The 71,350-nt window shown below is 38.4% G+C and overlaps 7 protein-coding genes across 9 annotated transcripts; 3 read left to right on the top strand and 4 right to left on the bottom strand.

Annotated features, from left to right (window-relative positions):
- Positions 1-31,433: 31,433 nt before the first annotated feature.
- Positions 31,434-32,312, bottom strand: LOC108051360 (seminase-like). Its single transcript, XM_017133447.2, has one exon. It carries the CDS (start codon positions 32,310-32,312, stop codon positions 31,434-31,436), a length of 879 nt encoding a protein of 292 aa, XP_016988936.2.
- A 415-nt stretch (positions 32,313-32,727) lies between these two features.
- On the bottom strand, positions 32,728-33,621 carry LOC108051359 (seminase-like). Its single transcript, XM_017133446.1, has one exon. The coding sequence runs from the start codon at positions 33,619-33,621 to the stop codon at positions 32,728-32,730; it is 894 nt and encodes a 297-aa protein (XP_016988935.1).
- Positions 33,622-34,170: 549 nt separating this feature from the next.
- LOC108051361 (seminase) lies at positions 34,171-35,203 on the top strand. Its single transcript, XM_017133448.2, has one exon. It carries the CDS (start codon positions 34,171-34,173, stop codon positions 35,131-35,133), a length of 963 nt encoding a protein of 320 aa, XP_016988937.2. The 3' UTR covers positions 35,134-35,203.
- A 270-nt stretch (positions 35,204-35,473) lies between these two features.
- LOC108051362 (seminase) lies at positions 35,474-36,409 on the top strand. The gene has a single exon (XM_017133450.1). The coding sequence runs from the start codon at positions 35,492-35,494 to the stop codon at positions 36,356-36,358; it is 867 nt and encodes a 288-aa protein (XP_016988939.1). The 5' UTR covers positions 35,474-35,491; the 3' UTR covers positions 36,359-36,409.
- Positions 36,410-37,249: 840 nt separating this feature from the next.
- On the top strand, positions 37,250-38,952 carry LOC108051363 (protein HGH1 homolog). The gene is made up of 5 exons (XM_017133451.2): positions 37,250-37,416; positions 37,532-37,719; positions 37,898-38,404; positions 38,460-38,677; positions 38,739-38,952. Exons 1-5 carry the CDS (start codon positions 37,332-37,334, stop codon positions 38,851-38,853), a joined length of 1,113 nt encoding a protein of 370 aa, XP_016988940.1. The 5' UTR covers positions 37,250-37,331; the 3' UTR covers positions 38,854-38,952.
- Positions 38,953-40,021: 1,069 nt separating this feature from the next.
- Positions 40,022-40,657, bottom strand: LOC108051365. Its single transcript, XM_017133455.2, has 2 exons — positions 40,577-40,657; positions 40,022-40,520 (listed from the first exon to the last, which is right to left on the bottom strand). Exons 1-2 carry the CDS (start codon positions 40,581-40,583, stop codon positions 40,081-40,083), a joined length of 447 nt encoding a protein of 148 aa, XP_016988944.1. The 5' UTR covers positions 40,584-40,657; the 3' UTR covers positions 40,022-40,080.
- A 478-nt stretch (positions 40,658-41,135) lies between these two features.
- LOC108051364 lies at positions 41,136-57,494 on the bottom strand. Of its 3 annotated transcripts, none has more exons than XM_017133453.2 (6): positions 57,447-57,494; positions 56,976-57,088; positions 42,719-42,881; positions 42,349-42,525; positions 42,170-42,284; positions 41,136-41,993 (listed from the first exon to the last, which is right to left on the bottom strand). In XM_017133453.2, the coding sequence occupies exons 3-6, from the start codon at positions 42,789-42,791 to the stop codon at positions 41,849-41,851; spliced, it is 510 nt and encodes a 169-aa protein (XP_016988942.1). In that variant the 5' UTR covers positions 42,792-42,881; positions 56,976-57,088; positions 57,447-57,494; the 3' UTR covers positions 41,136-41,848. The 3 variants fall into 3 exon arrangements, with proteins under 3 accessions (XP_016988942.1, XP_016988941.1, XP_016988943.1); XM_017133452.2 differs by having other exon boundaries at positions 57,318-57,493; XM_017133454.2 differs by having other exon boundaries at positions 57,407-57,477.
- Positions 57,495-71,350: the final 13,856 nt, after the last annotated feature.

The raw sequence follows: 71,350 nt of genomic DNA, 5'->3' as shown, positions 1-71,350 counted from the left end.
CCCATAAATTAGGTATGCAAATGATGAAATGGTCGCGTGTGGTTAATTCGATGCGACTCTATATACGCAAAATATACAAGTAAGTAATAACTGCGCAGCGTAACGGCTTAAATGCTTGGCTAATCTTGACCTCGAATCGAAAGCGTTTGTCCGATGTCAAATCGAGTGCAGAATTCAATCAGTATCGATTGCCCAGCAGCCAGAACAAAGAGCAGACAAATTGCGTTGAATTCAATTAAAAACTTATGATTTCGAGGGCGCTTGTCACTGCCGCATGTTGTAGTAAATATTTCCCCGAAAGCCCTTCTCCTCGTGACCTCCAACTAATATAATCAATTACCAAGTTGTGCCAGTCGCCAGCGTAATTAGTTAACTTGGGCGGGCTCGTCTCAATTACAGCTTGTAAACTTTAACTCCGGCCCAAAAGGTGGCAAACTGCAGCCAACAAAGCTGGCCAAGTTGTCGGCATTAATAAACCTCTTGTGGTTGCGTCTGAATAATCGAGATACTATCCCCCGGCCAGCCCCTCTATTCCATCGATTTATAGTGGGTTCACCGGGTGATAACACGGTTGGTTCCGATTATTCCGATGTGGTAATGCCCCCGTAAGGGGACTCGAATTCATGCAAAAGTTGGGACAGTTCAATGCACTTGGCGCGCTGTCATCACATTTCAGATTCATAGCCCCTTAAACATCAAATTACCCGGCATTCAGTTCACCATAACAAGACCACAGTGAAGGCTTGTTACAGCGAACTAGATCGAAGGGAATGGAATTTAGTGCAATTTCTGATTTTGGCTGACTTAAGATATTTATCTGATTCAACTAAAATGGTTTTTTAAATTTCACAATCCTAAACAAATATGAATAGGTTTTTCAGTTTATTCATAAAATATGTTAAAAAAGGTATACAAAAAAATATGCAAACTAAAAAATTGGAAACGACTCTTACAACTAAATATTATTCTAACTATTTTAAGCCATATATTATAATTTTTTGACTGAACTTTCGTATGGTTTAATATATCTGGACTACACGGTTGGGTCCAAACTGCGCTTGGATTCAGCACATGGCGGCTATGACCACTATTAACTACATATATCCCTCCTGCTATGAAGCTCTTGTCTCGCTTTTTTTTCGTCCTGGCTATTGACATTTTAGTGGTCCTCGAACTTAAATTGAGTTTTGAGGTTTGCCTTTGTCACACAAGTTAATGGATGATGGGGTCCCAACTAATTGGCAGTTTTATTTGTCTTATCATGACCCAATTCTTTTCGAAGGCGAGGTCGCCACCGAAAATGAGGCCTACGTTTTTCCATTTGCTCCGACATGGCCTTTTCCCAACGGAGAGGGAAACGTATTTGGGTCTTGTTGATAATTTATTGAGAGACATGTGGGAAATTCAACTCGAAATAGTTTCCCTCGAATTCGTGTTTGGCCTTAGCCCAGACCCGCGACCATGTCAAGAAATCGCCATGATTGACACCTTTTGCTTATTGAACACAAACAAGAGGCGGAAAAAAGCATTTCGCAATGCTAGTTTTCATGCAAATGTGTCGAAATCGAAAAGAGTTATTGAACGTTAATTATAAATTCCAATACCATCAATATGTGCGGAAACTAAAGAAAACCGTCCTTGCCAATCTGCCGAGGCGGTTCACCTTAGATAAGACGAGTTCTTCAGTTCACGTGGCTGTGCGTTATCATATTCAAATTTCCATTAGTTATAGTTTTTGATTGATGAATGTGGAGGGTGGCGCGGCAAAATAATTCAGAAATTCTGTTTTATTTTCCAAAAAAATCCCCTTAGCTTAAGCATTGAAATGGTAATCTATTGTCATTTATATATAGACAAAACTAATTAGGTTCGACGATTATTAGTTCATAGAACATTTCAGGAAATTAGCATATATGCTAAAAATAGCTGTGTGGTGAAATCTTGTAAGCTTCTGTCTTTAGCCAAAACAATCTTTTACAAATCTTATCTTTGTATTATCGTTATCATGTATGTATCTTGTCACGCAGCTGATAAGTTTTTTCTTCACTGTGCAAGCATCTTGTCAATGATATCATCATTGTATTTTACATAAATTTAATTTTTTAACCTGGGTTGGTATCTACCTAACCAAGTATCAGACATTTTTTTAATGATAACTGCACTTCATCAGTCATCAACTTATACAAAAAATGGAAAAGTTTCAAGCCAAAATCAGTGCATATGATCATTTTATTTTTTTATATCTTTAGCAACCATTTATTTTATTACACTCTCGATGAAAGTGTTTTCGTCGGCTATCTGGATTCCCCGGTGACTTTCCACCATAAATTAATAAAAAGTTTAGGGTCCCTTAATAACCTACAAACCCGATTATTGTCAGTTTGCCAGTCACCTTGGATCATTCACGAACTGATAGTCGAAGGCTGACAGTAATTTGGCGTTCGGTGCATTTGACTTGTCAGACAGCTTTATCTAGATACATATAAAAACGATTCAAGACCTTATCAGTCAAGTGATAAAGTCTAGAAGAAGGGCTGGAGAATCGGACTGTAAAATAACGAACTTTAAGCAAATATTTGCCGAACTCTATTTGGTTGCTACTTGTCTAGTCGGAGGCTTTGTGGTTCCGCCCTTCACCAAGTCCACACACCCCATCCACATACCATAATGACCTAGATGTCTAGCGCTAAATCGGGCAGAGATTACCGTTCGAGTTTTTTTTGAAGCATATAGAATTGCCGACTCATTCTTGGTCGGTCTTATCTGAGTAGTGGGCGTGGCAGGCAATGTCATTAATTAAACTTTCAATCGGTGCACTTAAAGTAAGACCATTTGGAGGAGAGGGTAAGTCCCCATGGATTGGGTGTGCGGTCTTTTCTTAATTAAAACTCATTTACATTAACGAGTGTGTTCGACTAACCGAACAGTTTAGTTTTATTGGCCTAAATAATATCGTTGGGTTTAACGCACAAGCGGCACGCTAGGCCGACCACTGCCCCAGCCCCTGATTTAATAAATATACTTGTAGTAGGGCACAGCTGGCAGCCAGAGGCCTTTTGTTCAACGAACTTCATACAAAGCGCTACACACGAAAAAACATACAAATCGATTGGCAATATGACTTTAATTCAGAAACACATAGGCAATATTAAAGAGGACTATAGACATAATTATTTATTATTTATAGAAAATACAATACAAGCAAAAAGTATAAATATATTTCATAATAAACAACCACAATTCTCTAAGGTATTTTTGTATTTTCATTTTCTTTAAATATTTAAACACCTCGATGCATGTTTATTTAGGAAATTAATAAGAAAAACTCAATCTTTTAGTAAAGTTTTGGCGGTGTAAATAAGTATATATATATATTTGTATAAACAGACTTAAATCAGGCAGGTAAAACAGTTTAACAAAAAGTATGTCTATATTTTATGGTTTTATAATTGCAGTTGGAACGACCTCTTGGCGGTTTTACCTCAGCTATTAATAGCTGCCTCTCTCGATTCCGTTGAACGATGAAGAAAAAAAACCAGCACCACCTCAAGGCCATCGAGTGGCGTAAATCTTGCATGAAAATCGTGTAAAAGAAAAGTTCCAGCCAGATAAGCGGGTTAATGCTCTACGAGAAGTTACGAGAAATCGTTTTCCTAGAAAGTCGGCATTACACTTGCAAATTGGTTTCGTAATAACCGACTTGGTCTCATATCAACTGGTCGGTCATATAAATTGCATATTCCAAGTTTCCCTACCAACAGTTGGCCAGAAACGGTAATTGGAATATGAATTGCATTTTGTTAATCAACATTAATTACAACTAAGTCAATAAAATCTTGTCATCGGTCCAAAGTTAAATGTGCTGGAAATGACCCACGCCATATTGGCATACGGCGATATATACTTTTCAGTAATTGAAGGTCACAACATTAACATTTGTAAGATTTTATTTATTTAACGCTGTAAAATTTTTTTCCAATTTTTAATGTGTAATCCGAACTAATAAAAATTCAGTTTTCCATTTGTATATTTACATATGAATTTATTGGCTCAAAATAAATATGGATTCAGTGCACATTTATTTTGTTTTCTTTACAGCAGCCTAAACCATTGACTATATCAATTTGACAAAACGATTTTCACATTTTTTTATTAAAAGAAACGAGTTTAGCTCTGGCATTATACTTTTATTAAATTCTAAAGGAAATTTGGTTGCTATTGCTATTTTACTTAAGATTTCTATTTTCCATGAGTTAAACAAAAAATATCCAATTGAATTCAGCTCTGAACTTTACAGCTTACGACTTTTCCATACAAATGCACAGAAAAAATCAACAAAGCTGCCCACGAGCTGTATAAAACCGAAAATAGAAGTTGAACTTGTAAGTCGTTAGTAAGTTGAACTTGTTTACAGGTAGTTAACTCGTTGTACTTGCTGTAACTGATAGTTTTTGGGGGATCGGACTGCGGCATCGTTAAGCCAAAGTTACTTACCGACACGTGCGGTCTTACACTTCGTTTGCATCAACTTCAGCTTCTTGGCGGTAAAAATACCAACCAAACTACTATGTTGCAAAAAATCGAACGTAATAATAGCCTTAATTATTGTCGGTTGTTAATGTAATCGCTTCTTATGGCGTTTCTAACGAAAGTTGAGGGTTCATTGACCCGGGTTCTAAGCGAACTGGTTGCCAGTTTGGCTTCAGGGTTGCCCACCTGACGCCCCTTTTCCCCTGCCCGGTTATTTCTGTTGTTGCGGTCACAAAATGCAGTCGTGTTGAAAATTGCAAGGTTGCAAAAAAATACAAGCAGCCATTGGAAACGCCATAGAAAACAATGTGCTCAACGAAATTATCTTAAACGGTTTGAATAAAGTCTAATGGCATCGCAGACTTTGACCCATGACGTAGGTAGCTTTTTTTAATAATGCCTTCGGATCAAATATAATTGCTATAGATCAGCGTGCATACATATTCATATAAGGTCTGTTTTACTAATGGACCCCTTGGGTGCTATTTACTCCGGATATTGGCGAGGCGGATCCGTCCAAAACAATCCAATTGCACCTATTATTGGGTATTTATTAACCCGTTTTGGTTAAGGGAAAAAACACCACAATATAAAGTGCATAGCAGTTAACGGGGCTAAATAAATACTTGTAGTTTGTAATTCTTTTTAATAGCTAAGTAAAAACATCGACGTCCAAGTCAAAGAAGATAAGAGTGGTATTTATTATAGTATAAAAAAAGACTAAGATACATTTCCGATGAACAGCTTTAAGAAATCCTTAACTTTTCCAAGCAATTCAATTTTCTTCTTGTTTGCTTTTTCTTTCAACAAGTTTTGAAATACTTTTAAAAGAAATCAAATTTGTAACGCATTAGTCCCAATCCTTAGCCATAAAACGACTTTAAGTCTCCAATTACTTGAATTCAACCGAATTATTCACTTCAATTGTTTTTGATACTTTGTTTTCGCTTATTTATTTATTTTCTGTTTTGATTGTTTGTTGGACAAATGGTACGTGCCAAAGCATATCGCAAGAGAATTTATATTTCATATTTTTCAATGAAAAACAAATTATATAAATGGTAAAATGCCAACCAACCGAGGAGCGATGAATATCAAATGGCTTTTCATTCCGCCGAACAAGTGTTTGCATTGTAAATGAACAAAGTACGGACAATTGCTGACCAGTGGGTCCGATAAAGTTAACACCTTTAAGCCAAAGGCGAAAACCAAAACCAACACCAAGAAAAAGAACATGAAAAGGTAAAGAAAAAAAAAACAATTCGCAGACAAGATAATCGAACCATTTCGCAAACACGAGTTCCGTCAGTCAACTGACACTTTTTCGTGTCCAATTCAAAGGGGGAAGAACCCCAGAGGAATGCGGGGTAGAAGGAATGGGGCATGTGGCCTGGTGAAAATCGATATGACATCAAGGAATGAAGCATCAGGGACAGTGCAGCACCTAAAACATCCGCATCCGTGATAGATGAGGCCAACATTGACACAGAGAAAGTCCCAAAAATAACTAAAGGTAGTGCCAAATCACTTTGGCCGTGATTAGAAAGTGGCCAGTGGCTTATCTCGAGATAATTGCGACCACAACCTCACCGAAAACGTGAGATAAGTTTTTTCCCGCTTCGTTGGCTGTTGGCAATCAGCCAAAAAACGAAAAACTAATTTATTTTTCTAATGAATGAACGTATACAAAAGCTGCGAGTCTTTGAATGAGTTTTCTGGCATAGGAGGAAATATTGCCTACGCACAGCTTGAGTTAATAAGCAGACGCACGGCACGGCGTATACGTAATTTGCGTATTGAAACAGTTTCCTTGCGTTTGCACATTTAAATTCATTCATTTATTTGTTGTAAATCGCAGACTAAGAATAGCAAAAAAGTGACGTCTTCATATCGAACTATTTATCAAATTAAAATATAAGCAAATATTTTGTAAATTATTATAGTAGTAAATACTAAGTATTTAAAAATAGATATTTTTTAACATTTTCAATTATTTGAGGTTTATTTATATTTATATTTTAAAATAAAATGGAAAATAAATTTACACATAACTCTTTAATGCAGACTGGGTTGTATTTGTTTTTACTAAGTTATGTTACATGAACTGACAATAAATAAATTCCAGGAACCAAAGTATAGATGTTCCTTCGTGTACCTAGACAATTTCCACCACAGCTCCTAAAATTAAATTTATGCTTTAAGAAATGAGAGAACATTCAGCGTGAACTTTATGATGAAAAACGACTTTCTAGGGGCTCACTCCCGTTGACCTATTTTCCAGCTCGTATTTCCTCTTTCCTCTTTGAAAACAGGCGAACATGTGGGTAAGTGTGTTGGCCTAGCCATAAAGCAAAATATACGAAAAAAGATATTGCCCATATATTGTGTGCGTACTAAAACGTCTCTATAGCCGCAACATTTTGTTTATCGAACAAACACATAACGTCATTTGGCCCCTTCCTCGAACGAATAACTCAATGGCTGGTTCTGTGTGCTCCTCGCATGATTAGCAATACAAAAAGTTGACACTTAGCTGACGCATGAGGCGCCTCCTTCCTCTGGCTTTTGGATATATCCGGGGTCCGGAGAATAGAGTCAATGCTGCTGATTGGAAAAGCAATTAGATCTGAAGCCATTCGAACGGGGTTGCAATGCAAAGAGCAGCGATGGGATTAAACTGGAAGATTTATGGCCTGGGCAGCTTGGCCATCACAATTTATGGCATCGAAAATAAACAATTTTCGCTCTCGAGCAAAAATATATGGAGGGAAGTGTTAAGTAGCAAATAACTAAGCGTTTAATATATGTACGTATAGCATGTTTGGCATGTGGGTCCGAGAGCAGCAATCTCGACGGATCCCCTTCCTCCAAACACCGCAATTGAGTGGCTTCAAGTGGCTTCAGTTTATGGCACCTCTTGGCTGGCGCATTAATATATCATCATAAACAGAGTCCAGCTAGGAAATATGAGCCATTGGCGTCTCCAGTTCTGAACTGAGCTAAAGTGCAGCGAGAGTGAGTCGCCATAAAATGTGCAAGCTAAACGAAAAGATTGCACTTCAAAGGCACTGAAATTGTTATTTTGACATTTATGAGCAGCGAGGGACGTGATACAGGGGGGTCTCCATCTATGGACTATTACGTGGAGTAAAAACTGTTGGCCTTTGATAAGCAGAGACCGTTACTCATCATCCTCGTAATACGCTTATCGGCAATACGTTTATCTTTTAACCCACTGGAGAACAATGGTCACGAAATCCATCACGCAGTTTAATATCTTTTTATTATAGTGGTTTTTCACAACATACCCAGTAAATAGATTTCAAAATTTAAATTACCGGTTGCATATTTAATTACACCTTCTTAAAACAAAACAAATATGTAAGTCGCAAAGATGTATAAATCTAAAAAAAAAAACAACAATTAATCAAAGTACATAAACTAAGAGTTTTATTCAAACTGTGCTTAAAATAATAAAAAATAATATAAATTATAATTTTTTCAACTTACGAAAAATGCAAATATAAGTAGTACATTTTCTTCTCACAAAATCCCATTGGGATAATACTCAGAGAAATTTTTGCACAAGCTCTGCTTGGATTTTGGCTTTAACACACGGAAAAGAATTCCCCAGTGGCAAATGAATAACATTTAGCCAGACATATTTCTTTATTAGCCGTGCGACCTTTACCTCTTCAGTTCAAGAAGAGCACTCATAGCAATTACTTAGCGATGTAGTTCCTCAAACCCTCAATTCGCCGCCTGGCAACACTCGCGAAAATCGCACGAAAAGCGCTCGACTGGCGGAAAAACTTCAGATCAGAGACGCTGGGAATGTTTAGCCATTTAAACCAAAGACACTCGATAGGCGCCACTCGACAATAGTGCTTGCTTGAGGAATGGAAGGGGGTCAATAAATAAGCTCGAGTGCTCGATGGCATCTCCAGAGCCTGACAGCCCAATAATAATAGTGCTTTGGCTCGGGGGAACCCTTCAATCAGTCAATAATATGTATTTATGTAAGTCCCCCACAATGCCAGGCTCAACGCTTTCTTGGCTCACAAAATTCCATGGCAGGATGTGTGGCGCACAGTTGATTATTACATCAGAGTGCTAATCAAAAGTTGCAATTCCAGCCGAAACAATGAGTCTTTATGTAACTTTTTCGGATTCAGCTGTCAAGAGAAATTCATAAAATTGGGAAGGCAAGAGTGTGTGTGCACGTGCCCCCAAAATAACTATGATTTCCAACTCGCACAAACAAACCATCCAATATAGTCAGGAACACATGTGTGGAAAAACTGATTGAAATTTCGGGCAGAACAAAGCTGGAAGCTGTTATTTTAGCACTCGTGTGTGGGAAATGTGAGTCAAAGCTAAAGTTGAATACACTTATAAAATAGAATGGACAATTCTTACAAATGAAATGGGTAAGAAAATGTGTTATTAACATATTTTCGTTCAAATATAAACGCTCTGTGGCCTTTAAAAACTAAAGTCTTTTATTAAAGCACTTGAAGAGGATCTTTTAAATTAAAAATTATAGGAAATTTTAGAAAGCATAGCAAGTTAAAGTATAAGTATGACCTTAAGAAAGGGTATACTACATTTGTTGCCGGTTAAATGAAACTAATAATACCTGCGATATAATCATATTGGCTTTCATGTACGGACCTCCTTTACCTTACTCGGGCTTCATCGATATTAAAATTCATTTATTCAATTCTCTTGAGTACGCAAATCATTCAAGGACGCTTTCAGAAAAATGGTTTTGATTGAAATTGAAGAGGTTTTTAAAATTTAAATTGAGCTTTACTTAGCTTGAATTAGAGTATCCGTTGGCCTATTGCCCTTTTACGTTATTCTATACCTACTATTTTCGTTTTCTATTGGGAATTGTTGGCAATTGCTTACCCTTCTGGCTGGGTCCCCTCGTTTGCCTCCTCAATGAAATTAGCTTTAGCCGAGTGGATGGCAACGACAATGCGAGAACGTCCTTGACATTGCGGGCAGGCAAACTGCAAAATAAACAGGAAAATAACTATTTAATATGCAGCCCCGAGGAAAGAGGTTCGGGAAAATATGAAAAACCGTCTTGTGCCTGGTCTTGACTTATTAACATTTTATGCGAGCCAGTCAGAGAATGGAAAATAACAATAAACAATCATTTTGCTAAATAGTTGTGTCAATAAACTAGGGGAAATATTTTTACTGTCCCGACGCAAACAATAATAATAGCTTTATTGTCAGTTGCAGCTTAACTGTAGACACACATACAATATAAGTGTATTTTTTGGGGTGTGTCTTGGTCGACCTAACTCAATATACTGGAGGCATAACGAAGGTCGAAAGGTGGTAGGGTCTAGGTTCCATACGCTCTCAAGTGACAAAAGAAGTTGGCCAAAGTCACAAAGGTTGCGGGCCATAAATCAATGATTTTCGTCCTGAAAAGGACACTGATTACTCGGCCTCCGGAAACCCAAGGGTAAAGTTTAAGTTATGTCAGATAATGTTCAACAATCGACCCATTGAACCCCGTGGATGATCAGTTCCACTGCCTTTATTTGTCAATGGCAAATTGTGAAGTTCAAATTTCTTACCTGTCGTCTTTTGAGAAAGCATTTTGAGTGCCTCCATTTAAGTCGATTAGTGAAATTGTTTGTTGCCCTTTGGCAGCTGACTGAATTTCTGGATATGTCTGTCTGCATCAGATGGCAACTCGAATCAATTGAGGCAAACTTCGACGATGTCAAAGTTCAAAAAGTGCCACTCAACGACGGTTTCGCCAGCCCTTCGCCCTTCGCCCTTTGCCCTCCGGCTATTCAACGTTGCCAAAATATTTTCAGTGCCTGAGTTGTGTGAGTTTGTGTTTGCAGAATGAAGATTGACAGCTTAATGTATTTTAGCGCTTATAAGATCTCAAACACAGCCGCTGCGCATTCCTCTTTTGTTGACTAATTTCCCGTCGGAGCCACGCAAATTTCGTATTTCTCGAACTTAAGTGCAACAATTAGCAAATTAAATAACAACTTTCGCATATGCCCAGCTCGCAGCTCACACTCTCTAAACTTTCTGCCGGCTCTGACATTGAAAGTCAATTAAGAAAAGTTGCACTTGTCCAAGGGCCAATTGGGTTCCAATAAGAACACCATTAAATAAAAAAAAGCGAAACTCAATTTAAATGCTGATCTTGTTCAAAATAAATGTAATGTTACTCCATCAATGAATGAATTAATTTGTAGGAAATTTTTCCTGAGGTTTTTATTTTCAAATGTTACCAACTTTTTCTTTTTTTTTGCGACAATTCAAATCGATTGCTATCATTTATTGGCAAACTTTTCCACCGAGCGTGAAATGTGACAAATCAAATCGACTGATATAATTTTTAATAAAGAATAGTTAAGGCCTTTGATTCTTTTGATTTACGAATGTCACAGGGCTGTGTTCAGCTCAGCGGATGCAATAAATTTTCAGTAAGTCAATTGGGGAATTCTTTGCCGGTCAGTCGATTGCGAAATTGATTCAATTTTGGAGATATTCTGAAATCATTTTTATGAGCACGCTGCAAAAGCATGACTTAAAAGTTCAACACGAGCTCAGTCCCCAGTCACGCACGTCAAATGATGTTTATATTTCTCGGTTTTATGATGTGCGAAACTGTGGGATCCAATAAAAATGGCGCAAGAGTGAAATCACTCGAATAAAGTTATTTACTACAACTACAGACAAGAGTGCTGGTGGTCACCCTCAATGGTGGATAAGATTAAATAATAATTTATTTCAATTTTTAGTACTCAGTCTTAATGATTTAACTTTTATTAAAAATTAAGCAAAACTTTATTATATTACATTTTAATAATAGTAATTATGTTATAACAAAACATATTTTTTCCAAATAGTTTTTTTAAATGCTCAAAAAATAAGATATGGTTTCCTGTTAAACATACTGATAGTAGCAATACTGTGCACTCCAATTTGTGAATTAAATTCCAACTTAAGCTTGCTGCACAGTATGTATACAACATACACCAATATTATAAAAGCCTTCATTAGCAAATTAATAAACATGCATACATATATGCGTTAGCCTTATCTAGTGGATAGTTGGAGAGTATTTGGGTATGATAATTTTAGGAAATGTACGGATTAGCTGCAAGACTGTGCAAAGTAAAATGATAGCGCAAGTTAAAAGTAGGTAAAATATTTGTGCGGCAAGTAACCGGCAATGTGGGATTGAGGTTCAAGCACTTATTAATCGTCAATATTGTTTTGAAAAAGTGACAAGCTTGACAGTTTAAGGCATTTTAAATTAAAGATTTCCATTCCGTCTGTATAAACAGCTTTAAAAATACCTTATAATTTAATTTTTAAAAACTCCTTAACATTTTTTCAACTTTCCAAACAAAACAAAAAGCTCATTTAAAATAGTAAAGGGAGAAGTAAGACTCTAATATTTTCGCTTTTAGCCCTTTATGTAAGTGTATATGTCCCAAGTTTAGTAAGCAAAAAAAAAACAGGACAATATTGTCGTTTCATTTTACTGAGCAACTTCTAGCCTTTCTGGCAAAACAAAAGCACATATTTTCATAAGCCCAAATCACGCCGCTCAAAAGCCCAAGAAAACAGAATGGCCATAAAAACGAAACCAAGTCAAAAGGCCGCAAAGGGGAGAGGCGGGCCAGATGACTGGAGGTGTTAATGGCCTTAATAGCCAAACGTGATGAGCGTCAAGTGGACAAACAAGCCGCACAGTGTGAGCTGGCCAAATAAATCCGCTTGGAGAGCCGCAAAAAAAAACAGCCCCTCATCGATATTTACTTGCGATCGTGGGCGACGGGGTAGGGGAGGTGCCAAAGGATGCTGGCACGTGGCTAAAGGGAACCTAATACCTCAAGGCGATCTCCGCCGAGGATGCTGCCCCGAAAAGGATTGAATTACTCGGCAGTCAGGTCAGCTGCGGGTTAATGTCCTGCCGTACTTTAACCTCAGCCCGAACAAGTTTGAACCCCCTGTCCTTTGCCGATAAACTGGGTTAGTGGCACAAAACTATTCAGATTTTGCTGCCAAAGTCGCCTTTGTCTATCGATCATTTGCGCTGGTTTTGTGTTGTCCTTTTTTGGGGCATACACATTATTGATTACAAATCCAATTATGCAGTCTTCGTCCATCCATCATACGCCGCACTGGTCAACCACACACGCCGTGCAAATTATATACATGCAAGGCTGATTGATGCCCACGGGCTAAAAGCCAGCTGCATTCTGACGTTAACAACATTTAAAATGCAATTATTGCACGGCAACAAACTCAATTGATGTTCATGCTCTTATTTACATATTACATTAACTTCCGTTGATGGACAATTTACTTTATTTTGGCTCCCTTAATTTACTTATATCAACCAAATAAAAATACTATTTGCTTCTCTTCCCAAAGAGGGAAAAAAAAATATGCGAGTTGAGGGGGTTGAGAGTGGGAAAACAGTGCAGTTCATTAAACTCGTGCAAATAAATAATATGCAAATAGTATTCATAATACGAGCGATAAATGCAAGCAATTTTGAATCTTGTAAATATCACGCCAAGAATTGCAGTCGCCTTCTAGTTTTCCTTTTTTGCGGCGTATTCTCTGAAACCTCCGGTGCATTGGCTTTTGGGAATTTCGGGTTGAAGGGCGCTCACTTGAGTTCGGACATGATTTTCTTTTCTTTCCACTTATTTTCCTCTCTCTGGGTTGTTATTGTCTGGCGACAATGGATGCGACTTCACCCGGTGGCGGGTTCAAGGTGCACACGCCGATGAATAAGCCGACCGAGAGGAATATTCAATGACATGTTCATAGATGGAGGCTTTCCTCTGAGATAATTTTCCAAAATGATTGGCAGAAAGTCGATGGAGGTGTGGAAGCGACGAAAGTGAAAGTAAAGTGTTCTCGTCAAGTTGCAATTAAAATGAAATAATGGATTTTTATCTCTTCTCAATGAGGTTCTGCATCTCTAAGAGAAAATACCCTTGGCCGAAAAGAAAATAATAATAAATGAGTGTAACAAACAGTTATATCTAAAAGTACTAATTTATGGTAACTTCTCTACAGAAAAATCAACATTTACCCCTGCCCAACACGCCAAAAACTTGCGTACAGTTGCCGACAAAAGTGTTAATCTTCAAGGCGAAATTGGCTAGTAGGCTAATGCCCCACAAATCCACCACAAATCCAGCAAAACACCAAAACCAAACTTCTCTGGTTCGAGCCCAACCCAATTTCAGCCACGCGTCAAAGTTTGCCTTTATCATGAAATTCGCGAAAAATAATTAAATAGGCTATGAGTTGTATATTCTGACATGTGATTATTGTGGCTGCGGTTTGTTATTGTTACGCCTATATAACCAATATTAGCGATAAATATTCATAAAGGCCAAGAAAACAGGCAGGGGGCCATAAAAATGTTTGCCCAGCCATTTAACAGGGCAACTTTTTTGTTGTCACTACGCATGTTGCCACATTTTGAGTTACTCTCTCTGATTATTGTTGTTATTGCTGGTGTGAAAAATATGGCGGTATTTTTCATTGTTTGATTTGTGGCCAAAAATAGAATGCGTCAATTAAATGTGCAAATAGCCATTTTCACCACCCTCATACTGATTTAATAGCAGGCGCACGAGAGTTTATTTCTTCGATAGGTCGAGTTTCAAAGCGATATTTATCTGGCAATAAATAAGAAACATTTTCCTTCAAAGATCGCTACCACAAACACTTTTTCCGTTGATTGATTGAGCTGGCCTTGTAGCGGGAAACGTATACGCACTGTTGCGCGCACAAACAGCTCCATTCTATTGCTCAGCTGTGTTGGCCAATTGATTTGTCCCCTTAGCATTTTTCACTTTGCATATCATCCAGCAGGATATCCTGAAAAGTGAGTGGCTTCTAGCCTTGATCCATTTCCATTTTGTTTGCCCGGCACTTGAAAATGGTTGTGGGAATTTCAGATGAACTTCTGTGGCCAATTCGAATGTCAAAAGGTGAGGCCACATCCCGACCAAAACTGACATTTGCACTGGTCATCCGATAAGCTAATGTCATTTCGAAATTTGAAATATGCACAACAGCAGCGAGTGTGCACATTTTCATATTTGATTAGCCCCGATTCGCTGGGCGGAAAAACCTGATTTACGATGCATTTTTATTATGACAATTTCCCTGACGAAAAGCCAATCAAGAAGACCGACCAACAATGGCTGTCGCCGACATCGCATCAACTGGAAAAAAGGCTGACATGAAGCCGCAGGACTCGGTGATGCGATTATACGGGGTTTGGGGACTGTGAAAGCTTTCAACTTTCGCCTTGGCCATCCTGACACTGCACAGTCAACTGAAACAAAATGGTCCGGTACAGAGGAAAAATGTCACCCAGTGTGGTCATCAGGGACGTTCTTTTAAGTCCTGTATAAAGGAAGTTATGTGTAGTATATGTGTAGTATTTTGTAAAAAAAAACTATAACAATTTTAAAAGCTTTACGAAATACTCAAAACTATTTATTATAACTACTATACTATACTTTATGTAATATGTTGAAAAACTGAAGTTGTTTGAAATAAGTGAATAGTCGAATTATTAAACAAGAATATTGAAAGAAGTATATATGTTTTAAAAACAATATTATTTTTTGGCTAGCAAAGCACTAAGTTTTTTTTTTGTTTCCTGTGTGACAATGTGAGTGTCTGGAGCCTTTGATGACAAATGCCACCAGAAGCTCGGGGGCAAACAGAGAATGCAGCACAATTGGGCATCAATCATGCGCAAAATTGATTAGTTCAACTTTTATCACCCGACCCAATCTGCTGCTCTACGAAATATTTGTGCGCATTTGACACGCTTCATCGTTATTAACGATCCGGGAAACGGGATGCGATGCAACTAGAGTGTTGGTTGTCAAAGCGAATCAAAGGCGATGAGCAATGAGCTCAATTTTAAGTTTCTGTGTCAATAAGTTGGATCTGGCATTCTGTCAACTTAAATCTATAGCATACACTTCAGCGCACCAGGGAAATTCGTGAATGCGAGAAATAAAAGTCAGTCACTCAATGCCATTTCCGTAACGTTTCTGTGAAATGACAATTTTCATCACGCTCACGGCTATTCGCTATACGTTTTTCGAAGCGGAAATGCACTTGAATGTGCGCACGGATTTCCGGCTTACAACTAGGGAATAATGATTAAAGGCGAAGCGATTGGCTAAAGGCGTTGAGCGGCGGAAACTGCATTTCCTTTGGCACGGTAAATGAATGCAATTAGGCTGTGAATTTTCCCCTTGACAGCAGCTTGAGATGCTGCAAAGTTTACGGCTTTGTTTACATGAGAATCAGGGGGCTGCAGGATGGCAGGCTGCTTGGTCGTATAATTTATGGGACCACAATCTGTGGTATCTGACGCTGGCCAAAAATTACTCAGCAAAGTGTGCGTTAAAGTTTTATATGTCACTCATACGCCATGGTGCACTTTCCGATGCCAGGCACAGGCGGCAGTGAACATTCTGGGAAAGTATTCTCCCGACTTCAGTGGGGTTTTTCTCCATTTTTTGTTGAGTTTTTTGTGAAAAATATTTGGTAAAAGTCGACAGGAAATGCGCATATCAGGAAACAAACTTTTGCTGAGTTGTTGCTCTTTGTTAATTTAGTGGAAAATAGCTTTTTCGCCATGGACAACTGAACAGGGAGCTGTGAGCTGAGTTCTGGGTGGTTTTGTTGGTTTACCAGGTCCCAGATTAAAATGTCTCAACGGAGAACAAAGTGTGTTTATAATTGCGTTATTGTGGTGAGGTTAACAATATTTTGAACAAGCTGAAACCATGCTCGGGCCAAGTCTTACACGAATTAGCCTTAATTACCGCTAATAGGGGTAACTCTCACCGGTGTCTAGACTTGCAAATTGTTCTGTTCAGGTGTGTTTGCTTATTACTGTGCTGGAATAAACACCTCGTTTATTTGTCTCTCATTTTGCACTGTGTGCGTTGGCAATAACACCGTGTCAGTGGTGAGAACGGTAATATTTAAAAAGTGTATCTAGAAATTAATAAAACTAATAAAACTAAACTTAAACTTAATTTTGCGAAATTTTACCTAATTAAGGTATTTGTCAACTTAAACTACATAAACTATTAAAAATTTATACCTAACCAGGAGCGGATTAGGCTGCTCATCACTTTGCTCCGTTAGCTTGTTATTTCTACCACATTATAAATTGTAACGCGCATACGCCGCGTGGTCCCTGCTATCTGTCATTGACAGTCAACCATCAGTAGAACGACCCCCGACGATTAGTTAGCACGTGTAGAGCCGAGTTCTTTAACTCTGACGAACGTTTTACATGTGATTATGCAGTTGCCTGCGGCTGCTAAAAACTCACCCACGCCAGCAATTCGAGTGTGGTTCACGTGTCCGGGTTTCCTTTCATTTTTTACGGGCTTTTAAAAAACGCCACCCCAAACACGTGAGATGGAATAACACGCTTAGCGCCGTTGACGTACGTACTCGCAAATAAATTGTTTATATACTTGCGTTTGAGCCGACACGGTAGGAAAATAAATAAAAAAAAGCAAGGCAATGAAAATTAATGTGCATATTTTCATGACAGCAAACAATTTGCATATCAGTGCCACCGGCAGTCGGATACTACGGTAAAGGAAAAATGTCACAGCGAGTGCGTTCTCATTTTACAAAAATATTCAAAATGTTTTATTGTTTTTCATATGCATATGAATGCTGATTGACATTCTTGGGGCTGGCGCCAAACTTCTCTCGGTCGACAAACAAAACTCTAATCGAGTTGTGAATAAAAAATAAATAGCGCATAATTTAAATTTGGTTGTGAGTTCTCCTTCTGACCTGACCCGCTTCCAATCTTTAGTCAAAATTCCATGGACGGTGAAAAGCCAAAAGCACAAAATGTTAAGCTAAGAGATGGCAGAAAAGGAAAAGGAAAAAACAACAGTTTCCTGTGGAAACACAAAACAGTTAAAAACAAAAATAATGCCCGCAGTCATGCAAAAATTTTATTGCCTTTGTGCTAAGTGGAGAACCCCGAGTTAGGGTTCTCCAGAAGCCCACTTTTCAGCGAAGAACTTTGTTTATTCGGCATCAAACAAGAGCAACAAACCAGCCAAGTTCGCCAAAACAAGAGCTCTGACTTTGGACGTAAAAAACTCAATTCCAGCCACACCACATCCTGTCCAGATTTTAGTTTTGCATTGCTGTGCAAAAATGTTCTGCTCTTTCGCCTGACGGAGCACAAACTCCGAAATTCCAACGATGCCATACAGGCACTCATAAAAACATACTACACTTTTGCCTTCAAGTGGCCACGTCCTCAAAGGAGAACGAGACAAGCATTTTATTTAAGTAATTATGCATAGATAAAATGTGAGTCCTGGGAAAACAACAACACGGAAATGTGTTTTACCTTTGTTACACCAGACAGCTCGTGCATTGTGTGTGTTAGTATGTGGGTGTTGATGAATGTGTGGATAAGAGGTTTTTAAGTGTTTGTTTCTCTTAGTCGCAGTGCTGCAGCCTTGGCTGTTTTTAGCAGAAAGGCATTATATACGAAAGCTTAATTTAACGGACAAATCCAAGACTTTTAAATATATAAAAGCCTAAGAATAACACAAAAATACAATTTGTTTGTTTCAGGAGACTCTGGAAAAAAGTAGTCTCACTTGCCCAACGCTATGAAACACATTAATAGATATAACTTAAAGCTGTAGTATAAAATAACTAGCATTTAAAAACACCTTTTAGAGAAAACACCCTTTTGTGTTCATAAAAAAGTAACCATTCAGACTGTCATGCCTTTTTTATTTGTAAACAAAGCCACCAGTGACCCCTGGGACTTTGAAGAAGCACGTACTCGCACAAATTCAGATTCAAATAGAGGGACTCGCTCCCTGCATGCATTTATTTGTCTTTTGTGCAGTGCAGCGATGTAATCGTCGCCAAAAAGGAAAAAATAAAAGCATTTACCACCGACAAAGCGTTTGTGTAATGCTGTTAGAAGCTGGCCTTTCTCCCAGGACCTTCTCAAATACCCAGCCCCTGTTTTGACCCACCTCGCAGCTGTCACCTTCTGGCACTCAGAACCCAAACCACAGAAACCTTCAGAGTTTGCCCCAACGCACTTGTTTCTTGTTTTGTTTCTGTTGCTATCCTTGTGCAGGGACAAAAGCGTTTTGCTCGAGTGTGACAGTGGCATATTCTTCCCTTCGTCATCATCACCACCCGAGCTGGGATATTAAAACGGAAAAGCAGAGGTCTCCAGTTCACCTTCGCCGGAATGCAAGCAATGGCATAAATGCCAGACGTGTCCGAGCTGAGCGCTTAAATCCTTTCCTTTTCGGCTTTAACGATAAGTTAAACACACGGAGAGAATTAAATATAAGCGGCCCTAGATATTGTTAAATGTCTATATCATTTTTAATTAATTCGAGTCTTTTTAGTCTATAATTAAACAAATCAGTAGAAAAAAAAAAAGTACTTATACTATTTAGGGTTGGTTTACCTAAATACCTATGTATCTTTTTATACCCTTGCAGAGGGTATTATAATTTCAGTCAAAAGTTTGCAACGCAGTGAAGGAGACATTTCCGACCCTATAAAGTATATATATTCTTGATCAGGATCACCTCCTGAGTTGATATTAGCCATGTCCGTCCTGTCCGTCTGTCCGTCTGTCCGTCTGTCCGTCCGTCCGTACCGTTTCTACGCAAACTAGTCCCTCAGTTTTAAAGATATCTGCAAATTGAAACTTTCCCAAAAACGTATGTCTTTCTATTGCAGGTAGTATATAAGTCGGAACGAGCAACGGATCGGCCGACTATATCCTATAGCTGCCATATAACTGAACGATCGGAAAGGCCATAACTTTGGTATTTTTAAAGTTAGGAAGTTAGGATTTTTATGGGTTTTATATTTGGCCAACCAATCCGACGTACCAAATTTCATAGGGATCGGTCGACTATATCCTATAGCTGCCATATAACTGATTGATCGGAAATGCCATAACTTTGGTGTTTGTAAAGTTAGGAAGTTGAAAATTTCTATGGGTTTTATTTTTGGCCAATCAATCCGACCTTTTAAGTTTCATAAGGATCGGCCGACTATATCCTATAGCTGCCATATAACTGAACGATTGGAAATGCCATTACTTTGTGTTTTTAACGTTAGGAAGTTGGGATTTTTTATGAGTATTAAGAATGCATCATATGAATAATTTTGAAGAATATAATTTACAGAATATTCTGCAAGGGTATTTCAACTTCGGCTCCGCCCGAAGTTAGCTTTCCTTTCTTGTTTTAAATACATTTATTTGTTAGGAATCCTATGTTGACTAAACTAATCACAAATATCTATTCCCTATATAATTTTACTTTTAAAATTTAAATCTTATATACTCTTTTAAAATATATATAATTAGCTTTGGAAAAGACTTCTGAAGTGAAATCAAAAATAATTTCAGCTCAAAAATACTGAAGAAAAAGCTTTGATAAGTATTATTTCGAATTTGATGAGCCATCGGGGTATTTTTTTTGACAGTGTCGCGAATCTTTTGCTATGTAAATCTGGTTGATAGACCGAGGACCACTCGCCTTGCGTGAGAAATAAACAATTTGTGCCAGCGAGGTCTAATGCAATTTCTCCTGGCATTGGGCGGGTGTCATGAGCTTGCACATAATTGCATTTCATTGCGAGTCCCATTCCCAGCCTTGGGCAACCGGGGATGGGACTCCATTCCCTCCATTCCCTCCATCCATCCCAATCCCAATCCCCGTGCACTTAATCAAATTGAGCGCCCCGCTCCGAGAAATGTCAGTGAACCTTGAGGAGCTGTGTGAAGTGTTGGCCATGCAATTATTTGCCACAGTTGTCCGCACAGTTGGCACAAGGTTCAAGAACAGCAGCTCGGCATGAACTTGGCGATTGTCAGGACATTCGCCTGAGCGCCATAAAAAGGAAATGGAAAAGCCGAGAAAAAACAGAAGGAAAACCAACACGACAACATCACGTACCAAGTGCTCCTGGTGCAAACCAGTTTAGTTTTGAAAATAGCATGCCCATCTGTGGATCTTCCGCTAAACCAGCTGCATGTTGCAGGTCGCATGTTGCAGGTGCTCCGGATCAGGTCGCCAAAAGATGGTATGGTAGTACCCCGGACCCGAAGTGGTCGTGTCCGCCCTGCAATTTACATTTCCTGTGCCGTTGGCCCAGACCATAAAGTAATTTGTTTAATTCCATTAGTGCGCCCGTCTACGTGCCCGGCATTAAAATACCGCACAGCGGCCAATGCCCGTGGGGTGGGGTTATTTTTCCGCTTGGTGGGTGGCAGGCGGATGGGCGGCTGTTCACCACCCGCCACCCACCACCCACTGACCGTGGACAGGGCCCGATCACGCAGCAGGCACGGGGCATTAAAAATTTGTGCCAATTAGAGGCGCCTTGTTTCTGGTCTACAGGCTCCGTGGGGCGTCGTGACATTGCCAGACGACGGAGCTCTCAGTAAATCAAATGTTTTTGTTTCCTCAGACACTTTTTTCCCATATTGGGGCTGGTTAATGCAGGGAAAAAAAAGGAATCAATTTTCAAATAGCACCCATGTGGGGTAAAAGTGTTTTTCCTATTAGAGTTCAACCAGCCATATTTGGTGGTAGTTTTAATTCCTTAAAAAAATATTTTCCAAATGGGTACCTTGAGGTTTATCTTCTTTAGTAAGCACCTAATATGACTAACAATACTATAAATATGGAATTAAGTATGATGTATTAAATATGAAGTTAAGTAACTTGGGCTCAGAAAACCAAAAAACGCATGCAACCTTTTTATTTTCAGAAAATACGAACTCCTTTCAAAATCAGTATTTTGTGTTTTTACTTTCAGTGTATGTATTGGATGTTAGGGGCCCAACGTACATATACATCTAATGAATTTTTAATGCACTTTCGCCTTGCACTCTCCATCGCACTGTGTTTGCTTAGTTGTCGCGTTCGATTGATGTTCGCCGAGGTGGCTGGCTGTCAGGGGTTAAGGGTTGTGGGGTTAAGGGTAGTGGGGTTAAGCGGCAGAGGGCAGCTGGGGTCGCTGTGATAGGGTTGTTGTGTAAGCCAAAGTGACACAATTGGAATGCGCGTGGACATGTCGCAGGTGCTGCTCGGATTAGCATTGAAAAATAACTCTGCTGTCAGTACGGAAAAAAGGGAAAAACTTGCAGGAATTGATAGCTTAGAAAGGATAAAAAGAAGTCAACAAAGGGATGCGCACCAATCATTTGTAATAAATAAAAATAACAATCAGGTGGGACACCATATGACGGTCTCTTCCAGATGCTATGTTCAACCCACACACAGTTTATGAATGCAACTGTACGTTACTGAAAAACCTGTGATGTCATTAGGAAAGGTACGGTTGCCTATGTTAAGGTAACTATGTCTTTATTATTTAATATATATTTAAAGGTGAGAAATATTACCTAAGCTAAAGGATAACTATTTTGTACTATGCCAAATAAATTCAAAATTTCGTTTTAATTTCTTTCTCAAAAAATACTATTAAAAATTAAGAAAATATTATTTATTTGATGACCACGTTTAAGAACAGCAATTCGTTTAGCACGGAACGTGATCTATCCGAGCACTTTCATTAGCTATTCCCTGGCGACACATTAGCCGGCATTATTCATGCCCGATGACTGAGCGAAATCAACAGCTCAGGCTGTATGAGTTATGGCCATAAATATGTCTTGTGCGCCTGCTCAGATGACCTACCTCCCCAGACTTTAGTTTGAGTCAGCTTTATTCGCGTGATGGCTAATCGTAGGAAATTGTCGGCTTGGTTTCTTTAATCTTCATGCAGTTAGTATATGTCTTATTTTTCACATACGATGCGCTGGTTATATCATCCCAGCGAGTTAAATATACCCAGTTAGCACACGAGTATAATATCAATAATAATACGGGCAGGTGGCCATACCCCTTTTTCTAAATGCGGATATTTCCCTGGTATCCTCAAGGCGACTCTTAGTCTGTGCGTGTGTGGTGTGTTTGATAACTATAAAAACCGAATAAAACTGGGTGGAGTCTTGGCACACAAATATAGTTATATGGCTCACCTGCATTCTGCCATTCCATTTAGCTATTCACGCCTTTTGCTCCTGCGACTCGGGTATCGATTTTCCAGTTAAACCGCTGCCGTTTTTAATGGCTTTCATTACTTGCGCTTGTCTTGTCTTGTCCCTTACTTTAGCTCCACGCCCCCATTTCCGTTTCCGCTTTTGTTATCCTGACTTTTCCTTTTGCTGCGTGAGTTGATTGAGAAACAGCGGCATCTATTTTTCGCGACCTTCATTCATCATCCTATTTAATTATCCGCCTCATAATAAAGTTAATAAATGTGTCACGTTCACATGCACTCACTAATGGCGTTTGAAAGGGATGGGGAAATGGCCGGACAAAGGCGAGTTAATAATGCATGCTGGCCATTTGGCCGTTTGGCTGGCATGGAAGTAAAACACTGACATTACGCATACGCCGCATGTAACGATAAACCGCTAACGGGTCACAAAAGACCCAGAAAGACCACAGCAGCCATTGCCCTGTTCTTATGCTGCACTGCCGAAAAGGTTTTGAATTTCATGTTATTTATATTTTTATACCCTTGCAGAGGGTATTATAATTTTGGTCAAAAGTGTGCAACGCAGTGAAGGAGACATCTCCGACCCTATAAAGTATATATATTCTTGATCAGGATCACCTCCTGAGTTGATATAGCCATGTCCGTCTGTCCGTCTGTCTGTCCGTCTGTCTGTCCGTCTGTCTGTCCGTCTGTCTGTTTCTACGCAAACTAGTCTCTCAGTTTTAAAGCTATCGAGTTGAAACTTTGCACACAGCCTTCTTTCCTTTGCACGCAGTATATATGTCGGAACGGCCGGGATCGGCCGACTATATCCTATAGCTGCCATATAACTGATTGATCGGAAATGCCATAACTTTGGTGTTTGTGAAGTTAGGAAGTTGGGATTTTCTATCGGTTTTATATTTGGCCAATCAATTCGACCTACCAAATTTCATAAGGATCGGCCGACTATATCCTATAGCCGCCATATAACTGATTGATCTGAAATGCCATAACTTTGGTGTTTGTTAAGTTAGGAAGTTGGGATTTTCTATGGGTTTTATTTTTGGCCAATCAATCCGACCTACCAAAGTTCATATGTATCGGCCGACTATATCTTATAGCTGCCATATAACTGAACGATTGGAAATGCTATAACTTTGGTGTTTTTAAAGTTAGGAAGTTGGGATTTTTTATGAGTATTAAGAATGCATCATATGAATAATTTTGGAGAATATAATTTACAGAGTATTCTGCAAGGGTATATCGACTTCGGCTCCGCCCGAAGTTAGCTTTCCTTTCTTGTTATAATTAATATTTTTTTTGTACAAAAGGAAACGGATTCATTGTCCATTTACAGACAAGCTAAAACAAGTTTTGTTTTTAGGTTCTTGAATGGAATAAAATACAAGGCAAAATATCAATAAGCTTTATTCATTTGTTCCAAGAAACAAACTTTATTACAAGAAATTCAAAACATGTAAAAACATACTAATATTTACAAATATGTATAATAATTTTGTAACGTGATTTTTAAAAATTTTTTTAAAAAATTTTAATTGAAAAACTATCAAATTAATCAACAGTGACCAAGAAATTTTCCGTGTGCACATGTGAGTTTCTCGGTGTACCGATGTGTAAAACATTTCCGGCTAGAACGGAGAGCCTAGGGCAACCATGAAGCACCGCCGCTGAAATCTGACTATGAAACAGAGGGCAGTCGTCATTAAATATTTACACTTTCATAAATGTGTGAGTGCATTCAGAGGTCCTTAAATATTTTATGGCTCAAACGCAACCGGCTAAGGTGAAGGCCCCAAAACAAGGAGCACCCGCAAGTGGAAATAAAAGGAGGACGAGCTCAAAAAAAACCCATACAAGCGTGAAAATCGCAGCAGCAACAACCAATGCAATGTTTGTCCAGGTCACCGAGAGGCTTTGGCCCGTCATCTTCATATTTCTTTTTTTATATTTTCGGCTCATTAAAAGGCAGCCTGGAAAAAAGGTACAGGGCACAAAGAAGTTTAGAGTCGTTATTGTTGCGAAGTGACAGTTTGACATAAAGCCAAAAGACTGAAAGCTCTCAATATGGGCTGGGGTTTTGGATTTGGGTATACAGTGGGGGTGAGTTCTTCTGCACAAGTTCATCTGGTTGGTTTGTCCTTTGTTTTGTGTGTGTCCCTGGACTTTCATGTTATTTCAGGCAGAAGCATATTTTAATGTAATAATGCGGGAAAACACAGCTTGCCATAACGAATACAAATATGAATCAAAGAGCCACATTGATTTAATTGATAAATGGCATTACCCCCACTCAATGGATTATCTCATTTTCAGATAAATCACTTGATTGCTGGATGCCAACTTTCACATTGTTTTTGCGGCTGATGTAATGGATAAATTAGCATTTTGCCCTGTAAATGAATGCGCAACTTTTAGGGCCATTAAATGCAGTTTTAATTATTGTTTGGCCCGATGCAAGCTTATCACCTTCTCGGTTGGGCAATTTCTCGCTTGTAATGTGTTCACTTCCAGCCATTAAACGGGACGAGTAATTGGCCAATAAAAATACATGCGACAATTTTCGACTAATGTTTAACCATAAAAGCGGGGCGAACAAAAACAAACAGAAGCCGAGAAACAAACAGTTGGGTATATTTTCTCAGGCGCTAATTAAAATATACAAGCCGCAAAACAGCAGAAGCCAGCAGCAGCCACAATGCGTCAAATGTGGCGTATACGTAATGTACAATTAAATACAAACACGTAGAGAAGGGAAAAAAAGGACTTTTCCATGGTGATTCCAAGTTTTCTCATTTCGTGCAAAAGCCTAATTGAAAATAAGCAACAAGCAGGACAATAAAAAAATAAACACACAGGGCTGTCTGGCTTTGCTGATCCTCCCAAATCAGTCAAATTACCCACAATGGCGCTATAAAATTGCACTGTCCTTATTTTTAGTTTGATGCCACGGCACGTAGCGTTGATGTTTGCCTTTGGCCGACCAAAAAGGAAAAACACACTCCGGAATGTGTAAAAGGCAGTAAGCTAAATTAAAATTTCATGGCTTCCCGTGTTCGTGGAGTCACTTTCATCTCATTGGCTCCTTCTGCTCTTTGGTAATCAAATCAGCGACAACTTCGTGTGTAAGGGGAATGCCACGGAATTCGGGCGAATAAATCTGCTTAAGCAGATTGTCTGTTTTTCAACGTGGCTTAAAGCAGGCAGATCGGATTATCAGGTGAACAAATTTCCCAGTCTGGTAATTGAACTCATTTAAATGTAATTGCATGATGCTTGCATTTACGTAAAATAATTACTATCGTAAGAAACAAATTGCTTAATCAAAAAATAAGTTTTGATAAATGTTTAATGCGTTACAACAGTTGAAAGTTAAATTTTTAATTATTGTCATTTTGTATTTTATTGAAATCAAAATAAGACTTTAAATATATTTCTGTTATAACTAATAAAAGAAAAACAATAACTAAATGAATTGAGAATACTAAAACATACCCTCTTCAAAATCTTTAGTAAGCCTGAATTTTCGTTTTGTTTTTTATAATAATTTATAATATAAATTATTACTAATTTAATCTTAGTCCTTTAAATTTTTAACTTTTCAAAGTATACCGATCGATAACGACATTGCGTAAAGTTTAATGCCGGAATTTGTTAACACACTTCTAAACAGAATCACTAAACCAATATTAATTAGAAAGCATCTACAAATCCCAGCTGATTTATATGCATGGTTAGCTCTTAACAAATTAAAATTGACACAAAAAAATGTTCAGAGAATTCCACGGTGGACTTGGTGGCATAGTTTTTTAGACTAATTTAAAATTTCCTGCGGCACAAAACTTTGACAGCCGCCATAAATTATTCCGCAAAAGTTTTAGAGCTAACAGGTAAAATGCAAAATAGTTGCAGTCGCCAAATGGAATTAGTAGTAGAAAACGAAATTTACTCACTCAGGTATTAAAGAGTTTTATTTTGTGAAATCAATTGGCAATAACGCGACACTTTCTTATCAAACTTTACTAATTGATCGTTAGTTAATTGAGAGGTTTTGCAATGAACCAATAACTGGTGCACCGATCGATTTATATGCAAATGACCCAACAAGTCGGCGGCAACTGATTCGAAACTTGGCCAGCGGAAACTTCAAAACTCTGGTCGCAGCGAGTGCAGGACGTCGAAAGCCGAAACCGAACCGAAAGCGCAGCCGAATCGCATCGGATCGACCCGAAGTCCTGGAACGAGGACATGTCTGGTTAGCCTTTTGGCCAGCCCCTCCTGTTCTGGTGGCCTGGTTGCCATGTAGACGCCTCGGGACTCGAGAATCGAGAATCGGGACTCGGGTCCCCTTGGGTTACTCGGACTCGATTATTCCGACTCGTCCGCTGCGTTCAGAGTTCGTTGCGAAACTGTCTCGTTTTGGCCACTTTTTTCGCCTCTTAGCCTGGCCAACTTCCTGCAAACACGTTCGAGTTGCAAGCTCCTTCCGCTGGCCTAAAACTTGGGTGGTAAACACAACATAAATGTCTTTCTTTTTGGCCTTTTCCTGTCGATGTGATGTAAGTTTTCGACACTTGTTGTTCGTATCTCTCGCAAAAACTTTTCCCGGCCGGGACATGCTAATGAAAGTGGAAACTTGCGCCAGATTCAAGGACTTTTCGTGGAGAGAACTTTTAAACTTGGGCTAAAAACCATTGATGGCACATTGATTTCTTGACTGTTGATATAACCAAGTTCGAGGCAAAGACGAAGAGTTCCAGGACTTTCGGTGTCATCCGATGCCGTTTGACATTGCCCCCTCGCATATTCCATTTACACGTGGCGCTCCCCAAAATGGGAAAGACTACCGCAACAATAAAACAAAACACAACCCCTAGAACCATGACCCAACCCCCAAGCATCCCTTCACAACACGTTCGAGTTGACTTGCAACACGGGTCGATGTTGCAACTATACATTCTGTGGGGCCGCAATGGAAACTTCCGCCAGTTGGGAGTATTTGGGTAGAAAAGTGGGACCCAGGGGCTTGTGGGTTAGGTAACGCAGGGCTTAATTGGGTTTGCGGGGCCCTGGAAGTGCAACTCGGTTTGTGGCGCAACCGGCTATCGCATGTCAGAGTTCACGGCGGTCATTAGCATCGGGGTTTTAGAGACCCTAAAAAGAGGGCGCGTTGCAAAGGTTAGTTGGCCACATTGCCAACAGCATCGGGATCTCATAAAAGTCTCGATTTCAGCCTGTGCTTCCCCGCATAAAAGTACTTTTTATCTTAACGAAGCTGGGTCAAGCACCTCTTTTTAAGAGATGAAGGTGTCGAATTACCCAGCAGTTATTAACCTGCGTTTCTGGCAAAAAAATTCCAACAGCAGCAACAGGAAACTGATTAGTTTTAATAGGGCAGCTTTAAAGTAGAAAATTAAATTATTCGGGGGTAAAAGGAAAACCTCCCAGATAGAAAACCGAAAGAGGAACCAAACGAGAACGGAAGAAAACATCACAGAGGGGCACTCCAAAAACCCTACACTGTAACTCAAGATCAAAGGAAGATCATTACACTGATCAATGAACCCAGAGTCCCGTCACAAAGTTCCGGATCCAGACATCAACGTCATCTCTGCTTCCGATCTGTCTGCCCTGGGATCCCTGGATGGTCGTTTTTTTGTCTTCCTGAGGCGTCAATTACACATTGTATCTGTTGTATCTCCTGAGAGCAACAGATGTCCCTTTGAAAGATCACTAACCATCTCAGGTTACCCCAGACAGAGTTCTCCCTTTTTTTTTTACTTTTTTCTCTTCCTTGTGCGTGCAGCATTCTGTGAAATAAAATTGCAGAGCAATGGTAATGCCATCAACAAGGATATCAGTTGGAACATGGATATCTTGGCCACCCAACTCCCCCTCAGATAAGCAAGAATTATTGCTTACTTTGCTTGGAACAAAAGTCCCTCTTATTGTTGTTGATGCCACAGGCAAAATGTAAACTTCTATTTCTATGGAAACCATTTAAAATGAGGGAATTTTCGGTTTCAATAAGACACTATAGCAGTTTACTGTCACAGAACAAGAAAAAATCCCGCTTAAAGAAGGAAGTTGTTGCCAATTGGAATCAAATCAAACTGTAAGAGCTTATGATTTGAATAAAATCATCGGTGATTTGTATGCACACTGCAAAGCTATTTTTGGCAGAGATTTTAACACTATAAAAGCTGAGTAACAAATATTTGTTATAAGTACATTTATTGAGTAAAGAGCTTATTAATTTTGGTATAGCCCATAAGAGCTAATTAATAGCCAGTCAATGTTCCATTACCGAGTAATTAAAATGCTTTCCTCGAAAGCAGCTTGAACATTAAAACATTGCATTAAAACCATTTATTTATTGAATTTCGATATCTTCACTTTTATAATTGCGTAATAATTCAAAAATTCGTTCCGTTTATAAAGCTCACCTCCCTTGGAATAAATAATTACACAAAAAATAGCGAGCAGAGGGAAAACCTACTCACTGAACAACTTATTAGCTAGTTTTTATGAATTTTTATTTATTTCTTAAAATGTTTATTACAGCAAGAAAACGTTTTTCAGCTACAAATCACAAAAATAAATTTTAAAAAAAAGTTATATAAAAGCCTAATATTTAATCGTAATTTTGATTGTTTGAAAATGCCCATATTGAAATAACTATCTGACAACCCCTGGGTCTCTCGAGGGTTATATGTTTTGACTTGGCTAAATAGGCAAATGGGTAACGTCAGAAGCGGGCCGCGCACGCGCTTTGGACTCATTTGGCATGCGAACCAGATCCGCGGCAACACATTATGTTTATGAGGGTACCAGGCGAGTATGTGACTAAGTCGCTGGATCTGGGCGTGCTTATCGCTCCACCTTATGATGGGCATTACGATCCAGCCGGTGGGTGCGCACTTTCCGTGGAAACTTCGTGGCCAGATTGCCAATTCTGTAGAGTCTGGTTGGATCCCGGGGGAGACCACCATCCAGGGCCTACGTGATCCGCCGGGCATTCACATTCACCATCGGCCGGAAGAGGAAGAACCCTACCAGCAAGCCCTACGATCAGGAAGTCCGCCGATCGACGTCGTCGACCGGGTTCAGTGTCCAGTTTTTGTACTTGAAACCCAAATTACGTAGTTCCCGGAATAATACCGCCCAACCTCCCCAGTGGGTTGTTATTTTTAGCCCCGATCGAAAGTACCGCTAGGCGGTCTTACGGCAAGTGCGCAAGTGGGCCGAAAATCCCGAAAACACGCCAGTGATGTCACTGCCTGTTTATCGGGTTTTCGCTTGCACATGGAAAAATAATGTGTCATACTAAGATTTTGACGACCCAATTCAGATCACTTTTCGAAACAACATTTTCAAAATGTATAGAATGATATGTCATTCCACCTGGAATAAACAACACATTATTTCCTTATTTTTATTAGCTTTGCTGATTTTAACTTAAACTACAAGAACTTAAAACATTATTAAAGGTATCCTGATTACCCAAATCATTAAGTAATAAGTCCACCACTGAATTCTCGCAGTGTAGTCCAGTTAATTTTCGGGTACAATCTGATGATTAACACCGAAAGTTTGAAGTGCTCACGTCAGGAGGTGTTACATAAGACCACGACGGCGTTGAGTGACCCGCCTCTGACCGATTAGTCTCAGTTTTTATTTGACTTGGGATAAATAATGTCATAATTCTGGACATGTGCCGATAGGCTCATAAAGTAATTATTAGCCGCAGACTCCGTTTTTACTCAGTTTTAAGGTGCTATATTATCGCTTTAGATTTCTGTTAAATATAGACCTGTTTATGCATCACCGTCTAAATTTAGCTAAATATATTTTTTGTGATAAACTAACAGCATTCCCATCCAACTTATAAAAATATACCAGAGAATATACCTAAATAAGAAATAACAAATATTTCATTAACTTTTTAGTAAAATTAATAAATTAAGTAAATAACTTATAAACGAACCTAAAATAACATTTAAAATTTGTATTTATTAAAAATTTGTATTAATATGTCAAGTCACAATGTCCTTATAACAAAAATGAGCAATTCAAATATACATATTATCAAAATGATCCCATCTGGCGGAAAGTTCCCACAAGAAAGAAAGTGGTACTAAACTGATTTTATACAAACAAGTTTCGTTTAAATTATGCTCATTAATCATCTTTGATCGGCATTTAAAAATCGATAAGGCCTGCAATTTATTGTGCGAAAACTCGATTCAGGTGGAGACAATGACTGCCCCTTCAAATGACATCACAACGAATTTCTGACTTACTTCAAGCACTTACGCATTCGTTCGACTGAGGGGCTTGAACCTAAAAATAATACGAGTAATACAGTTTTGGGATAATCCGGTTTACCCCTTCGAATTCTTAAAATATCAAATCGATCAATCGGGACTTGATGAGTGTCAATTATAATTGGTATGAACCTTAATAAGTGTTGGGCTATTAATAAGCTGAAAACATCAGCCTTTTCTAAATTTTTAGAAGAATCATTTTTCGTAAAATTTGAAAATTGAAAATGTTTTTCAATATAATTAAAATATTACTCAAAAATGTTGTTTTATAATACAAAAAAAGATATCAAAGATTGTTGATTGGGGCTACAATAAATTTAAATGACAGCAAGTAACCACTACGTAAAATATTCTATGAATTTAGTTGAATTTTTAATTTAAAATTGATTTATTCCTGCTCGCCTAATTTTTCTGGGACAATCGTTTTTTTTTTTTATGTCTAACGGGCTTCCTGGGTTTTTTGGGTATCCTCAGCCAACCCAATGCAATGCGTTTTTCCGTGTCCTCGATGAAATCGACCATCTTATTGATGTTCGTGTAGATCCCCGGCTGTCTGGTGTCGGTGCAAAGTGGACCGTGGGATACCACGCCACAGAGTTCGGTTCCGTAGGTCAGAGGAGCACCTCCGTCGTAGCGACACTTCATGCGATCCTTTGGGTGGGTCACACAAAAGGAGGTGCTGGAGAGCCTGATGTCGGTTTTGGCGTACTTCCTGCGGCACGAAGCGATGTCCTCCACGGGCACGGAACCATTCTTTGCCTTCGAGGACTGCGGTCCCAGCGACATCGAATCGAAGCCCCAGGCGTACGCCGTCATCCGCATTCCGGTCGTTATGGTCGTGCTGCAGAGCTTTATGAACTCAGTCGTCTTACCCTTGATGGGACTTTGCAGTCGGATCAGGGCAATGTCCATATACAACTTGTGCTGCTGGAACTGGCTGGGCGTGTACACGGTGTCGATGAGTCCGAAGACATTGTCGTCGGTAAAGGTGGGCTCGACACTCGCCCCCTCCAGATCGTAGCGATACGGGTGGATGCAGTTCGCCGAGACAATCATCAAGTAGGCAGAGTAGTAGGAGGCTCCACAGATGGTTGCGTCTCGGTGGTGGGACACCCGGAACAGCCAGCCCCCGTAATTAGAGCCCGTATTCGACTCCGGACCTTCCCACCAACGCCGCGACTTTGGGGTCTTTCCGTTGATGTTGTACTTGTACAACTTGCTCCACGATCGAAGGGGCCACAATTCTAAAACTAACAGGGCCCAAAGCAAGATCTTCGCCATCGCTCTTTCATTTTGAACTAAGAGCTTGATTGACTTCAAGTCCGCCTTGGAAGGCGAGGAGAATAAGCATGACCGTTTGGTTTAGTTATGCCTTAACCCATATTTTTGATATATTCCCAGTATTTAAGAGACACAGTAGACTAGTGCAGATGTACGACTTTAATCGACCTGAAGCCGGTAAGTGTTAATCAAAGTTTCCTAAATTTTGTATAAGATTTAACAGGGATTATTTGTTGATATCCCCTACTCAATGCAGTATTATGAAATGTATTGTCTACATACAGACATAATAAGACATCATAACAAGACAAGAATGAACTTTATATATAAATATATATTCCTAGGGCTTTGAAGGAGAAGTAATTGCAAGCATCGTATATTGAAATCTACAATTTTATTACTCCTGAAAACATTTTTAGCGATGTTTGTGCTTTAGAATTTTTTCTTTTTTTTTGCCCGAACGTTTTTCCATATACTTCTTTAATGGAATCCTGCGTTTCAGTAGACCTATTTTAATGGCATATTCGATATCCTCGATGAAGTCTGCCACCTTGTTGATGTCCGTGTAGACGCCCGGATGTCCGGCGTTGGTGCAAACAGGTCCATAGGATACCACGCCGCAGAGTTCGGTGCCGTAGGTCAGGGGGGCTCCTCCGTCGTAGAGGCACTTCCTCGCGTTCTTTGGATGGGTCACACAGAAGGATGTGCTCGAGAGCCTGGTGTCGGTGGTCCTCAACTTCTTGCGGCACGTTTCGACATCCTCGACGGGCACTATGCCACTCTTGGTGTTCGTGGTCTGCGCCCCCATGTGCATGGAGTCGAAGCCCCAGGCATACACCGTCGTCCACATTCCCGGTTTGATGGGCTTGCTGCAGAGCTTTATGAACTCGGTAGTCTTGCCCTTGATGGGGCTTTGCAATAGGATTACGGCTATGTCCATATAGAGATGGAATTGCTGGAACTCGTTGGGCGTGTACACGGTGTCGATAAGTCCATAGATGTCTTCTTCGGTGAACGTGGGCTCGACACTCGTTCCCTCCAGATCGTAGCGATGCGGGTGGATGCAGTTCGCCGACGCAATCATCAAAAGCGGGGAGTAGTAGGACGCTCCGCAGATTACCGAGGCACTCGTATGCTGGACCTGGAACAGCCAACCGCCAAAGTTTCGACCCGTGTTATACTGTGGACCCTTCCACCAACGCTTGCTCTTCGGCGTCTTCCGTGTGATGTGGTACGGGTACACATTGCCCCACGACGGGTGGTGCCACAACTCGGAAGCTAACAGCACCCAAAGAATAATGTGCGACATCGGTATTTCATTTCGTACTAAGGGCTTAATAATGTGCCAGGTCTGCCAGCCAAAGCGAGAAGAATTCGCATGACCGTATACTTTAGTTATACTATGATCTTATTTGCAACATTTTAAAGATTGCAGGCGATTTCATCTGGATAAGCAAAGAGAACTGCCGTTACCTACAATTTTATACACGCTTCAATAGCCTATCTGTCTAGAATACTCTTCAGGAATGGTTCTCTTTCCAATTGGCGCAGTTTAAAACACGTTTTTTACTAGTAGACAATAGCTCATTTATTCAAAGTATACCGGTTTGCTTGTTTATAATTAACATAAAAATAAAATGTATGTTTAATTGCAGTCACTTAGCCGTTCAGGTTTTTAGGTCATTTTCGCGGTTTGCCATCTTTTATGAAAGATATTTGTGTTTAAGAAGTGTATATACACGCCAACTTTGAACTCTGCATAAGGTGGGCAATTTTCCACCCTGATGTGATCACAAATTGTCCACGCTAACTTACAAAGCTAACAAAATTTCAATTGCGTCCAGCCGTTCACTTCAATATGGGACTAGCGAAGAACTGGCTTTTGCTGAGCCTTCTGCTGGTGATCTGGATGCCCCTGGGGAGGGGTAAGGTCTACCCGAGGGACATTTACCGAAGGACCCCGAAATTTCGAAGAGCCTGGATGGGGGTGGAATCGAACACGGGCCCGAATTTCGGGGGCTGGCTGCTGAGGATCCTGAACAGCGACGGGAACTTCGCCTGCGGGGGAGCCTATTATGCTCCTTTGCTCGTGATCACCTCGGCCAATTGCATATATCCCTATCGGAACAGCCTCGAAGGGGCCACGGTGGAGGGCACTGCGTTCTCGAAGTGCGATGACGAGAATGTCGCTGAAATCGATACCATCCAGTTTCCCGAGAGATTCATATACCGTAAACTCTACATGGACGTGGCCGTTGTGCGGCTGAAGGAGCCCATTAAGGGGCGACTCACCGAGTTCATCAGGCTGTGCACTGTCAAAGTGCAGCCCAGAATGCGAATGGTGGTCTTTGGCTGGGGCTACGACAGTCTGGAGGTGCAGAAACCCTCTTCGGATCCAAGGAACTCCTCAGTCTCCGTCATATCGTTGAAAGAGTGCCGAAAGAGCTTCGGAAAGAGCTTGAGGCTATCGAGCACTTCGGTGTGTGTTAGACAGCCCAAGAATCCAAGGCAATGTCTCTACGACGGTGGCGGTCCCATGATTTACAAAAGGGAACTCTGCGGCGTCGTATCCATCGGATCGCAGTGCCAGAACACCTCATATCCTGGCATGTTCACCAACATCAAAAGGGTGGCACGTTTCATTAGGGAAACGGAGGAAGGCATTAAAGCCGGCTATATCTTCAGAGCCCCCAAGGTCCGGCAAAAAACACCTGCAAAGGTGATAAGAAGTCCCGCCACATCAGAAATAAACACAACCGAACTGAAATATGAGGCTAAGACAACCACAATAGATCCACTGGAAGCGATGGTGTGCAATTAAATGCTTATTACATAAAGAATATTATTAATGATTTTCTTTAAAATGGCTTAATAAATTGGAATAATAATAAGGATTGTTATATCATTGCATTATTTTTGGTGGCTCATTATTTTGTTTCTGATAAAAGTATTTTAAGACCGAGTTAATCAAATAGTAAATAGACTGTTAGTTTTTAATATACGAAAACGGAATTATCTTTGAAATAAAAGGGATTGAATTGATTCGAGTAAGAAATTCGAAAACTCCCTGTAATTGCAATTACTTTCCTAAATGAGTGTGAAATTAATTTTGCAATGCTGTTTCTTGGTCTTTTATTTAGTCAGTCGGCCAGTAACACCGGGCAAAGCCTCTTGCAGTGATGGATTTTTTAAGGGGAATACTTTTGATACCGCTGATCCTTGTAAATGTCGGGATTGGAGTAACAAACCAGTTGGATTCAGGATTTTACCTGCATGCCAAGCCGCCGGTGACGACGGAAAACAATAATGGGATGCGGCTGACCGAGGGAGGACAAGTGGGCCCCTGGGTGCTGAGGATCATGGATGGAAATGAGTTCGCCTGCGGAGCTGCCTACTTCAGTGCTCTTTACGCGTTGACCTCGGCGAACTGCATGCACAGCCACAGGTCAAAGTTAAAGGCCCTTAGTGTGGAGTTCCTAGACAGCAAGCAGAATTATAGGGAGGATTCCTTCGCCCTCATCCACACCGTTTTCGTTCCGAAGGAGTGGCGCTTTCCCGAAACATTAATGGATGTGGCTGTGGTTAAATTGAGCAACCGTCTGCGTGGCAATTTTCACAAGTTCGTAAAACTCTGGAGCAAGCCTCTGAGTACGAATAATTCCATTTCCGTTGTGGCCTGTGAATCAGCTGAAAATGTTCGCATAGAAGGACTCACCATGCTAAACCGAATGGACTGCGAATCGCAGTACGGCAGTCTTATCCTGGACCAAACCCTCGTCTGTGCCAAACAATTCAAAAGGACATCGGCCTGCATGTTCAGTCCCGGATGTCCGGTGACTTCTGGCGATCAGCTCTGTGGAATCGTGGCTTGGGGTCCTGCCTGCAAGAAACCCGGAATGCCAGGTATCTTCACGGACATTCATCAGGTCAGTCGGTTTATTCATAGGGCAATCAGCGGAAAAGGCAGGAGCACTGCTCACCGAAAATCCAAGCTGGACTCAGACATCGTTCCCGAATGGCACGCGGGATTCTTGTTGAGTCGTTAAACGTTTATTTAATAATAAAATATAATCCATTTGCTGGGATTTGAAAATATACTGTATCGAATTTCTCGTACACTAGACACACATATATTTAATCAAAACATGTTTATCCAAAGAAAAGAAAAGACCTATCTTAATCAAATAGTCGAGCATCAAGTAGAAAAACCTTAACTGTTTTAGGCCGTCCAGGTGTTTAAGGATCCCGTTTGGATCATCTAAGGATCATCTAGTATGTAATCTAATTTGAACAACTGCGCCAAAACTGTATGGCCACTTTGGAGAAAAGGCAGAAAGTCCCTTAACGCGTTGCAAAAGTGGCCAGAAAGCGCCTATATTTGCGATAAACCTAAAGGTGGTCACACTGCGGACCTGAAATCTGTGTGCCGCGAAATTCTCTGTTTCGCCGCATTTTCAAGGGAAAAAGATCGAATACAGTGTTGCCAGAAAGTCAAACTGATCTTTCCCGGGTTTTCTCAAAACGCTGCCAAGCCATACGACCAAAATCATACCCACAAGACTGCCAGCATTGCCACCGTCAAGGTCCTCACCATCCCGGCGTTGCCACCGCCAAGGTCCTCACCATCACTGCCACGTTGCACGCAAGGCCAACATCACGGCGTTGCCACCGTCAAGGTCCTCACCATCCCGGCGTTGCCAACCTCCGCATGCCAGCACTGCCATTTTTCTTTTGTTAACAGAAGTTCTGTTGAATAAGTGCTCAATTTCAAAAGATATCCGATATGTATAGCAGGCAGCTTTTCAATAATTAGCGGGGACTTGCTCCGTGTTGAGCGGGTACAACAACCATTTTCTTGGTCCTTAGAGGTGGGAAAACATCGATAATATCCTCCCCTATTATCGATGTTTTTAAGCATCGATAACATTCATGCTAACATCGATGTTTCGCCACCTCTAACCGCGCAAATAAAACAAATTTGCACTAAAATAGGAGGAATTATTATTAAAAACAATAAAAATGGACACTGTGAGGGAACTCGTGCAATTTATGCAGCCCAATCAACGACTAGACTTGAAGGCAGTGGCTTTAACCCATGTTTTAGGTGAGTTTTAGGAAACAACTATTTTCACTGTCTTACACGTGCGTTTGTTGTGGGCAATTGTGACGTCACTGGGTGGCACATTTTATTTATTTACTAAATGATTTTAATTTTTCAGGTTTAACTGGCAATTCAGAAGGAAAATCAGCCATACTTTCACTGGACGAAATGCTAATGGCCATATTTGGACTAACATATGATGAAAATCAAACAGTTGCCAAGGATGCGGTTTTAAGTTTAATTAATTTAACGGCGGAGGAGGAGGCAGCGATCAAAGTTTTCCAACTGGCAAAACAAGTGCAACCCGTGAGTATTTTTAAAATAAATAAAAAGTCAGTCAATTAATAAATTACTAATTAAAATGTCATCCATAAGGTTGTATGTAGAATTTTTCATATTTTGTTCTTATTCAGTTTCAAATAGAGTAAAAGATAATAATATGTAATTAAATGCAAATTTTGTCTTTTATTTCATGTTTGTCCAGACTTTTGCTATCGTAGAAGTGGCCGCCAAGCATATAACCGACGAGCAATCAGATTTGGCTGATCCCTGGAGCATGGTGCTGAGTAATCTAACGCGCGTGGAGTCGCTAGTGCACGAGATCCTGGACACGCTGGAAAAAGACGACCAGACTCTGCTTCGTCTAGCCAAGGCCTTTGCGCAGTTGGACTACAACAAAAAGAAAGCAAAGCTGCATTATTTGGCTCCCATTTTCTGTAATCTAACACAAGTTCAACGGGGCAGGGAGCTGTGCTGCAACAGGAAGTACCAGCTGCTGGAGAAGCTGCTGCCCTTCGCCTCCTTCGAGGGTAGTGTGGTGCGCCGTGGTGGAACCATTGGCATCCTGAAGAACGTCTGCTTTGATGTTGTTTACCACGACGTGATTCTCGACAAGAACCAAGATAGTATACTGGTGGCCATTATGCAGCCCCTTTGCGGCCCGGAAGAGTTCAGCGACGAGGACAACGACTTGCTTCCAATCGAACTGCAGGTGAGTTCGCCACCTTCTAAATATTTGAATATCTTAAAATCGCTTTTCTTTCTAGTACCTCCCCGAGAGTAAGACGCGCGAGGACGATCCGGATCTACGGAAAATGCTGCTGGAGTGCCTGCTGCAATTGTGCTCCACTCGTCGCAGCCGGGAGATCCTGCGTTCCAAGGGTGTTTACGAAATCCTGCGGGAATACCACAAGTGGGAGGCCAAGGTGGCTAAGGACAGTGACTGCCTGCTGGCCTGCGAGAACGTGGTTGACATCCTGATCAAGTTTGTGATAAGATCTATGCTTAAGAAACACATTTACTCACTGTGCACTTTATGATTTCAGAAAAGAGGAGGAGATTGGACTGGACAACTACAAGACCGAAGTCGAAGTGCCCTCTGAGCAGGCTGAGAAATTCGTCCAGGAAGACGCCGCTTACGTGAAAACATTGCTGGATTGATTCGAGCCACCCGTCTGTTTGTAAATATGTGTAGTGTTAGTGAAACTCATAGATGATATCGAACTTTCAATATATGTATGCAGTTTTTTTATTCAGAAATGCTGATAGTTTAGTTGGTAATGCCTCAGTTGCCCAAAAATGTTGCTCTAGAAAAATTTGTATGCACGCATTCAAATGCAAGAGAAACATTTCAATTTTCAATTCAATTTGATTAGTTCAAGTAGCGTCGTTATCTAGTTTATCTAATTATCGTTAATCCACCTCGCTGCTGCCTCAATTGTATATGTATAAAGTTCTCCTTAAGTGCTAGATACATTTGCATTCAAAAATGTTTGGCAATTGCCTTGCCATGAAACGTTTAATGTACTCTTGTGTTATTTTTACAAACTTTGATTGGTCGTTTATTGTGTGAGAGAGTTGAAGAATTCGATGGCCCCCTTGGAGCCGTAATAGCCAATAAGGTGCGTATTGTGTGTTGCGTTTAAGTTGGTTGCTTTTGATTAGTTTGCGTTTAGTTGCGTGGCAAGCAAGCGATTTCAGCAGAGAGAAAAATGCGAATTATCTGAATTTGGGTGTGTTGGCCTGTCTGCTCCCGATCGAAAACCGTTGAGTTCTATCAAAACTTCTCCACTTGTTTATACATAGTTGTTGATTTTTCATTGCGGAAACCATTGCAAGCTCGCTTAGTCCGAAAAAATGAATAGTAAATACTAAATACGAACAATTCTAACTAAAAATCGAGTAGTTCGTTTTGCCCCTATCAATTTCTATTGCCATGGAATCCTTACCATGCATATAGTTTCATTTAGTTTGGTCCTATTGGTTCTCCGTATCCATATAAAAATTTAGTTAGACTTTACAATTAATTATTTAAGCTATGTGTAATTTAAAAAGTTTTTAACTTAGTTAATGAGTGGTTTTAATTCGATATTATTTGATTTTGTTAACTTAGAACTTTTTCCTGCATAAAAGGGCGATTAACAAAAACTGCGAAAACAAAATGATGTAGGTGTCTGCAGTCGATTTAAATCTGTCTGCAATTTGAAAACCCTTCATTTGTCAAGCCAGCAACTTTGTCAAATTCAACGACAATTCGGTAATCATTAAAAATAACTACTGAGATAAGGATGTTTTATGACCAGCTAGTAACAGATTAGATCCCAAGAGCTTTTACAAAAAGGGTTGATTTTATTTGTGATTAACAGGCATTAAGTGGAACTGGAGCACCTATCTCGCCTCCATGCGACGCGACAGAACTTCGTAGGCGAAAATCTTCACCTCCTCGGAATCGAAGGGAATGTACAGGCAGCCATGGGACGGATGCACCTTGCCCACGGTCAAACTGCCGGCATGATAGCCCCTTCCGGCGTACAGAGTCTCACCGTCGACATTCTGGCCAACTTTGACGGCTCCGTGCGGCACCTCACCGTTTTCCGCTGGCAGCCACTCGTAGTTGGATCCACTGAGCACCTCGTAGTTCTCCAGCTCCACCTCCTGGTTGGCATAGGCCACATAGGCCTTTCCCTTGTTGGGAATAATCTTGGCCGGCAGCATGTCGTTGCAGTAGAAAGCCCGCCCGATGAAGATGGTGTCGCCATCGGCATCGTGGCCAGCGACTACGGCTGCCTGAGGGATTGCGCCGTGGCTGAAGTGAAGCCAAGTGTTACCTATAAGGCATCACTTAATGAACGAATCGGAAAAGAGGAGTGCGCCTGAGTCTTACCGTCCATTTCGATTGAGCTGCTAGAATGTACTAAACAATTCTAATCGAAGACGATATTTTTTGGCGGCTGTTAGGTGATACGAATGAAAGTGATACCTTATCGGGGTATCCGGGCCTGATAACCAATCTTCTGGTGAATCAACAAGACCAAACTGGCGGTAAGTGTTAGTAGTTGGGCGTCTACATTCAGAAGTCTATATAGCATAAAATTGTGTCATTTATGACCGATATTTATGGCTTAATTTAAGACGTAGGCAGGTCCGGAATGAGTTCAGTGTTTGAAATTAATCATTTTTTCAGAGGGAGAGTTACCTTAAAAAAATAGAAAACACTTCAGAAAGTAGTTCTCCCATTTCCGAGTAATGCGATTAGTCTATTAGTAGTTTGATAGTGATGATAATAAAAAAGCAAAGCTGATGTTAATCCACATTACATGCACTTAATCAAAAATGGCTTTATGCCGGTTGCAAACTAATTTAAAAGGATTTTTATTCCTATTTCTGGCCATAAATATTTGGATGAAAAAAACGGTTGTGTTTGGAAAAAAAATTTAATTAAATATTTTCTTTGCTTGTTATTCTTTTTAATCCACTTTGCAATTCGCAGTTTTCGTTGATAATTTTGCCCACTAATTCATTTACACATAATTTATTATAATTTGCCCAAAATTCAGCATTCTTTAACTAATAGTTAATTTTTTTGTTGTATATGTACAATATGAGTAGATGAATCTAGAAAGGTGAAAAATACTTAATTATGCTATGGTAAAACAGATCGTATATAAATCGTAAACATTTCCTTTCTTTCATTAATCATATTGTTCTAATGAAACTTAGCAGCGACAGCACTTAGTGTCTAGATTCCTTTCTTAGGAGCTAAAAATAATTGCAATTAGAATTTGAATTTAGGTTGCACTGTTTCCTTTGATTTTCGACTCTCGAATGCTTAGCATCTAAATAGTTTCCGTTCGTGTTCATCAATTATTGTTTGATAGTTGTTAAGTATTCGCTTATAAATCACATAATTGCTTGATGAATTCCATAATGTTTTTGGGTGTAAGAGAGTGTGTTTTTGAGCGCGTCCTTGCTGCAGCTGCTCAAGTGCTTTTACATTTGGGTGCGATCCTAGACACAGAGAGATTCGGAGGAAAAAAAGGATTTCCACGCGCAGCCAAGTCGATTAAATGTCTTCCCCGCTGCCTAACTTTGTATCCCTCGGTATTTCCGCTTGATGCTCCCGTTCCGGATACTCCAGTCACAGGTAAGGATGCTGCTACCTCGTGACAGCCATTAGGAAAACCACCAGGCTAAGCAGGTGTCTCATCAGCGCCTCCAGGTCGGCAGGATTCGCTCCCTGCCTCCTGGCTGAGTTGCAGGCATCCGCGTCGCTGCAGCTCTGCAGACAACCATGCACGTAACTGGGGAGATGGGCCAAGAAAATATATTAGATTATGCCGAGCTATGGCTGACAGCCAGAAAACAAAAATAAATAAAATTACAAAAACTAATTTAACAAAATTGAAGTTCCAATTAAATATAGATGTATGATCTACTAAACAATGATTAATTATATAATGTAATCTGTATTCCTTACTCGCCATCGTAGTAGAACTTTCCGCAGTGCGACATTCTTATAATCTCGGTGTCGGTGGTCAGGGTTCCGCTGTCCAGGGCACAGCCCCTCACCGTTATCGTTTTCCCGGTCTCATCTTCGGAGAAGAAAAGGGTAGTAAAAAACAAATCCGGGATCATTCATCAGGTCAAAGCACTTACCGTAGTAGCCGGCGATCTTGATGCAAGCGGTGGCCGGAAATAGGCCGTCACGCCCCTTCCGGCCGCCCATGCAGGGTGACTCCAAAATGGCCGTGGAGTAGTTGTTGTGGAACGGATCGTCGCAGGCTTTGTTGGCTCCATTGTAAGATACGCATTTAAAACAGTCTATGCAGTAGCCTGACAACAAAAATAAATTTTGATTTATTTATGATTTTTATGCAAATAACTCCTTAGAGTTTTTCAACATTATGTTTTATTTATAATGTTATCGTCAAAACGAATTTAAAAACTTTTGATTATGATTACAGTAGTTAAGTAGTCTTAATTTTCCTATTAATGATTTAACTCAATTCCTTTCAAAATCACTTACCACTTCGAATAAAAAGGCCAAGCAGCAGGGTCAAAAGGGCGACGGTTTCCATAATTGAGCTGGACACCGCCATTTCTCGAGCTCACGGCACTCACACAGGATTCGCAGGACTCACAGGTTGACCAATTGCGGACATTCCTCGGAATTCATTTCACTTCGGTTTCTGCAAAAGGCGGGAACAACCAAAAGGGATTAAAATTAACAAGCGAATTGAAGGCTCTTAAAAACTTTTTCGATTTTCCGCTGAAATCTCTCGCTCAGCCCTTGAGAGCTAATAAAAAAGTTGAAATGAAACGAAGAGTATAAACGAAGGCAATGGTCATAAAAATGATTATCCACAATCCGCAGAAATGCAATTTCTTTTAAGGAAAAGAGAAGCAGACAAGAAAAATTAAAGGTAATAAATTGCACAACGCATTTTTGACACAATACTGCTCCCCTGTCTGTTCTTCTTTTTTCGTGTTCCATATTTTTATTGCCGAAGTGTAAATAATTGCTTTTCAGTCGATTTTCGTGTCGAGTGCTGGCCATGTGGTCCCCGAATGTTTTTTTGCTCCCCCACTTTTTGTTGTCTGCTTGTTGTTGGCACTTTTAATGGCCACTTCGATGGCCCAAGGTGTTGTTGGGTCAACTTTTGGGGCAGTGTTTTTCTTTGGTTTTTGTTTTATTTCGGGTCTCTCGAATTATGACAAATGATTCTGACTTACGGGCTGAAACTGTAGCTAAGCTCGAGAAACACAATTTATGGGGCCAAAAGCGTGTGGCTTAAAGCGGTTTTGGGCGTGACTTATTGGGGCTTTAAAGTATACAAAGTGGGCAAGTCAAAAGAGAAAATCTCTGACAGCCTTAACCATCACAGAAACGGTTTCAATCATTTTGTATATTTTTCTCTTCCACAGGCTGGCCATCAATTCAAGCGAATCTGTCAACGTGACATACAAATATTGTCATGGCATGGCTCGTGGCTATGGTCAGACCAAACAGATATAGCCATCTATCAGTTGACGCTTTGAAGTGCAGAGGTCATATCTGTGGATCAATATTTATTGCAAATTATGCCTCAACCACACACTTTCCGTGTGGCCCACGGGGCGTATGTGCAACACTCTGGGTAACCACAAGTGCTTTGCATTAATTATGCGATTTTGAGTGATTCTGGATGTGTGCGAGTCTGTGGGTGTTTGATTTGCAGTCGAACCTGTCGAACTCCTGTCGCTCAGATGTGCTCGGCTAATGTAATTAAGTTTCCTGATTAAAACGTCTGAAATTACCTACCAGAGAAAAGCACATTGCAAGAGGGCACAATAAGGTAAGTTACAGCGCTAATAAAGTTCCCTGAACGTAGGTGGAGGTGAAGAAATTTATAATTAAATCCGAAGAGTTTCGATCGACATCGAGTCTGCTGCCAGAGCTATAATTGTGTGGCGCATTTTCATCTATTTGCAAATTAGCCACTAAGCAGTCGAACGAGCTGCCAAACACATTTTCCCATCCACCAACCGATTTTCCTCTGGCTGGAAGCCAAGTTGGCCGGAAACGGCATTGTGTGCCAGTGTTGACGGAAACGGATGCTGCTCCCCCAAACCACCTTCTCCTGCTTTTTCCCCCGCTCCTTGTCTTGGCCAAATGAAGTTTACCTTTTGTTCATTGTGCTTGCCAGCTTTCAATATGCATCACTATCCTCCCGGTCGGTGTCCCATAAATACTACTACACAGAGAGAAAATGTTAAGAATATGAAAACTATTTTATCTATTTTATTTTGAGAAAAAAAATATAATTTTCCTATTTCGGTATATTTTAACAAATTACAAGGAGACAATTGTCTTCTCTTCTTTTGTTGTTCTTTGTGCATATTTTGTTGTTCTCTGTGCATACATAGCACTGCCTCGCATTTTCAGCCAGGAGTCGAAGTGGCCATTGTGCCCGTTTAACGACCATCGGATTGTGGGTGTAGTTGGGAGCAGGAGCAGCCTTTGTGGCCTGTGCTCCTTCGCCGTACTTACTTAATTTTGTCGCTTCGACTGGGCCACAATCGAATCAGCCACGAAGGCAGCCAAGCGGACAGCCCGTCAACTTCCGGTGCCAGCTGCTGCCACAAAACTTTTATGACACTGCCAAAGGCAGCCAATGAAGAGCTATGCCCGGGCAATTAAAAGCCTTCAACGTAGCTATTCTCCTCGGCACGACATTAAATTAGTCTGCCCTGCGAAATTGAAAGCTTCCCAACTTGGATTGTCGGAATTTTTAATAAAGTTTGTGCAAGCTAATCGCGTATTCATGGACCAAACTTGGCCCGTGGCGAACATTAAAAATGAAAAATGAAGTGAAAGTTATCCCCGAATCTTCTCCCTTGACAAAGTAGTCCGCTCAATTGTAGGCCATTAATTTCATAATCTGCCTGTAAATGGCAACCCAGGGCAAAGTGGAGTGGGTGCGCCTCATTAGGCTCTGGGTCAGCTTTGATTGAGCGACAAACACCTAGGGGTGAACTTTGGGAAGGGCAGAAAGTACCGTCCAGTTATGGGGGGCTCTCCATTTTGTGTGGTCCATTTTTTGTCTCAACTCGAAGTGATTTATTATGATTTCGCCTTTGAGTAAGAGTTTCCCATTTGCGATCGGGCCATAATCAATCGATGTAGAGGTCTAACACATTTCGCCCACTGAAACTGATGAGGGTGCGGATTTTATGCAGATTTTGCTGCTTTTCAGTGATTTAATATTCTACAGATAATGTCATGTCATTCAATTGGTTTAAATTGAAGTCATGGCCCTTTTGTTGTTAAATTTTGTCAGCGGCTATTTTATACATTTTGAAGGATGCTAAACTTAGAATATGTACACGTACATATGTAAATAAAAACAAAAAATGTTTATATTTATCTTTTTAAAAAGGTCTGTAATTGAAAGCGCAGTAAGCCAATGGTAGATAAATATTTATTAAAGAAATCCATAACTCTGAATAAGAGTAAAGTAATAAAAACAACACTACCTGGTTTTAAATTTTCCGAAACTTTTAAGCCTCCAAATGGAAGCTATTATGTCGGTTCAAAATTTCCAAAGCGTTGCATACTTTACGGCACCCACTGACCCTAAACCCACACACACGCCCATCTGAAAGGTTGCCTACCTTTAATTTGCTTGCACCTGGTTCTCTCGTGGGAGAAATTAATTTCACGCATGTGAGACTACACACACACATGCAGTTGCACACACAGAGTCGCACACAAAGTCTCATTTGAGTTGAATTTGCATAACTGCAGTGTTAGAGCAATTTTCGCGAGAATGGAAAACTGCGAATTGCATTTACAATTTGCAACTGCAGTTAGCTCAAATTGTGCAGTTCCACTGATGGTCGTAACCATCACTATAAGGAAGTAAAATGCTATATCCTTGTTTGCTAAAAAGCTAAAAAATATATATCTATAAGGTCAAAAATAAATGAAAATACCTGCTGTGAAACGGAGTGTTATAACATTTTTATGTGATTTTCCAAGAGTGAAAGCAATTTTTTTGCCGCTTCTCTGCGAAATTTCATTAAAATTTGTTTACTTGTTTGCGTTTTTGGCTCTATAAAAGCCATGCCCCAAAAACTACTCAACATGTAAATTGAATCAATTAAGAAGGCAAATATTTGTAGCCGCTGACCAAGACGATGTCAGCAGTTAAGTTTTATGCATCTGGTAACTCATAATGCCAGGGAACGTGCCTTCAAGGCCAATTAACTCCTAACGACCTCAGCTATTTATGGGCCCAACTCTCTTCGGGAGAACCTTTTAACAAAGCAGCTGAAATATCCGGGCAGCACGCAAAGCGATGGGAAATTGGTCACCGGAATGAAGGTCGATTTATGTCCGGGTCAGGAAGAGCTTACGATGATATGGGTCCCATATGCGTGACAGAAAGATTCGGCGTTGGCCAATGTTGAGACATTTGCAGTGGGGCTTATTGCCATGCTTACCGTCGCTTAAGTGTTTAAGCTTTTTTTGTTTTAAGCTCTTCAACCAATTTCAATATTTTTTGCCCAAGTTCGGGAAATTAAATCGTGTAATCCTGATACACGTGACCATGTACATCACATATGCAATATGCACACGCCAGGAAGTCTGAATGTGAAACCACAAATGCGGATCGAATCAAGTACCAAGGGGATGACAGCAATCAACTCCATCAAAGTGTTTTTGTTTAATAACCATATTTTTTTGGGTATTGATTGTATGTGTTTGAAATTCATATATAGAGTTTCAAATTGGTGTAATTGATACAGAATTTCAGAAATATTTTAGAATTTAAGAAAACTTTCCTTTTAAGTTTTGAAATTTTCTTTTAATTTTCAAACCCATCTGTTTTTTTTTTAATTTTTCAGGACTCAGCTTCTTAAGACAGAAATGTGCATTTAAGCAGGGCTTGACCCCATTTTTTGCATTTTAGGCCCCAAGTTCAAGAGAATGGCCACTTTAATGGAACGGCTTAAGATAAGAGGAAAAGGCCACAGACTGCATTCAAGAGGTTTTCTTGAATGGCGAACTTTTAGAATTTCATGCAAAATAGCTTAACTGGGTGCCAATATTCTGCACCTACTCTTTGTGTTTTTCCTTGCAAATTGTGAATGCGATGGTGTGGTGCCACCTTCAAAGTCGTTGACATCGATTTGAGGAATATATACTCGTAGTGAAATGTGTGTGTGTCTATGCCATGCTCAATGACTCTCGACCGCAATTGGTTGAGCACCCAACAACGAAGTTCTTCTATGTCCTCTGTCATCCGACACTTTTTTGTTGGCCCTCGATGATTCCGATGCTCACACGCTCCAGTGGTCAAAGGGAGCAGTCAACAGGTGCAAATCCCATCCAGTCGGTTGAGGTTGCTAGAAACCTATTTCTGTTGACCTTTTCGCAGTTAATTGTTGGGTTAAATGTGCTTTGCCGGCTCTCAGCGAACTTGATTTAGGAATCGCTTAAAGGCTAATATTGATGGCTTTAATTTTACAACTATTGAATATTTTGAAACTCCTTTTTTCATTTAACAGCTCTTAAAATTTTCTTTTTTAATTTCCCCTAACCACATTCAAATTCATAGTCCCTTTTAAGCTGGAAACAAATAGCGGAAAAACAGAAAAGCCAACGAATCGGAGTTTAAAAGTTACAAGGCAATCTAAATTTTTAAGCAATTCCATGAATAACAAAACAGCAATCAACATATTGTGCAAAGTTCTCTATCTGTATCTTTTGCTTTTCGTTTTTGCTGAAAACTTGAGCTTAAGAAACTCAATTTAAAGTTGGGTGTGTGTTTGTACTGCCATGACTGAGTGACATATTGAATAACTGAGTGAGCTGTCTCACGAAGCCCGAAGAAAGGAAAAACTTTTAGAGCGAAAAACAGAAAGTAATTCGTTCTAACCAACCAGGCAATTAATTTTATGCAGACACCTCTGGGTTTTAGCCAGTCCCGATGGAATGCCCACATACCATCGTGTTAAGTTCGGTTAATTAATACGCCCTTAACCGGAAAAAACAATTCTGAAAATGAGAAAGTTTACACTTTCAACAGAGGGCATTGGGGCAGTAAAATTGGCTTGTGGGCTGGGCAGTTTTGTGGTTCTTAGGTTTGAGTAAATAGCTTTATACGAATATATTTTTGCTTGCAAACCGCAATGCTTAAGATAGTCTGTTTGTTTTCTGTTAATTTGCTAATTTAATGACTTTTGTGTTGGAAATCTTAATTAGCGCCTTATACAATAGTTGCAGTTGTTAAGTAACTAATTACTTTTATGAAATAGTAATTCAATTCATGTATATTTATTAATGATACCAATTAAACACATTTCGACAAGCCAATTAGGATCCATATTGTGTTGTCTTTAAATGGCCCAAGGCAATTTGAGAAACATTTTGTGTCAAAAATCCGGATAATATTACATATTTTCAATTTCCCTGACATTTCTGTTTTTAAGTTATGTCCTATTCTGGTATATGATAGAGGAAAATTAAGTTTGGATGCAAGATAATGTGCCCTCAAACGGAAACTTCAGCATCACACAAAAGCAGCTTTCTCATCAAACAAAGTGCATTCAGTGCAACTAACAACTGCAAACAATTTGTGGCAATGGGTTTGAAGAGAATAAGACCAAGAAAACCACAAAGTACGCCGAGTTCTTTTTTTGCTCTTATTCTTTTTTTTACCGTTTTAGTTCAGTGCATATTTATTTTAATTTGAACCAGCCAAGAGGCACAATAAATTCGTTATTTTCCATCTATTTTTTGCAAGTAAAACTTTAGCGAATGCCGCAAAGTATGCAACTGGAAACTCTGAATAGTTGCAAATTCACTTCATCAAAGTAGAAAATCCTTTGCTCTGAAGTTGCCTTATTCAAGTTATTTAGTGTGAGTCAAAGCCCAAATGAAGCCTACCATTGTGGTTAGAACAAACAAAAAAAGTTATAGAATTCGATATTTGTTCAAAAACTACATCCAACAAGATAACGTTTGAATTACAAAAAAACTGCATATTTAGAAACAATTATTTAAGCAACATTAACGAAAATGTAAGTAAATATATTCCGCAAGTAAAGTTTTTATTGGAGAACTTTAAATACAAAACGGAAGACAGCAGAAAACACACTATTAATTAACTTAATTATTTTTCTTCAAACTTTTAATTATCATCTTCAGAAAAGTGTGTAGCCGGAAAGTTCCAGCGCTGAATAAATTCATAATGAAAAATAAAACACAATTCAATTTGGCTTCGTGCGAAAATGCAAAAATAATTAAGGCGTGCTTGGAACAAATAATGAACTTCCTCAACATTTTTTGCTTTTGCGCAAGAAAGACAAGGTGAAAACAGCATGAAATTACGAAACGCCGCTGAAAATGCAAAAAGTTGTTGCCATTTAAGAAGAAGTTTTGACTTAAGAAGTTGTTCAGAGGATGGTGGGGCAAAGTTTTTCAATAAGCGGTCTTGCCAAAAACAAGCCAAAGTGAATTCAGTCAAACGCACGATAAAGAAGTGGAAAAAACTACACAAATGTGGCAGACCTGGGTTGGGGAAAAATATATATATAGAGCTCCCTCAAGCAAGTAATCACGAAAAATGGCTGCCAAGGCCACCATACATTATAACTTAAGTCAATAAAAATAATTGAAAATCAACAGCAGCGGAACATGGAGTAATGAACCCAACCATCTCGACGTCCTTTTCACGATGGAAGTGAAACCCGACGCCTTCATTGCTTGTAGTCGAAATAAAATCGAAGTCACCACAAACAAAAGGTATGAGATGGAGTTTATTGAGGGATTGACGGCACGCAATAAAAACCGGGTCGAGGCATAAAAAATCAGCGGAAAACGCAAAGAAAAACCGGAAGTCGTCGGTGGCGGAAACTTGAGGCCTCCAGCTGAGTTAAAGGTTTGAAATAAATAAAACATCAGTTGACGTTGTCAGCTCTGCGGGTAAAATAAAAAAATAAGTATGGTGCAGGCGATTGATGTTTTGACATCCGATACTTAAGGGGTTACTACTCCGAATTTGTATTTCCCAAGCTTCATTATATATATAGGCATTATCCTTTGTGAGGTTAATTCAGAATTCACGAGAATAGTTCTTGAGCCTTTTTGCTTCTCTACACTTTCATTGTTTTGGGGTTGTTGTTGTGCTGTGTTTTTATCAATAGCATCAAATTCTATTGATGTTGGTTTTGATTGTCATGCTAAAATTAACCACATTACAAGCATTTTAATATACACAACGAAATTGTTCAGCCACATCATCAAAAATGTGATAAATTAATAAATTCCGTATAATATTTGTACACAACGCTGTTTACATATAATTTCAATATTCAACGCTGTTGTCGCATATAAAAAGCGAGTCGAACAAAGGGCTGTATAATTTTTTGTTCTCTTTTGTGTATGCATTATGCAAAACCCATCAGAGGCGAAACGCAGACTTTAGTTAATAAAAGCCACCACACGGATATTTAATTTTCGTTATGCGAAGTGAACAAAAGCTGGAATGAGGACGAGCCATCAGATGATTGGCATTTTTGTTAAACGGTTCCATAAAAATATGGCTTTAATCGTTGCGAAGTGGTCTTTTCAGCTCAGAAGTTCAGAAGTCGACCCGACCTGCTGTCATTTTTGCTGATTGCCCATTGGGAGTAGAGTCCTGAGATTGACAAGGCAAATTGTGGCAAAAGTTTGCGGCTGCAGCAAAAACGAAGCCCTTTTTCAACCAACTCATTCTCTGACTTTTGATTCCCGGCAAAGTTCGATTAAAAGGCCGACAACGGAGAAGCTCGAATTGCAACGGGGCAGGATGTGCACATTTGAGATAAATAGGAAATTGGGTTAATATCGGGTATTAGGAACTTCAAAGCATACCCCGCTGCTAAATGGTTAGAGTTTGGCAGAAGGCAATCTTAAAGTACATAAGCTTGCATCTAGACCAATACTCCCAATTTTAAATTATGATGTTTACCTACCAATTTTTCTAAATGTTATTTATTTTAATTCATTAACGTATTTTTTAATTGATAAACTATTTATAATTTTTTAAAGTTAAACACGATCTTACAAATGTATTTAAGTTGACAGTTGTAAATGTTATTTATCACTGAATAAAGTTTTCAATTTTGAAACCACTTAGTTTAAGCTAACCTGTACAGGTGAAATTAACAAGCACTCTCTTCAAAATTAAAGCAACGAACGAAGCCTCATAAAACTTTATGAAATCAAATAAATCAAGTAGACCGATAACGGTGAACAATAACATTGAACAATTCTGGCTAAAATTCGATAAATGTACAAAATAACGTTTTTGCTTTTATTTTAAAAAAATATGAAATATAAGAAACTAATATGGCCATTAATCATTTTAAAAGAAAATGAAGCTAAAAATACAGTATCCATAAACAACAACTGAAACACAAATCAAATCCTCTCAAAACGGAAGCAATTTGCGCAGTGCAAATTTGTAAATCAGCTTCCTGTTTTTCTCTTTCCTCTAAAAGCTTTTCTTGACCTTTCAGAGAAGCATTTGAAATATTATTTGGCTACCCTGTCGGAGAACTTTGTTATAGTTCTCAATTTGTAAATTATTGTTGGGTAACTTTAAAGCCAACGTTGTTAATACAGATTCTTAAAGCTTCTTAAATCGCAAAGTCCACTGGCAAAGTAAAAGCTGCCCCTGCTGTTTACCTGCCAGTTCATTTGCATAATGCTCGGCAGCGGACGAGCCTTGGCACTTATTTGCCGAACGCTTCTGCCTTGGCACTTGATTTTCCTGTAAACTCTTCATTTGTCAACAATTTTTCATCTCTAATGAGCAACTTCCACTGCCCACACGCAAATGAGTTCGCTACCAGCCGTGAAGAAAGAAAATGAATGTCAAATACTTTATTTAAATGACGGACAACGGTGTTCAGTGCGACATTAATGTTCGCAAGTTAGGGCACCATTTTTTCTTGTCTATTGCAAACATTCTGTTTTAAGGGGAGGAAATCAGGTTGTCACCAAGAAAATAGCTATCAGATTCATAAAGGAGTACACTGCGAGGGATTTATTTTTTCACAAAATAATATTCCTTAAAATGTATATATTTTTGTAAAATACTGTTATTTAAAAGGTAGTTTTAGTCATTTAAATTATTAAAGTAAACTGAGCAAAAGAGTCTCCATCTAAAACTAGACGATGATTGAAAGAAATACAAACGTGATTATTCCTCCTAAGAAGCTATCAATGGCAGTCAAATAAACACTGAAGGGATCAGACAAAGAATAAAGGGGCGATTGGGTCATACTTCTAGCCATTGATTGGGTGAAAATCGATAGCATTACATTGAAACTGGGTCGCCCACGAGAAGCCTCAGCTTGTAATCGAAAAGCTTATACCACATTCTCAATATTCAATTACCAGTGTCCTGTTAAAGGGGCCTCACCACACGCAGTTTGCCAATTCCTGGGTGTAAATGCTAGAGAGGCTGAATGAAGGGGTTTTGGCGGATAGTTGGTTCTGTCTGCTTTTGGACTCTTTGTATTCTCTGGCACGCACAATTACGCGGAAAAAGGCGAATGGGCGAAAAAGAGCAGCGTGAAAACAGCAGGGCGTATACGTGATGTTTGCCTTGTGGCGAAACGCTGGCGAAATCGAGGATTTGCAGAAGAGAGCTTTATCAGCTGCAGTTCACCCAGTGAATGTCCAGAAATTTAATTCTTCAAGCTAATTTTACCACAGAGAGAATAAATCTTGTAATATTCAGATTTAAAACATAAAAGAAAATTATACTCTTTTCTTATTTATTTTTAAGTATTATTTATTTTTATTTATTTATCTATTTAAATAAGATCTATCTATTATCTATTTTTAATAAGATAACTTCGGGTTAATATACTTTTTCTATTTTTTCAATTTTTATTTTAAATTTTCAAGATAAAAATTAATGTTTTGACATATTAGAATAACCCCCCTCATAAATCTTGACAAGTTTAGAAGCCTACAAAGTATTTATTGCATCACTTAATATTTTAATTAATAGCTGGCATTTGTTTTTCATATCATAACAGAAGGAAAAGCACGGGGACAGCGTCGACCAAATCAAACAACTCGTTTTCTATTGAATTGGATGTCATGAATGAAAACAATGGCAAAATGAATAGAAAACAGAGGAAAATCTTTGAGGAACAGCAGCAACACAACACACAAAGATTCGAAAATAAAGTGATAATGCATAAAAGAAATGAAAAAAGTCAAAACGTAAGTCGCTTTCAATCTTAATAAGATTACCACCCTTGCTAATAATATAGCATTTGCTGGAAAAATTATACAGAATTTGGGAAAAGCTGCAACATTTTCCTTTTCTTAAAGTCGTGTCAATTGCATCATTTATAATGCCAATGCGCCAGATGGTGCTATTTTATTTCGTTTCCTGATGTTCGTTCATATCACGTATCAAAATGTCTAATGAAAAAACAAGGATTCCAGCTTTAGTATGTGCGTTTTTTGAGTAATAGCTCACATTCACATCAAGAGATTTACAGAGAATAAACTGCAAAAGAGGGAATATTGTATAGACTGACCACCATTTATAGTGGGCAAAGGGATTACTGTTTGTTTTGTATTCTATTATTCTTAAGAGCATGGAAGTGAAATCGTGTTTTGCGTTGCTAAATAAGCGAATGAAAAAACTCCAAGTAAAATATCTCGGGAAAGATTTAGAATTGACTAAAACACACAGACCTCAAGATTGCTGAACCAGTAGTTAAATTTTTTATAAAGTTCTTACTAGTCAAATCCAAAAAAAGGTTTTTCTTGAAGCAAGTTTTACACGTTGTAAAGCCATTTTCTCTTTAATATACCAACTGGAATGAAGTTATCTGTACCTTAGACTGCTCTGCTGTTGACCAGAAATAGTCCCTTTAGCAGGCAATAGGGCGTGCCTCGAGTACTACACCACATACATGTTGTAACTGTGTGAAGCAGACTGGGACTTTTATTACAATCCGTGATTGTTGCAGCAGATGGTGAGCAAACCAGGAAAGGTAATTGTGGCGAAAGTAGCAGGGTCCGAGAGTAAAAATTTTTGTCCCGCTTTTCGTTTCTGTAAGCTACTTAGCAGGATAAAAAAAACTGACATGGTACCATTTTAATATTTTAAATTTTATTTACAGTTAGTAGTTATTAAAAAAACCAATGTAAATTTTTCAATGAAATCAAATAAAAGAATTCTAATGCAAAGGAAAATCGTCCACTCAACTTCCAAGAAGGCTTTAAACCATTTCAGTAAAAGTCATTAATGCATAGTAGCAGCAAAGATTATTTATTGCTAATTCTTTTTTCCTCGAAATAAATTTGTGTAAAAACACTTCTATCAAAACAGCAAAAAAGCGTTTGTTGCGCATACGTCGCGTGTTCCCAAGGACAACATAAGCCGCCGACTTCAACGTCTCATGCATGTTTTGTGTGAAACCAATAGCCATAAATTTTCCTAGCCAAGCACAAAATTCCTATTTACTTTCTCTACACAAAGAAAAAGGGTGTGAGAGAAGTAAAAACGATAGAGAGAAACAAGCACAACAAATTTTACTGACTGTTTTTTGCTGGCTTTATGAAATTCAAATTTTATTATGGGCAAGATGAAAACTTGAATTGAGTTGCAGAATGAAATATAACAAAACAAAATTATATGCATGAGTTTTTCTCGAGGAATGTGCAAGTTTACTGCTTAGCCGCCGGCCTTTAAAAACATGGCCTTTCACATGAAAAAGAAGAAAAAATTAAAATGCAGAGTGTCGGCTTTAGATTTTATTAAGTTGACTTTATTTAAATTTCAAAACTGTGCTTAACATACGATTTTTTTTTGAGAAAAGTGATTTACATATAAGAGCTGTATTTTAAATACACTTTTTTGAAGTTCGGCAATGATTTAAATTCTCTTAGATGGGAAAGCAATGGTTATCATGTATCTTCAATTAATGGCAAAAAGTATTCAATAATCTAATTGAAATGTAAAAGAAAGAAGGAAGTACGTCGTTCACAAATTTGGCAACTGTCTATATTTTTCAGTTTTCCAATTATTTCATTAAATCTAACTGGTAAAATGTTTTAAAAAGTTTATATTTGCTTTTAAGGCAATTTAACTGATTGATTGTTTATGTCGGCATTTGACAAATGAATTTTTGCCATCTGCTGATTCTTATAGCCGAAAAAAGGTGATTGGTTTTAATTGCCATAAAATATCAATGTCATGCACAATACAGTGCAGTTCTCTATGCAATGCAAATGGAAATCTAAATAAAAACACTAACTTTTCTTGCTTTCAAAACTGGAATAAAACTGACAACAAAAACCAAGCAAATTTTGCAGGGGGCAAAGCAAAATACACAAAATGTTGTAAATGTTTTGTGCTGTCATTTCAGTTCAACATTTCAACAAATTTGGTTTTTATGACAGCCAAATGTGTGTGTAATTATTCCTGTCGAATGTCGGAATGGACGCGAAGGGACCTTGGTCAGACTTGGCAGGAAAATTGCCCGAACAATTATTATGATGGTTGATAAGCCTCACGCACACTCAGACACTCTTCTGCAAGCACACGTGCACTCACTCGTGTGTAGTAAAAAGTGGAGTTGGAATTCGCTTTGCTACGTGACTGCTGGTAATTTTCGTGCACATTGCGTATACGTAATGTGACGCCGGTCCCAACTAAATGGCCCTACCGCTACACTAACGCACGACATTTGCTAGGGCTTTGGTGCCCCTTACAAGTTTAATACACAGAGCGAAAACCCCATTTATTTGAACCGTAACCTCAACGAAAAAACAGATGGTAAACAATAATGTTTTTTTTAGCTTTGAAGCTACATTTAAATTATTTGCATTAATTTACTTAAAATATGATGTGTTTCTAAGAGAACTCTTAAACAAAGTGAATGATCAATTTAAAATAAAGAAGTCAACTAATAGTAAATATAAAAGTATATATTTTAATAAATGCAAAAAACGGCCGATAATATAAATTTAAGACATCAAAACAAAACTTGTTTTTAAAATTTTCTCCTCAAATCCGAAATAAGAATTTCATATCTCAAAATACTTTTTTAAGTGTGTACATTTTTTTGTTGTTTCATCCCTTCCCCGCTTATTGTCGCCTTTGCCCTCGTTATTTCGCCATTTATGCGACTACCTTTTCGTCCCACTCTTTTGCAATGGTACGATAATGTTGCCTGCTTTTCCACGCAATTTTGTTGAGTCTTTCGGTTTCTTTTATTGTTTTATTTTATTGTTTATTACCACATTTCTCGTGTGCGTTCATGCACTTTCCCTTATTTTCAACACGAATTGCACCGTCAAAGGTAAACAAAACCTGAGCAAATTTGCTGATGAATTGTCAGCTAATTAAATAGGCCATCTGGGCAGGATAAAGGCTGGAGTATCGATTGAATAAAAGTCAAGCCAATCCTACAAACTTGGAGTAATTGATTTTGGGAAAAGTTTGGAAACCAAATTACAAGCGATAACCAGAAAATCTTTTCATGAAAGCAAAAAACTTTTCTTATAGGCATAAAATAATTGGTTGCCTCACAAGAATGTATTTTCCTATTTTCTAAGGTTGACCTAAATAAATAATTCCCGTCACGATCCAAATCTGAATCTTTTTTATTTAATTACAAGTTCTCTGTGCAATCTTAGTAAATGCTTCAGATATTTTTGGCACGGAGCTTCATCAATTTCCGAACATCTTAGCCGGATAAGCATAAATACTCACTTCAATCTTTCGTTAATGGTGATTAAATCAAATAATTGATGGGCATCCTTCAATTTTTGTGCGCCAGCTGGCTTCTTTCAGATGAATCCACTCCGCTTTTAAATCACATAAAGCTGCGTGAAACGGAAATGCCCAAAAAAACTGTTGATTATAATTGGAGAGCAGCTACTTGAATTTTTTCTTTACAGAGCATCTCATTAAAATTTTTTTCGTTTTGAATACGTGCGTAATTTTAAAACTATTTTCATAAGGAATTTCGATTTTATTAAAAAGTGAAATAAAAATAATAAAAGCCAAATAAGGACACAATACAATTATTATTTATTTTTTGGGCACGCATACCATAAAATTATATTTGTTTTTTTGGAATATATTTTAATATGCGAACACTTTATTATTTATTATTTTCTAAGCCGTTTTTTCACACCCACGTGTCGTTTTTAAGTCCGTTACGTAGTTTTTCGAATATACTTTTTGCTTTATTCCGGTCGGATCCGTTGCGTTGCGGTTCTTATGAATGCCGCATCAGAACTGAATTTCTATCGGAGAAAGTGCGCTGACTGCGGCGTAGACTGAGGCAGCGACGCCGACTGCGCTGTCGAATAAGTCGGACAATCGCGGAGTCTGCGCAGGAAATACGCCGAGAAAATGAAAACAAACTTAACCCATACGATGGTTTCTGTGCCTAAAATTCATTGGTATTTCCAAGTTTAAATAAACAAGTATCATGAAAAAAATCTACTGTTTCAAAAACCAATCTAAATAAATAATTTATTAAAATGTTATACACATCTTGAAAATAGAGTACGCCTTAATTCAGAATACCACAATTATGACTATACACACACATGGTAATTATTTTGATACGTGGTCTTGACAATTTTTAAAAGCAAACCAAATTTTTTCTTAGATTTCTTATTCACTTGTTGGCGAATGGCAAATCATTTAGGTTTGTATAGACAAGGAACTTCCATTGCGGTTTTAATACAATGATTTCCATTTCTGGAAATAGCTAAATTCTATGGACTACATTTTTGAACTTAATTGAGTGCACTGTTTACATTTTGACTTTTCGGCATTGTTTAGCCTGAATAATTTCGTTCTGTGTTTGCTTTGTTTTCGCTCTTCTATTTTTAAATTTTGCTGTTTACATTGTGGTGAGTAGAACAAGAGCAAATGCAGTACAATGAAATGTGTAATGATACAAACAAATTGTTAGGTAGGTACAGTAACCTATTATACTGTATACTCATACAGTGGCAATAATTTTAAATATTTTAATTAATTTTTGACTGTCTTTGACTCTTAACAATCCAGGATGTTTTACGTATATCTGTATTAAGTTTAAGGATGGCACACCAAATCTCTTCTAATATTTTTAAAGTCTTCTGAATGAAAGTTGTCAAACTATATATATTTATTTTTTTATAAGAGTAAACTACACAACAGATATTTTTTGTGGGTAGCCAAATTTATTTAATAAATATATTTTGTAGGTATTAGATTATTTATTATACCAAACTATCTAAAAAAAATTTGAAATCATTATAAAAATTGTCTTAATGTTTATATTTTATTGTTATTGTCAAATCTTTAATCAGTAACATTAAAAAAGTATGGAGACTAATTGCTTTTTATTTATATATGAATTCGACTGATTAGAGCAACTTCAAGGAAGCTTTAACTCGGAGAAAGAGAACCGCAAATAAAACTGGCACACACATTATCTTTTATCAATTACTCTATAAATCAAGGTCGTGGGCGGGTAGGTGAATTTGCTGGGGCTGCAGGAAAGATCTAATGGAAATGGAATTTGTTCTGACAATATGCCGAATGGGGCATACAAATAATTAAAGAACGTCTTAATAGATAAATGATTTAACCCGCTAAGCTAATACATGTACATGTTTAACATTTCTGGCAATAGAGCTCTATAATAAATTGTTATGAATTCTCACAATTTTAAATGGCCGGCTTTGAAAAATGTTCAGTAACCCCCGTAATTAATTTTTAAAAACTATTTTTTTATATACAAGTACTATGCAGTTTATTTGGCTTACTTAGGTTTCCCAACGAGTCCATTAAATTCGCAAACAAAGAAATAGTCCTTTACTTCCAACTTTACGACTGTGTGAAGTGGTAAAGTGGTTTGCCAGACTCATTAATTTTACTCAACCGGATATGAATAATGAGTTGGGATTTAGGTGGCAACTCACACATAAAATATAAAACTCGTATTTGGTCAAGCCAACAATCTGCATTTTAAGCCCCAGAAGCTCAGTGGCACACAGGCAAATGTGGCAGGACATTTTGAGTTGCTTGTGGTGTCCATGTCGCCTTTTCCTGATTGCTGCATGGTGCACATCCTTCTTATTTTTTCTGGTGCACCCAAAATAAGAACAAAAACTGATAAAATTTTTCATTTTAACTAGACTGGGTGACTTTGCCCCAATGCTTCTGTCTCTTTTTGCGTCTCGGCAGCTGTCTCTCTTTCTTGTCTCTAGCCAATTACAAAAGTTGTCAAATTGTTGCTGGTCTCCTTTTTGTTGCTTGTTTGTTTATGTCTCCTGGTGCATTTTATATGTATTTTTGCCCCAGACAATATTGGCTTCCGTGTGGAACTTTAACTTTTCACGGCAACATTTTTGCAGTGCGAGAGTGTGTGCTACGTTCTTTTGAACAACGAAAATTCATTCATGACCGGAGCATTGTTCTAGTGGAAGTTTAGACGAAGCTGACAAAAACACTAACGATCCACTGGAATTAAAAAAAGTATGGTAAATATGAAATGTTTTTACGAAAGCACAGCAGCTGTTAATTTTTGTTGAACATCGCAAAAATGGGTTTGAACAAACTTCGGTTGAGAATTTTTCATTTATTTAATCATATTTCTTTCTATTTGTATATTTTTAGTGAATCATATTGCGAGATCAGCGGAAGCATTTCGATTTTGATTTTAATTGGTTTGCCTCTGGTTCTATTGTATATTTTTGTGTACTTTGAGTTGCTCTTGTTTGGTGTTAACCCATTCACTTTAGATTTGTAAACAGATTGTTTACGTTTAAATGCTTCAGGATCATTAACTTTAATCGTTTTTCAGAAAATAAATTGAAATAGAAATGATGCCAGCGTTCTCTTAATAAAAACCACATGTGCCAAAATTATGACATGAATTCTGGCTTTCTTTTCCATAAGTTTCTTTCATATTATTAAAATTTTAACAAAGTTTTTTGTTCTTAAATATTTTTATTTGGCCCCTTCTTCTAAATTTACATTTTTAAAATATCGAAACCAATTTTTTATCTTACAATATTTACTAAAGTCCCAATAAGAATGCTTTGTACACAAGGCGCCTTAAATTATTTTTAATAAAGAAAAGCATAATTTTGCCAAGTAAAGGTAAAGAGCATACGTCCTTTTGGGGAAATTACAAATAAAGAAAATTAAATGCAGGTCTCAAGTGGCTTTTTCTGCGGCTTCCACCACGTTGGATTGACTGCACTCGGTTTGATGAGTAATCCCTGCCAGTCTGCAACCAACATTTATTCCCTGTCGACTGCCATTTTCTGCGGACGAGGCCAAGTCTGCGGCAATGAGAAAACCGTAAAGCATAATGCCCGCTGACATATATATTTTTTCGCTTCCTCAGATTTTTTCCATTCTCTGCACAACCGATTCTTGAAATAATAAAGAGAAATTATTGGTGCACTGCGCCTTTGGGGTGCCAATGTCCTGGTAAAGTATTCCTTTTGAGTAGAGGTATAATTTATACTTTAGTTATTTTTATATGAGAAAAGAGGATGCTGGTACTTTAGAATCATCCCCTTTAATCTTTTAGCAGTCCGTTTGTACGTGAGGCGATTAACATAATTAGATGAGCTGCTCAGCCCTGAAAAATTTAAAACTCAAGGCTCGCAAACAACACCTTTCAGATAATCAGACGGGAAGTGTGTGCCTGGGATTTCCACAATGTTTACATATTTGCACAATGAAAACGATGCCCACAGCAAACCGTAATCCCTCCCTTCCGCAACCCTTGAAAAATCCCACAGGTGACATGAGACAAACTTTGTCTTAGCAGTCACACATCAGGCTTAAACATTAGCATCAACTTTTGGTGCTGGTTTACCCCCCTTGGCACTTAAACACCTTCTTAAATGCTCAGGCAGAATTTTCACAAAATCCCTGTGAACTTTTAATTTTCTCACGCAGAGCTCAATTTTGCTTAATTCCTTTGAAAAGCAAATATAAATTCCTTTGGTATATGTACTTAAATATTAGCTATTAGTGACTGTTAAATTTATTCAAAATATTGGAAATACCATTAAATTGAAAACGAAAGTAAAGAAAATATTTATATAGTTTTTAATTATCCATATAATCTACATGTTTTTAATGCCTAGAAAAAAAATTATATGGCGATTACTAATCTCTATCACATTAAAAAAAAATCAAGTTAGGTTTTCCAATTGAACTAGTGGTTTAATGATGGTCTTTTTTTTAGATTTGACTTAAACCTAATTTGCCAAACATTCAAGTCCAAGCTAACTTTAACTACGTTTGAACAAAAATATAACCATCGAAAGGTTTAGTAGCACATTTTCTGCATTGTCATAAACGTTGTTTAGGCGGAAAGCTGACATATTTTACTGACCCACATCCGATAATAAAGAAATGGCGGCTTTTACCTAACACGTAAAGTGACAGTCGCTAAATAGTAGAAAAGGATAATACAAAACAAGAGAACAAGACAGAATGCAATTATTTGCACTTCCCGCCAGTTATAAAAATAAAAAAATATACATTTTACATAAACAGCCTTAAAGTGTTGGCTTCTACTAAAGAGAATGATAATAACAAAACTGTACTTTTACCCAACAACTCGTAGGGGCCTTTAAAGTAAGTTCCTTAATATAAACTGAAACGGCCAGTTGGTTGCCCTGCGGCTTTAATACCCATAAGTGACACAATGTAAGATTTTGCCTTAGAAATAAAGCATTCATTGATTCTTCTATTGATATTCATAGTGTTTACTTTGCCTATATTTGAAAAATTTGCTGACTGAACAAACGAAACTCTAATGGAAAATTCGTTGGCAATATTTAAATTCATTGCCATTTCCAGTTCAAACTAGTTTTGAGCACAGCCAGCATTTAAATCCCGTTCCGACTTTTTCCTAGTTTCCCACAGATTTCCCCGAGGCTTCGGGTTGTTTTCAGCGTCGTCTGTTTGAGTATCCAAGTGGATTGGGTCAGACAACAGAGGGTAAAGGAAATTGTTTTGCTATGGCTCATAGTTGGGCATAAAAAACAGCTGCGAAGTGCCGCTGACAAACAGACCGATAATCATCTCCAGTGTCCCTATTTTTTGTACAACCGTAAAAACTTGTATTTATCTTTTCACAAAATGAATTTCGTATCCCTAAATAAATACATTTTAAATATATTTTAAGCTTCGCAAAAATTTATTAAGGAAGCTAACTAAGTGAGTCATCAAAAACTGTTCAAAAACTTCTGCAGTCCCAGCCGTATTTTAATGGTGCACAAAATATGCATGACATGGAAATTAAAAGCAAATATCTGAGCTTTGTGAACCATTTTCATGCGCTATTGTTGAATTCTAATATTCACTCTACTCCGGTATTCATACATCTCAACGAGTAGAGAGTTTATGACAAGCGCTGAGCTTTTTTTTGCGTTACCATTGCCTGGAGCGACATTTCAGCTGACCACGGTTAAATGAGGGAGATTTTAGTACCAGTGAATTGCCCCAACAATTATTAAAATGGCTCACAAGCGTCGCCCATATGCACACACCGCAAAACGTACTGAATATTCGGGAATATACACACTGACTAACAATGAAAATGAGGAGGGTTGAATTTACTTTTGCTACGTGACTATTCGTAATTTTTTGTGGGCACACTGCGTATACGTAATGCGAAGCGAACTAACCCATGGCATTTGAAACTGGCTTTGCCCCTTGAAAACCCATCTTCCCCCTAGATCTGCTCCGCTCCCCTCATCCTGGCTTTCCCCCTATTGTCATTTCTTGTATGCTAATGTCACCCGTCTGTTCTTGGGGCTCTTTTCGCATTCTCATATTCATTATTATGCTTTTTATTATTTCTTTGTTTTTATGGTCCCAAGCCCACTCCTTCTCCCCATTACGAATTACATCTGGTATCTCACAGAGGATAACCAGATGAATTAGCCGCGGAAAATTACATGTCACAGGGCACAGCTGAACTTAAAAATAAGTGTGACTTACTGCGGTGAATTTTTGCAGTGTCAGTAAGAGTTTTCCGTAAAAGTTTATAGAAGCTTAATATTGGTTTCAAATTGTTATTGAAAAAAATACAAGTTAATATGCATATGGTTATTTTAAAAAGGAGGTAAATTTTTCCTTTCCAGTAAGAAATTCTATTTGTATGCCTTTATGCAGGGGTTCAGGTGTCAAATTGACATTATTGATCTGTGTGAGATTGAATATGAAAACCTTTCACGGCAGTCACAAATCGAATTGTATGATGGCTTTATGTTTATTGTTGAGATTCCTTTTCCTTCTATCGGATGAATGGCAGGATTGGGGCTTCAGAGTCTGACAGGCAGCTTTTGGCTTGGCCTCAGGATTTCATATTGGATTATGAAAGGCAACTACGAACAGGACCTTTTGCTTTGTTTGCTTAGACAACAGGTTGGCATCAATGCTTCTTTTGATATCTTTACGTTTAGACATGATTACATAAAAGAAAATTTAAAATATATTTCTTAAAATTTGTTGCTTTTATTTTAATTTGATAATTTTATAAAGTATTTTTGAATTGGTGTTTTAACAGCCTAAATTAATTTATTTTGTACTAACAAATATTTAATATACCTATATTAATTAAGCTGTCGTATCCTTCTATCGGTTTTAGATTAAACAATTTTATTTCTTAGCCCACAAATAAATATAAATATAAAACTTGGGGTTCTTGAATCAACACAAGAAAGCAAAAGAAAAGGCTGAGCCAATAAATTCAAGTACGATTTGCGATAAGTAACGAATGCATTTTGGAAGCACACGAATAGCAAATGGCGTGCAATACTGAAGGCTTACTTACGGAATGACGCGCGGAACTAAATCTAATTGTGTAAATCTGTTGCATGCGCCATGTATGTACTCAGGAGTATAGAAAAATCCCTGCTTTTGCTTTTCTGGGCTTTTTGAAGGAATTGCCAATGAATACCTCTGCGTAGCTTTATTGACTTCACAGTAGAAGGCAATTCCGTTGGACGAAACGCCAAAACGCTTAGCACGTGATGTCGAAGCCCTCGGGTGAGTGGGTTATTCCACCCGCACTCCCAATTCGGAATCGCTCATTCGCAGTGTGTGCCCGTCTGCCTATCTGTTTGTTCGGCTGTCGGTCCATTTAGCCGTTTGTCAGTTTTCCCGGACTGCTTCCATTGCAATTTCCCCATCCGTTTGACTTGTCTCTCGTTTCCGTAATGCGCTTTTCGCCCACGTAATTGTGCGTGCCAATGACAATGGCTAAACCTTGTTCTAAGTCGGCCTAAAAGAGCCTCTGAATGCAGTTCACTGGCTGGCCTATTCGAACACTTCCACGCACTCCACCATCAATTAATTGGCTGTTTCCTATGCGAAGAGCTAGTGCGCAAATTGACACACACAAATAACACTTGGTCTTTTTTCCCAATTGAGGTTTGATTGCTTTAAATGCCAACGTCAACAACACTAAAATGGGTTAAGAATAGAAGATATCAAAGAAAATATAGCTACATTAACAAATTCTTTAGATAACCCAGTATTCAAGCTACCATAATGAATTTCATACAACATTTTAATACACAAAAACTCTTTGTTTGAAAAATTTGTATTTTGTGAAAGATTTTTTATTCACCTGTTGGGGCTTAAAAATGTACATTTTTATTTAAAACGAGAAAAAATATTTGTATCGTTTCATTACTTCACAAATTGAAATCAACCGATTTCGACATTTATTCGTGCTCTAAATCAACTCTCAGATCCGTCATACATCACTCACAGAATCCCACTTGATTGCTTTCCACGGCAGCCTTTGGATTCCTACGAAAAATCCCATCACTTCCACATCCTAGAGCCAGTGCGCTTTTTTCGCTGACGGCCAATCCTTTGCACGTCCTGGCTATAAAGTGCAGGGGTCACTAAGCCAATTTCAGAGTGTTTATAATTGAAAGTCGCGACCAGCGATGAAGGTCAAAGATAAAGAGAAATGGCTTACTAAAATGGTTTGAAGAATGGTTGGTCTTTGTTAAAAAATCTTCAAAAATAGTTAAAACTTTAACTAATGTAACAAGTTCCTACAATCCTACACAATTTATTTTTCTCTTTAGTGTTCTGATAATTAAAATGACTAGCTAATTGGTTAAAAAGTTACAGCATCATATTCTATTCAGATTTGGGCATTCATAATCAACCTTTAATTATAGCTCCCGTCGCCTGTCATAAATAATTCAACATTCACTTTCCCTAATCGAGTTAATAAACTCAGACATTTAAATCTGTGCAAATATGTTATGCGTGTGGGAATTTGAGTGCCACCTGGGTACTTCGCACTCGTGAGGGAGATGTTCTCGGGGGACACACAAGTTAAACCTTAATGATGAAATATTCTACCTACAAACAATATTGACATTAATTAATTTTGATTTATGTCTTATGCTCGGAACCCTTATCAGCAATATATAATTTGTGTTTAGAAAAGATAAAAATCTGCTGTTTCCTAAAAAAACATCGTTTAAAAAAAATTATTTCAATTTTGAAAAGATTTGTTTATAGTTGCTTATTATTATTTAACATGAGTAACTTTGGATATAATTCGATATTAATTAAAGAAGTATCTTAAATGTAAAACGTTCACTATTCATTACCATTTAGAGCAATTTCTCGTTACACTTTCGCATGCCGCATTGCATCTGCAAGTCGATTTCAAAAGTTTCACTGCGCTTTAGCTTTTTGTGGGAACTTAATTATCACAGCATGAACACCAAAAGTGTTTTTCGGAGGCTGCTGCTTCTGCAAATGCAATTTTCGTGCAAATATTTGCACACAAAAGCGGAAAACTTTCTTCCAACTCGATGCTGCATTTAGCGCAGGATATTCTTCGTTTGTTTTTTCGAAGCTTTACAACAAAAATGTGAAACGTTTATTCTATCTTCAAGTTAATGTTTCTAACCCAACCTATTTGGAGTAAAAGCAATTCCTTGTAATTAAAGTGCTGAAGATGTAATAAAACATATCGCTGATAGAAGTAAAATTCTTTTATGATCTATAAATACAAAAATTAATTTGTGTAAGCTATGCCATTTATATTTGCACTGAAGCCATATTTTGAATTTTATATATTATTATAAGGTGTAGAAAACTAAATGAAAACAAGAGAGAACGCTATAGTCGGGTGCCCCGACTATCAGATACCCGTTACTCAGGTAAAGGGAGTGCGAGGGAGATGGAGATAGAAACTTTGATCACGCATAACTTTTTAACGAATGGTCCGATTTGAAAAATTTCTTCTACATTTCGATAGGTATTGATAAACACAATAAAACTGCATTTTTACTTTTCCGAAATATTTAAATTTTTAAAATCGTATATAAGCGATTGTGGGCGTTAAAGGGGGCGTGGCACCTTTTTGAAACAAACTTGCGATGCGTAGGAACTCCTAGAATAGGCATGCAAAATGCCAATCTTCTAGCTTTTATAGTTTCCCAGATCTCAGCGTTCATACGGACGGACAGACGGACAGACGGACAGACGGACATGGCTATATCGACTCGGCTAGTGACCCTGATCAAGAATATATATACTTTATAGGGTCGGAAACGCTTCCTTCTAGCTGTTACATACTTTTGCACGAATACAATATACCCTTTTACTCTACGAGTAACGGGTATAAATACTTTCTGAATATTTAGTATAGGCAATATCTTTAGTAAACTAATTCAATGAATAAACGCTCTTAATTTAAAAGTAGAATTTTGATTCGGCTGAAGTAAGTAAGTAACTAAGTAAGTAAGTAACAAAATATAATCTTGGTGCCCTTTCCTTTATTTAGGAAGAATTAGTCATGAAAATAGTGGTCGTTCTATCTCGAATTCTTGGCTGGCAGCCAAAAAGCGGAAGCGGCATTCAATTCCACTGCTGACGGAAACGGAACTTGATGTCATCTTCAACATAGCGATGTTCACTTTTTGTTTTATCTGTGTGTCAGCTCTCAATATGCAGTATTGTTCCATTATATTTAACCTTTGTCGTTTATATTCCACCAGGAGTAGAAAAGCTAACCGTTGTCATTGTATAACGACGATCGATGTGCAGTTGAAGCTGCTTCTGTGGCTTTAGCTCTTTGTCAGTACTTACTCGAGATTGTGGCTTTACTGTGGCTTTTAAGTCTTGGCTTTCACAATGGAATCAGCGAAGATGGAGACAAAGCCAACTTATCATGCAAGCCACTTGCTTAAAACTTTTGCCGAAGGGACAAAGGCAGCTAATGAAGAGTAATGTTTATTAAAAGCTATCAAGGAATTCTTTTGTTGTTTGTCATTGGATTTTACAATTTTTGTCGAATGTTTTAAAAATTTCACAAAATACATTTTTAAGTCGATTGGCACGTTAACAAGCCTGGTGAAAATAAAAAAATTAAACTCGATTGTTTGCATAAAATTCATGTCAAAAGTATACATACTTGCACCACTCGCAAATACTTAATTGCCTAGTTGTAATTCACAGTTTCAATTATTTTTCTTTATTTTAGTTTTATGATAAAACCCACTCAGATTCATTCAATGAAGCCAAAACTATTTATTACTTGACTTACTACCACATTTAAATTTCATGCACCCTGAATGGGTGCTTTCAAGGCCAATTTGGTTCTAATGACCCCCACTATTTATTGGCCATCCATTTTGGACATTTTGGTATCCCTTTTTCCGAAATCGGTCGAGATGTTGGAGACACACGCAAAGCAAAGGGGAATTGGTCACCGTCGATTTATGTCCTTAGACACGGATCCCTTTCCATAAGTGAAGGCGTTTGCAAAAGAACATATTGCCATGCTTACCGTCAGTTAAGCATTTAAGCCATTTTCCTGTTACTGCTGTTGATGGCTTAAGCTTCTCAATCGATGAGACACTTGAAAACCAAGCTATTCAGTCTTTCATAAATGTGGTACACGAAAATCACATAGCCCAAACGAAATAGCGAATTGTATTTCATATAGTACAAAGAAATTTAGGAAACTCACCTGCAACTAAAAATTTGTAATTTTTAATTCAACCTTTAAACTAAGATCCGATATAAAAGTTTGTTTTAAAGTCTTTTCTTTTGTTTACCATATGCTAATGATTAAATTCACATTGACATACTTTTGATGTTCTCGGTGACTTCTGATTGCTTCCTATTTTTTCTATGCTTTCAATGTGATTCAGCAATCAAATAATGACCCCAACGGAACAAAAGACATCACTCAAGTCTGTCTGCCTTCATCTGGTCTTTGGTTGGGCCTTTAAGAAAACACAAATCCCTGTGTTTTTCTGCCCCTGTTAATTTTCACCGCAGACTGTTAGTCAACTTCACTAATGGACCTTCCCCATTGTTTATAAAAAGTTGTCTTCAGATGACGTTTTAAGCTAATTGGCAAAAATTACAAAAGCTTTGGTGGTATTAAGGAATGTTCCTGTAGTTTGAAGTTACTTTGTAATTCATTTATTTATGTTCGAATCCTTGTTCTTAAGAGCCTTTGTTAATTAACATAAATCCGTGAGAGAAACATTATAGGGACATTACTCAAAAAGCAAAAGCTGGGAAATTTTTCAAAACATAAACAATTTTGTTGAAAACGCAAAAAGTTGTTGCTTTTAAGTAGAGCTTCCGCCCAAAGACGTTCCAAGGATCTTGAAGCTAGAAAGTTTTTCAATAAGCGGCAATGTCAAAAGCAAGCCAACGTGAACTAATAAGGAAAGTAAAGAACTATCAAGCTCAAATCGCTTAAATATTTGGAAACATACAAAAAGGCGAAACAATTTTGGCTTCAAAACATTTTACTATTAAAACAAATTATGTAAGTAAGTACACGCCTACTTATTTTAAAAAGGATATTTAAATAACATGTTCATTAAATACAGTTGCAGAAATAATGGTGGAAAATCACAATACAAGCAAAGAATACACAAAAAAAAGCCCCAGAAGCATATTAAACAAGAAAGGAAAGCTAACTTCGGGCGGAGCTGAAGTTGATATACCCTTGCAGAATACTCTGTAAATTATATTCTCCAAAATTATTCATATGATGCATTCTTAATACTCATAAAAAATCCCAACTTCCTAACTTTAAAAACACCAAAGTTATGGCATTTCCAATCGTTCAGTTATATGGCAGCTATAGGATATAGTCCGCCGATCCTTATGAAGTTTGGTAGGTCGGATTGATTGGCCAAAAAAAAAACCCATAGAAAATTCCAACTTCCTAACTTTACAAACACCAAAGTTATGACATTTCCGATCAATCAGTTATATGGCAGCTATAGGATATAGTTGGCCGATCCCGTTCCGACATATATACTGCGTGCAAAGGAAAGAAGGGTGTGTGCAAAGTTTCAATTCGATAGCTTTAAAACTGAGAGACTAGTTTGCGTAGAAACAGACAGACGGACAGACGGACATGGCTATATCAACTCAGGAGGTGATCCTGATCAAGAATATATATACTTTATAGGGTCGGAGATGTCTCCTTCACTGCGTTGCACACTTTTGACCAAAATTATAATACCCTCTGCAAGGGTATAAAAAGACTGGAAGTCATCGGTGACGAAACAAGTTGAAAAGCGGAAGGTTTGATATAAATTATACAGCAGACTGGCATCAAAAGAGCTGGAATAAATTTTGCAGAAATTGGTGTTTGGATATTTTAAAATTTTGTTCAAGGGAAGAAAAGTATTGAGTTACTTAAAGGATGATACAATGGATAATTTCACTTACATTAACTTACATTCTGTTAGTCTTTTTATGTTGGTTGTAAAGTGCACCCCACACAAAGCCCCTAATTTATGACTTGTTAAGAGAAGTACAAATGCCGGTATTGTCGTTTTCCTTTTACCCGGTTATTTTTTGAGCATTTGAGCATCTTTAAAAACAAGGATGCTCAAATTTACGAACTTTGGGTTGCCCCAACTGCCAACCACTTTAGTCTCGTTTTTGCGACCACAAAAAGTTAAGCGCGTAAAATTTCACAGCTTCGCTACTTTAAAGCTTTTGAGGTTTGATGGTTTTTCACGCCGAATGTGTTGTCTTAAATTACATTTTTGCGTTTACTTCATTTAAAACTGTGATAAATTCGTGAATATTTTAAATTAATATGTTTTAACATAAGCATTTATTACTTCACCCACATAATCAAAAATGCAGCAAAATTTATAAATTTCGCATAAATTCAATTTACAACGCTTTTGTGAGGCACTATACAAGTGTTTTTAAATTGCGAGCTTAACAAATGAAGGATGATTGTTTTGCCTTTATGTGCGAATAAAATAAGACCCATTTAAGGGCATGAACACATTTTAGTTAATAAAGACCACCGCACGGACGCCACATTTTCATTTTTATAAATAAAGAGGAAAATAGGAGAAAAGTCGGATGATTGACATTTTTATTAACAAGAGCGCTCTGTAAAAATATTAACTTAAAACGCGTTTGCTTTAATTTTAGGGAAATTGTTGCCATTTATAGTCATATTGTTATTTATACTTTTTATCGCACTTATAAATATTTTAAAATTGTATTTTCTGTTATTATAATATGTTGTATTAAAAAATAATGTAATATTAATACCAACTAAAATTCTTAACATAAGTTTATTGAAAAAGGAAAACGAAAAATTATCTTTTTTTGTCCGTGCAAGTATTTTGCTCCGGAGTTGACCAGATCTGCTGTCATTTTTAGCCGACTGTGCACCTTTCAGCCATGGCGCACCTTTCTCCCGGGGCTTCGACTTGTGGCATAAAGTTTGCGGCCACAGCAAAAGTAAGGCCTGCCAGACTTTTGCCACTCTTCACTTTATCCTGCTCCTCAATCCTTGGCTCCTGGCACTTGGCAAAGTTTGATTAAAAGGCCAACAGAGCAACTCGAGTTGCAACGGAGCTCGCTGGTCTTGGTTTTGAGTTGGGCGGCATATTGGGTTTATTTCGGGCACGTAGCCAGTTGGGGGATTTGCAATTTGAGAGGAGTGGCTGATTCAGCTGCAGGTGAATGGAATGTAAATGTGCTGTGCAATGGGAGTTCGACGAGTTCAAGGCAATAGAAGGCTATCAATATGGACTTTTGCTAGTCAATATCCAATT

This window comes from Drosophila rhopaloa, unplaced genomic scaffold (genome assembly GCF_018152115.1).
Source record: "Drosophila rhopaloa isolate 14029-0021.01 unplaced genomic scaffold, ASM1815211v1 contig_178, whole genome shotgun sequence".
Taxonomy (NCBI): Eukaryota; Metazoa; Arthropoda; class Insecta; order Diptera; family Drosophilidae; genus Drosophila; species Drosophila rhopaloa.
The sequence above is the reverse complement of the archived record's forward strand: the minus strand, read 5'-3'. Positions and strand labels throughout refer to the sequence as shown.

Coding starts and splice junctions, on each gene's coding strand:
- LOC108051362 (XM_017133450.1), top strand. CDS start 35,492: ATGGATTTTTTAAGGGGAATACTTTTGATACCGCTGATCCTTGTAAAT.
- LOC108051364 (XM_017133453.2), bottom strand. CDS start 42,791: ATGGCGGTGTCCAGCTCAATTATGGAAACCGTCGCCCTTTTGACCCTG. Junction 42,285..42,348: donor CAAGATCGCCGGCTACTACG/GTAAGTGCTTTG, acceptor TCTTCTCCGAAG/ATGAGACCGGGAAAACGATA. Junction 41,994..42,169: donor AAGTTCTACTACGATGGCGA/GTAAGGAATACA, acceptor CCATCTCCCCAG/TTACGTGCATGGTTGTCTGC.
- LOC108051361 (XM_017133448.2), top strand. CDS start 34,171: ATGGGACTAGCGAAGAACTGGCTTTTGCTGAGCCTTCTGCTGGTGATC.
- LOC108051360 (XM_017133447.2), bottom strand. CDS start 32,312: ATGGCGAAGATCTTGCTTTGGGCCCTGTTAGTTTTAGAATTGTGGCCC.
- LOC108051359 (XM_017133446.1), bottom strand. CDS start 33,621: ATGTCGCACATTATTCTTTGGGTGCTGTTAGCTTCCGAGTTGTGGCAC.
- LOC108051363 (XM_017133451.2), top strand. CDS start 37,332: ATGGACACTGTGAGGGAACTCGTGCAATTTATGCAGCCCAATCAACGA. Junction 37,417..37,531: donor GGCTTTAACCCATGTTTTAG/GTGAGTTTTAGG, acceptor TTAATTTTTCAG/GTTTAACTGGCAATTCAGAA. Junction 38,405..38,459: donor TGCTTCCAATCGAACTGCAG/GTGAGTTCGCCA, acceptor TTTTCTTTCTAG/TACCTCCCCGAGAGTAAGAC.